General features: G+C 42.1%; 4 protein-coding genes across 7 annotated transcripts in view; 1 reads left to right on the plus strand and 3 right to left on the minus strand.

Moving 5' to 3' along the window:
• Positions 1–4911: 4911 nt before the first annotated feature.
• Positions 4912–21514, minus strand: ccdc39 (coiled-coil domain 39 molecular ruler complex subunit; the record flags this gene model as incomplete). Its single annotated transcript, XM_083782138.1, has 20 exons — positions 4912–5163; positions 5761–5852; positions 6484–6663; positions 8229–8372; positions 9583–9689; positions 11733–11892; positions 12270–12393; positions 12588–12796; positions 13062–13199; positions 13453–13617; positions 14543–14737; positions 15386–15518; positions 16216–16319; positions 16734–16925; positions 17427–17555; positions 17935–18027; positions 18803–18961; positions 20567–20713; positions 21185–21304; positions 21425–21514. The coding sequence occupies 20 exons, from the start codon at positions 21512–21514 to the stop codon at positions 4962–4964; spliced, it is 2883 nt and encodes a 960-aa protein (XP_083638264.1). The 3' UTR covers positions 4912–4961.
• Positions 21515–22763: 1249 nt separating this feature from the next.
• Positions 22764–31012, minus strand: dcun1d1 (DCN1, defective in cullin neddylation 1, domain containing 1). The gene is made up of 7 exons (XM_083781304.1): positions 30948–31012; positions 29443–29656; positions 27202–27370; positions 24544–24674; positions 24360–24442; positions 24150–24246; positions 22764–23636 (listed from the first exon to the last, which is right to left on the minus strand). The coding sequence occupies exons 1-7, from the start codon at positions 30948–30950 to the stop codon at positions 23560–23562; spliced, it is 774 nt and encodes a 257-aa protein (XP_083637430.1). The 5' UTR covers positions 30951–31012; the 3' UTR covers positions 22764–23559.
• Positions 31013–34112: 3100 nt separating this feature from the next.
• Positions 34113–41293, plus strand: eif4a2 (eukaryotic translation initiation factor 4A2). The gene is made up of 11 exons (XM_083782425.1): positions 34113–34176; positions 35212–35269; positions 35775–35907; positions 36312–36451; positions 37132–37300; positions 37652–37761; positions 38232–38375; positions 39023–39160; positions 39528–39617; positions 40064–40143; positions 41076–41293. Exons 1-11 carry the CDS (start codon positions 34148–34150, stop codon positions 41218–41220), a joined length of 1236 nt encoding a protein of 411 aa, XP_083638551.1. The 5' UTR covers positions 34113–34147; the 3' UTR covers positions 41221–41293.
• Positions 41294–52636: 11343 nt separating this feature from the next.
• LOC310870121 (lactosylceramide 1,3-N-acetyl-beta-D-glucosaminyltransferase A-like) overlaps positions 52637–72089 on the minus strand; it is a 20439-nt gene continuing 986 nt past the window's right edge. The window contains exons 1-7 of one of the 4 annotated variants that reach the window (XM_083781179.1): positions 69613–69632; positions 69300–69496; positions 57882–58183; positions 57368–57504; positions 55132–55524; positions 53791–53937; positions 52637–53433 (exon numbers count right to left, since the gene is read on the minus strand). In XM_083781179.1, the coding sequence (XP_083637305.1) occupies positions 52921–53433; positions 53791–53937; positions 55132–55524; positions 57368–57478 (1164 nt within the window). In that variant the 5' untranslated portion in view covers positions 57479–57504; positions 57882–58183; positions 69300–69496; positions 69613–69632 and the 3' untranslated portion in view covers positions 52637–52920. Of the gene's footprint in view, positions 53434–53790; positions 53938–55131; positions 55525–57367; positions 57505–57881; positions 58184–69299; positions 69497–69612; positions 69633–72089 lie in introns of those variants that run through there. The other 3 variants (XM_083781181.1, XM_083781180.1, XM_083781178.1) reach the window with 3 other exon arrangements.

Below are 72089 nucleotides of genomic sequence, written 5' to 3' on the forward strand. Positions count from 1 at the left end.
CATAGTTTTAGAAATATAGTGCTTTCAAATTTGAGACATTTAACATGGGGCTCAATCACAGCTCTATAGGCACGTCAAAAGTCACTTTCACCTAGAAACTCCATTCACACTTTTTATTATTCAGCTTACTGTGGAGACACATGCTGGAACTTTTTTTTATTTTTATGTTTTGTAGTTTATGAGTTATTTAACTTAAACGCCCAATGCATTCTCTATGGCAATAGCACAAACTTTGGCATGCTGCTAGTCCTACATACTTACACCTAGCAACCCCATTCTAGCCTACTTAGGTTCATCTTACGGTGGACATGTTTGCCTGAAAAGGAATCTTTGAAATGTTTCATAGTTTTAGAAATATAGTGCTTTCAAATTTGAGACATTTAACATGGGGCTCAATGACAGCTCTATAGGCACGTCAAAAGTCACTTTCACCTAGAAACTCCATTCACACTTTTTATTATTCAGCTTACTGTGGAGACACATGCTGGAACTTTTTTTTATTTTTATGTTTTGTAGTTTATGAGTTATTTAACTTAAACGCCCAATGCATTCTCTATGGCAATAGCACAAACTTTGGCATGCTGCTAGTCCTACATACTTACACCTAGCAACCCCATTCTAGCCTACTTAGGTTCATCTTACGGTGGACATGTTTGCCTGAAAAGGAATCTTTGAAATGTTTCATAGTTTTAGAAATATAGTGCTTTCAAATTTGAGACATTTAACATGGGGCTCAATGACAGCTCTATAGGCACGTCAAAAGTCACTTTCACCTAGAAACTCCATTCACACTTTTTATTATTCAGCTTACTGTGGAGACACATGCTGGAACTTTTTTTTATTTTCATGTTTTGTAGTTTATGAGTTATTTAACTTAAACGCCCAATGCATTCTCTATGGCAATAGCACAAACTTTGGCATGCTGCTAGTTCTACATACTTACACCTAGCAACCCCATTCTAGCCTACTTAGGTTCATCTTACGGTGGACATGTTTGCCTGAAAAGGAATCTTTGAAATGTTTCATAGTTTTAGAAATATAGTGCTTTCAAATTTGAGACATTTAACATGGGGCTCAATGACAGCTCTATAGGCACGTCAAAAGTCACTTTCACCTAGAAACTCCATTCACACTTTTTATTATTCAGCTTACTGTGGAGACACATGCTGGAACTTTTTTTTATTTTTATGTTTTGTAGTTTATGAGTTATTTAACTTAAACGCCCAATGCATTCTCTATGGCAATAGCACAAACTTTGGCATGCTGCTAGTCCTACATACTTACACCTAGCAACCCCATTCTAGCCTACTTAGGTTCATCTTACGGTGGACATGTTTGCCTGAAAAGGAATCTTTGAAATGTTTCATAGTTTTAGAAATATAGTGCTTTCAAATTTGAGACATTTAACATGGGGCTCAATGACAGCTCTATAGGCACGTCAAAAGTCACTTTCACCTAGAAACTCCATTCACACTTTTTATTATTCAGCTTACTGTGGAGACACATGCTGGAACTTTTTTTTATTTTTATGTTTTGTAGTTTATGAGTTATTTAACTTAAACGCCCAATGCATTCTCTATGGCAATAGCACAAACTTTGGCATGCTGCTAGTCCTACATACTTACACCTAGCAACCCCATTCTAGCCTACTTAGGTTCATCTTACGGTGGACATGTTTGCCTGAAAAGGAATCTTTGAAATGTTTCATAGTTTTAGAAATATAGTGCTTTCAAATTTGAGACATTTAACATGGGGCTCAATGACAGCTCTATAGGCACGTCAAAAGTCACTTTCACCTAGAAACTCCATTCACACTTTTTATTATTCAGCTTACTGTGGAGACACATGCTGGAACTTTTTTTTATTTTCATGTTTTGTAGTTTATGAGTTATTTAACTTAAACGCCCAATGCATTCTCTATGGCAATAGCACAAACTTTGGCATGCTGCTAGTTCTACATACTTACACCTAGCAACCCCATTCTAGCCTACTTAGGTTCATCTTACGGTGGACATGTTTGCCTGAAAAGGAATCTTTGAAATGTTTCATAGTTTTAGAAATATAGTGCTTTCAAATTTGAGACATTTAACATGGGGCTCAATGACAGCTCTATAGGCACGTCAAAAGTCACTTTCACCTAGAAACTCCATTCACACTTTTTATTATTCAGCTTACTGTGGAGACACATGCTGGAACTTTTTTTTATTTTTATGTTTTGTAGTTTATGAGTTATTTAACTTAAACGCCCAATGCATTCTCTATGGCAATAGCACAAACTTTGGCATGCTGCTAGTCCTACATACTTACACCTAGCAACCCCATTCTAGCCTACTTAGGTTCATCTTACGGTGGACATGTTTGCCTGAAAAGGAATCTTTGAAATGTTTCATAGTTTTAGAAATATAGTGCTTTCAAATTTGAGACATTTAACATGGGGCTCAATGACAGCTCTATAGGCACGTCAAAAGTCACTTTCACCTAGAAACTCCATTCACACTTTTTATTATTCAGCTTACTGTGGAGACACATGCTGGAACTTTTTTTTATTTTTATGTTTTGTAGTTTATGAGTTATTTAACTTAAACGCCCAATGCATTCTCTATGGCAATAGCACAAACTTTGGCATGCTGCTAGTTCTACATACTTACACCTAGCAACCCCATTCTAGCCTACTTAGGTTCATCTTACGGTGGACATGTTTGCCTGAAAAGGAATCTTTGAAATGTTTCATAGTTTTAGAAATATAGTGCTTTCAAATTTGAGACATTTAACATGGGGCTCAATGACAGCTCTATAGGCACGTCAAAAGTCACTTTCACCTAGAAACTCCATTCACACTTTTTATTATTCAGCTTACTGTGGAGACACATGCTGGAACTTTTTTTTATTTTTATGTTTTGTAGTTTATGAGTTATTTAACTTAAACGCCCAATGCATTCTCTATGGCAATAGCACAAACTTTGGCATGCTGCTAGTCCTACATACTTACACCTAGCAACCCCATTCTAGCCTACTTAGGTTCATCTTACGGTGGACATGTTTGCCTGAAAAGGAATCTTTGAAATGTTTCATAGTTTTAGAAATATAGTGCTTTCAAATTTGAGACATTTAACATGGGGCTCAATGACAGCTCTATAGGCACGTCAAAAGTCACTTTCACCTAGAAACTCCATTCACACTTTTTATTATTCAGCTTACTGTGGAGACACATGCTGGAACTTTTTTTTATTTTTATGTTTTGTAGTTTATGAGTTATTTAACTTAAACGCCCAATGCATTCTCTATGGCAATAGCACAAACTTTGGCATGCTGCTAGTTCTACATACTTACACCTAGCAACCCCATTCTAGCCTACTTAGGTTCATCTTACGGTGGACATGTTTGCCTGAAAAGGAATCTTTGAAATGTTTCATAGTTTTAGAAATATAGTGCTTTCAAATTTGAGACATTTAACATGGGGCTCAATGACAGCTCTATAGGCACGTCAAAAGTCACTTTCACCTAGAAACTCCATTCACACTTTTTATTATTCAGCTTACTGTGGAGACACATGCTGGAACTTTTTTTTATTTTTATGTTTTGTAGTTTATGAGTTATTTAACTTAAACGCCCAATGCATTCTCTATGGCAATAGCACAAACTTTGGCATGCTGCTAGTCCTACATACTTACACCTAGCAACCCCATTCTAGCCTACTTAGGTTCATAGTTTTAGAAGTATAGTGCTTTCAAATTTGAGACATTTAACATGGGGCTCAATGGCAGCTCTATAGGCACGCCAAAAGTCACTTTCACCTAGAAACTCCATTCACACTTTTTATTATTCAGCTTACTGTGGAGACACATGCTGGAACTTTTTACTTTGAAATGTTTTGTAGTTTGAGTTATATAACTTAAACGCCCAATGCATTCTCTATGGCAATAGCACAAACTTTGGCATGCTACTAGTCCTACATACTTACACCTAGAAACCCCATTCATCCCGTTCATCTTACGGTGGACATGTTTGCCTGAAAAGGAATCTTTGAAATTTTTCATAGTTTTATAAATATAAGGCTTTCAAATTTGAGACATTTATAAATATAAGCCTTATATTTCTAAAACTATCAAACATTTCAAAGATTCCTTTTCAGGCAAACATGTCCACCGTAAGATGAACCTAAATATGTTGGAATGGGGTTTCTAGGTGTAAGTATGTAGGACTAGTAGCATACCAAAGTTTGTGCTATTGCCATAGAGAATGCATTGGGCGTTTAAGTTAAATAACTCAAAACTGAAAACAGTAAAAAAGTTCCAGCATGTGTGCATGTCTCCCCATTTCCTGTCAGCCTATACTGTCTGTCCCTCCATAAAAAAAATATATAAAGGCGAAAGCCAAAAACATTGAAAGAAAAGCAGTCATTCATTTGGGATACATATATGATTTCAAAGTTAATAATTTGAAAAAAAGAGCTAAACATTTGAGCATTCGAAACAATATATAAAATCAAGAGAACGTATACAAGTCATTTATTTGATCAATATACTTTTCAAATGTCAGAACATCTTATGACACAAACCATCGCTTAATAACTTAAAACCTCAGAAACATAGTCCATCAGTCCAGTGAATCGCAGCATTTTAATATCATTTTAATGGACAAAACTAGTATCAACTGTAAAAGTGATAGTTAAAGTAGTGGCCAGATCAGAACATCTTACCACTTAAACCCTATATAATACAGTTGACCGGGCTTGACTAGGGGTATTGGTATGACTTGGTCTATGCCTTTCCCCCTCTATACCAAACCTGTTAGGTTGAAAATAGGCGATCTACAAGCTCACTAAGATCGACTAAATATGTAAAAATGTAAATATTTTGTGAAAGCACCAGTAGTCATCCATACAATATTGTCACAATATCGATAGCGGTATTTGGTCCAATATAGTTTGTGCTATTTCATTTTGTCCATATGGCCTCAGCCTAGCGCTGTGTGTGCCTGCTGCTGCTGCTACTACTGCTACTGGACAATCTGGATGGATGAGCCAGGGTGCTCAGTGGAGCGGAGGTCACAGAGAGACCCAGACCCAGATCCACTGCTCTGGATGTGGGGGTCCGCACGGTAGATGCTCCGGATGTGGGGGTCCGCACGGTAGATGCTGTGGGGCTGCTGCTGGCTGAAGACCTGCAGCACGCATTCACGCACACATGCGCGCACGCACACACACATAAGAATAATATAAAATAATAAATGTATAAAAAGAGCTTAGCAATACCTTATGTACTGTGCGCGCAGCATAGCAGGACACTCTTTTGTCCTGCATAATGCAAGCATTGTGTAAACTTTGTTCATTATTATTGATGGTGTTACTTTTGCGTCTGATGTCTTTTACCCTGCTGTATCCACTACAGTACTTTTCTTGCCCTGTGACTGTCTGGATCTGCTATGCTGACTTTGGTGACTATCTTATCTTACACTTAACCTCAAATGTATCCCTTTCAATTATGTTTACTTACACTTCAACCACTGAGACTCTAATACTCCTAAGTATTGTGGTAAAAGATTTTCAGATTATACAGGACATCTTTGGACTTTCAACCAAAATATGCACTTGTGTAGAAACCGGGAGGCTCTTGGAGGAAATCTCAAATGAATGTTAAATGGGAGTGATCTGACATTGAGTTCTATTCTAGACAGCTTATCCCTCCACGGTTGTATTTGGATCCTGTAAGTGTAAGGGATGTATTGTAGACCTGTTGGTTTGGGCTGTGAGACACTAACCTGGGCGAGGCAGAGCTGCGAGGGGAGCTTGTCTTGGAGCTCAGTCTGCTGCTAGGGGTGGATGATGGAGGTGATGGAAGAGTCAGGTTGGCCTGGCAGACAAACCAGAACGGCAAATTAAATCTAATGCTTACAACCATGTCTTTCACTTGACTCTGAATGTGAAAACCCAGTCCATAGAATAACATGTGTCAGGCTTTTGTCTTGGGTTTCAAAAATGAGACAAATCAAAATCACACACCACAACCCTGGCTTTTAAATCTCATTGGTGGGCTAATTGGACAGTTCAGAAACCCGACTACCAGTCAAACATAACAAAGTCAAACATAATCGATGAGGAATCGGATAACAAGCTAATACAAAGTACAGCTGTTCTCTTCCTGGGAATGTAGCATGCTGGCATGGAATCCATTGTTCTTGAATTAATAATAGTTTAAAAAAAGGTTTGAAATCAAAGAAATACTATTTGAAAGATTGTTGTATAATATGATTGTGGGTGTCCTTAAATAAAAATAAATAAAAAAAGGTTTGAAATGTTGCTTTAAATGGCCAAATCTGCCTACCGATGATGTCACTGGTAGGCAGGTTTCGGAACTGTCCAGAGCCCTTCAGAGTGAGTAGACAGGAATGGTGCCATATGCCATATGAGGACCAATTATATGAAGATAAGGTTGAAAATGGGTGTAGTGGCCGACCGTTTAAGTGATGTTTATCTAACGCTACCTGGAGAAAGTACTTCTCTAGCTGAGTCTTCAGATCAGGGTTTTCCTCCATGGCGTCCAGCAGCATTCTGTTGAGCGTCTTGTTGAAGTCTCTCATCTCTCTCAGTCTAATGTCTCGCTCTACAAACGTCTCCTCTCTGCTCTTACTGGCTGAGCGCACATCCTTGGTCAGCCTGGAGCACTGCAAAGAAACATAAACGTCGCTGTCAGCCGGCGGAAACCTCTTATATCCATATTCTAACTTTAAAATAATGCCCTACTACTTGATCATACTACAGCGTCACACAAAAGCATCAAAAGTAGCAGATTTACAAGCCCAAAACGCAGTGCTAAGCGACATGTTTTGAGCTTGTTCATCTGCTACTTTTGCTGTTTTTGAATTTGAATCCTGAAAAGTAACAGTTGTGGACATAATAGGTTAGAGACAGAGACATAATAAATCCACTTTTGCATTGGATCAACGATGGAATTGCTTTTTTCATATTTTACAAATCAAAGTCTATTGAATATTGCAAATAACTGGGGTTTGTGTTGTTAGTTATTGTGAGTTTTTCGCTGAACTTCACCCCCAGAATAGGTACACTAGGGTTCAAGACGTTAGCGCTGTGATAACCAATATTGTTGTTCTGTGTTGACACATGGAACACTGGTCATGATGAAGCATGTTGAGTGTTTGTGTGTACACGGTTCTCAGGTATCATTTTGTTATCTGAAAATGACGCTCTACGACTACTGGCTTCTGACACTCTTTACTGAGCCATTATGGTCACTGCCTTACACCAGACGGTAAGCCTAAAAGGGACCAGGCCAGAACACCTGACGTAGGACAGTAGAGGGAGAGCTGAATAGCCTGCCTGCATCACACCATGAGGTACTATAAAGACACTGACCTACAGGCAGGAGTGGAAATCAAATTTTTATTATTATTTTCCGTCGATGGCTGCAGTCCACCCTAGCCCAGTCGTAAATCCGGCCCCGAGTGTAATACTGGGCATTCAAACCCAGGCCTCCCACGCAGGAAGGGAAACTAAAGCTAAACATCTTATCCACTACCAGCCTAAAGGGGAATTCCCTCTAGGCCATTAGGTTTTTGGTCTTCACAGGCAGAGGCTCTGAGTCACCACAGGAAGTAATCATGGAAAAACTACTGTGGAACTTCCAGTCAATTTTAACCAAAAGGTATCTCCTGGTCCCCAGGGGAGGGGAAATTTGGCTTTTATACAGCTTGACCTAGCTTAGGTCTTCTCAGGTGGCTTAGATAAGCGCACGGCAGGGCGCAACGCCTCGCATTAGGTGTTGTGAGCTTGTAGATCCTATAAAATTCCAAATATGATTATTTTGGGGGGATCACAACTTGAAAAGGTTTGAGAACCACCGAGCTACACTGGGCCGCCTCACAAGTTAACCCATTCTGAACGGGCACCCATTTTTAAAGCATGTTATGCTTTAGCTATTTAAAAATAGCAGATCTACAAGCTCATATCGCGCCACCGAGTGGCGCGATACGAGCTTGTAGGTCTGCTATTTTTTGAAAAATCGAAGAACGACTGACATTTCTAGAATCTGATCTCAGGTCAGAATGGGTTCATCAGACCAGTGTGTGTCCGGCGGAAACCTCGTATGAATCTGATCTCAGGTCAGAATGGGTTAAGTGTCACGTACTGTATATAGACTGCAGTGTGTGACACTTGATGCGGCGGAGACGCTGAGCAACGTGCACCATGCCACATGATTGAGCATTCAAACCTGTTTAGTGACCCGGTTGAGTTTGTCCCTCTGAGAGGCCAGCTCTTTGTTGAGCTGAACAATGTGGGACTGCGTCTGCTCTATCTGCTCACTCTGCACGTTGACTTCCTCCTGCGCCACACGGTCCAGTGTGCCGTTCATCTCCTGGATGTGGAGGAAGGCGCACGCACGCACGCACAGTTAGCCATGAGGACATCACCATTTTGGGACAGCAATTAGTACAAAATGTCTAGTACAAGCTCTGAGCTTCGCAAAACACGGAAGCATGTACGGTAATTAAGTATGACTCAGGCTTATAACTCTTAACCCAAACCATCTAACCTAACCTCTGAATGTGTAATCCTATAACCCCCGACCTGAAACATTTTCTAATTGTAAGCCTTAACTCTAAACATTTTCTCAAATTACCTGTGGAGGAAATTTGGCTCTCGCGAGTATACTAATACGAGTCACACACACACACACACACACACACACACACACACACACACACACACACACACACACACACACACACACACACACACACACACACACACACACACACACAGGTACAGTAAGTACAGGGAGTTGCCAGTCTATTGTCAGGCTGCCCTCTTATTTCAGTCACAGGAGAATGTAAACGATCTAGCACGGCAGCGTATTGTAATCCTCACAAGAAGATGTCAGAGTAAAGACAAAAGCTAAAATGAGGGCAGAGGACATTCTAGTGCACTAGTGCATGTGAAAGGCAGAGAAGAATTCCTAGACGGAAGGCCAAACATTCAATTCCTTTTGAATTATCCACTTAAGGCGCGGTCACACCAAAGTTTAAGGGTGGATTCTGGCAATGCTTTTCAATGGGAACAGAGCAACAGAGCTACAAAACAAACATTGAAAAGCATAGGCAGAATCCACCCGCATAGGTAGAATTAAACTTCGGTGTGACTGCGCCGTGACTGAGTATTTCACTTTAAAACATTTTTCCTGAAGTTGAATGGTCTTAACTCGGACTGATCAAAAAAAATGAGGGTCTCCTCACGCATTAGAAGGATAATATCAGTTACCAGAACCAAGGACGTGTGAAATATCTCAACATTTAATCAAGCAAAAACTGTCTGGGGTGCACACAAAAGGCAGAGTAGATGTGAAAATGACCCCAGAAGTGTTTTTTATAGTGAAATAACCATCATTTAGACCGGAGGTCAATTTTAGAAACACCTCTAAAAACCTGACCTAAGTTTTCAGAACATTTAGATAGCCAATCTACAAGCTTACAATACAGCGTGATGTGACACGTTGTGAACTTGTAGATCTGCTATTTCGCATTGGTTCTGGTCTGGAACCAATGTTTGGTAAACCCTGTCACAATGACCTGTATGTCTTCCTGCAGTTCTCTGATCTGTCGTTTCTTGTATTTGAGTTTATCCTCGGCTGCTCTCTCCTGCTCCTCTAACTTCAGCTTCTTCTGGTATTCTTCACCTAGGCAAGGTAAGGCAGTTTGAGTTGTATAGCACATTTCAACAACAAGGCAATTCAATGTGCTTTAAACAAGAAAGCAAAGGAAAATGACATGAGGATGTCAATATAACAGCAAGGAGATTAACTACCACCAACCCCCACAGTTGTATTAGTTGCTGTTATACTGTAGTAACATAACATTAACATGACATTTTATTCAGTAAAGCCCAAACCACACCAATGGGTCAGGTTGGGACAAAACGTTTTTGAAGGTAGATCACATCAATGCAACTTATTGCAACTCAATGAGTTGTATTGGTGTGGTCTACCTTAAAAACAGTTTCCGACCCTTTGGTGTGGTTAGGGCTTTAGACTCTGTGCATCAAGGTGTTCAACATGCTCAGCCAAACACCCCAAATGACGAGTAGTAACTCGTCACGTCATGGTGTTTCTAACATAGCATAAATGACGTGGCACTTTTTCATTGAAAACAATTCAAACGTACAGTCTGAACACAGGAGCAGACAAAACCTTTTCTGGACACAGCCCCTAAAACAAGTTATGAATTGCAGCTTTGACACTTTACAATTTAGTCTGAATGAAGAAACCACTCTGTCTCGGAATCTTTCCGCCATCTTGGATATTTCCTCGTCTGTAACTGGCTGGATGGATGAACGAACGATTTCAAAACAGAATGGATTAAAACAATTGTATTGGACCTACAGGTTTTAAACTCTAGGCGCAGATAAACCGCACATGTGGGGCAGCAGGGTAAGCACCTTAGATGTTGTATTTGTACATGTTCAGAGCCATTAGGGAAGGGGATTTCGGGCTCCTGACTTTGCTGAAGCCTTTGCAGTAGGAGTTGTATACTAGACTCAGGTACTTTGGTGAAGGCTTTGCAGTAGGAGTAGTATATATTACGTACTAGACTCAGGTACTTTAGTGAAGGCTTTGCAGTAGGAGTAGTATATAGTACGTACTAGACACAGGTACTTTAGTGAAGGTTTTGCGGTAGGAGTAGTATATATTACGTACTAGACTCGGTACTTCGGTGAAGGCTTTGCGGTAGGAGTAGTATATAGTACGTACTAGACTCAGGTACTTTAGTGAAAGCTTTGCAGTAGGAGTAGTATATAGTAGGCCTACGTACTAGACTCAGGTACTTTAGTGAAAGCTTTGCAGTAGGAGTAGTATATAGTAGGCCTACGTACTAGACTCAGGTACTTTAGTGAAAGCTTTGCAGTAGGAGTAGTATATAGTAGGCCTACGTACTAGACTCAGGTACTTTAGTGAAGGCTTTGCAGTAGGAGTAGTATATAGTAGGCCTACGTACTAGACTCAGGTACTTTAGTGAAGGCTTTGCAGTAGGAGTAGTATATAGTAGGCCTACGTACTAGACTCAGGTACTTTAGTGAAGGCTTTGCAGTAGGAGTAGTATATAGTAGGCCTACGTACTAGACTCAGGTACTTTAGTGAAGGCTTTGCGGTAGGAGTAGTATATATTACGTACTAGACTCAGGTACTTTAGTGAAGGCTTTGCAGTAGGAGTAGTATATAGTAGGCCTACGTACTAGACTCAGGTACTTTAGTGAAGGCTTTGCGGTAGGAGTAGTATATATTACGTACTAGACTCAGGTACTTTAGTGAAGGCTTTGCAGTAGGAGTAGTATATAGTAGGCCTACGTACTAGACTCAGGTACTTTAGTGAAGGCTTTGCGGTAGGAGTAGTATATATTACGTACTAGACTCAGGTACTTTAGTGAAGGCTTTGCAGTAGGAGTAGTATATAGTAGGCCTACGTACTAGACTCAGGTACTTTAGTGAAGGCTTTGCGGTAGGAGTAGTATATATTACGTACTAGACTCAGGTACTTTGGTGAAGGCTTTGCGGTAGGAGTATATAGTATATAGTATAGTACGTACTAGACTCAGGTACTTTGGTGAAGGCTCTGCGGTAGGAGTATAAAGTATATAGTATATAGTACGTACTAGACTCAGGTACTTTGGTGAAGGCTCTGCGGTAGGAGTATAAAGTATATAGTATATAGTATATAGTACGTACTAGACTCAGGTACTTTGGTGAAGGCTTTGCGGTAGGATGCGTTACAGCTGTTTATGAGCTCCAGTGTGTTCTCGAAGGCTGTAATCTCCTTCTCCATCTTGCGGATTTCTCCATCCATTTCGTCTCCCTTCTGCTTCAACTCCTCCCTCTCTTGGGCAGCCTGGAGACCATGGAGTCACATGTTATAAAATACTACTTAAAGTTAAAGTTAGTGATATTCTTTTGGTTAAAGGTTTTTTTTCCAGTTGGGTTTGCAAATTTCATCCAATCAGGAGAGAGTACCCATTTATCAGATTAAAATGTAGAGTGTTCCAGTTTCAACAGTCTGCTCATTTCTTTGTGTCATCACTTCTGATTTCACTTGTTTATCCTTATAATAAACAATCAGGACTTCTCTCTCCTGATGGCTAAAATTGGTATCCCGACCTGAAAAAACACGTGAAAAAAATGCTCACCCATAATGACATGCCCAAGATAGGGACACTGGTTGGAAAGAGACAAATGATACTTGGCCTGCAGAAGAAAGCTCATTTTTACCTTTATGACATAATATGCCTGTGACATCTCCTCTTCACCTTCAGGAGCGGCCATTGAAAAGGTCAGAATCTCGTAGCGTTTCCTCATGATGTCGATCTTAGACAGTCTCTCGTGCACCTCTGCACTGAAAATGTGTGTATAACATGTGAGCTTGGGCGGATGTTAATATAATATATCATATCTTTGTAATACCTGGTCGACTAAACATTCGTTTACTAAGTACAGTTCACTGTCAAAATCGGTCAGTCTTGTTCAAGGCTATAGATCCAAGCCCTAGCACGTCTGCGTGAAAAGCAGGTACAGTAGGTGTTCCTGTACCTGATGCCCTGTCTCTCCTGGTTGTGGATCTTGATGTGCATGGTGAGCACCTCCCTGTGCTCCCTGATCTCCTCCTGTCTCTCCTTCATCGCCTCCTGCATCTGCAGCCTCCTCTTCTCCTGGGACAGGACGCCGTCGGCATGCTCATACAGCTGGTCTCTCTGGCGCTTCACCTGCAGCCTCAGGATCTTCTCTTCCACCATGGTGTCCTGATGCCCCCCATCAGGAGAGAGAGAGATGGGTCAAGAACAAAGCACTGGTTAGCAGATCTACAAGCTCATAGTGAATGTCTTCTAAATCCTATAACAGTTTTCTGAAAAACCTATGTTTCTTTTCTATGTCAGTGCTTCTCAAACCTTTTCATGTCATAAATTGTCAGTAAGAATGGAAATAACACTTTTCATCCAGATCCCTACTAGCAGCAGGAGGCATTCATCCAGATCCCTACTAGCAGCAGGAGGCATTTGCAGATACCTGTTTGTTGAGTTTGAGCCTCTTCAGCTCCTTGTCTGTGGTGTCGTTGAATAGCTGCAGCTCCTCGATCTTCGTGGTCAGATCTCTCTTCTCCGCTCCAGTCTTCTCCGCTGCTTTCCTCATGCAGAGGATGTCGTCCTGTCGGAGCGGTGAACAAAGTCGATCATTAACATCAACATCTTTCTAACAGCAGGAAGACTAGTGTCTTGTTCAGACTGCAGGCAAATCAGATTTGTTTAGCTGTGTCCACACACTGTTATTGTATTAACGACCATGCAGTCTTATGCAAAGGTTAAAATTTTATTGAGATGGCATGTTATTTAGAGAGATGCCAGGTTCATTTTTTGACCTGACAAAGAGTGGTTTTCAGAGCGTTGGGGTGAGGCTGTACCTCCAGCTGCTTGAGCTCAGCCTTCAGCACTTTGTGCGTCTTCTTCTTCTGGTCGACGGCGTCGGACAGCTCGCTGACCTTCTTCTCCAACGTTTCCTTCTCCTCCGTGCTCACCTCGCCTTGAAGCCGAGCCAGCTTCCTCTCCAACTGCTGGATCTGAAAGTCCTGCGCGAGGACAGGGGAACGCAGAGGGGACAGCGGTCTGACCAGATCTGAGAGCAGGTCTGGGACTCGGAGGCGAACCCAGAGTCTTCGGAGCGGACTTCATAACAATTCCATAATTACGCCTGTTTTTTTGTGTCATGGATTTGTTTTCTAAACCACAAATGTTAAGAATGCCAAATACCGGTAGTCAGATAGTGTCTGTGTTGTTTACACAGATGCTGCTGACCACAATGGAAACAAGTCGCCAGGACATTGTGTTATGCTTTTTTAGCCTTAATGTCTTACCACATGTTTTATTTCGGACTAATAAAGTGTTCAATCAATTAAAAAAAAGAAAATGTAGGTTCATCAAATAAATAAATAAATAAACAAATAAATAAACAAACAAACAAACAAACAAACAAACAAACAAACAAACAAACAAACAAACAAACAAACAAATAAATAAATAAATAAATAAATAAATAAATAAATAAAATATAGCAGGGAACCAAGTACGGACCCCTGGGGGACCCTCATCAATGAACTATATTGGGTTTAAGTAGTTATGGCCTCATTTGCTTAAGTGCAAATATTGCACAATACTGCTTTAACCACTTGAACCCTGTTGTCCCTATTAAATGTTATAACAGTTAAACATTCCAAAGCTTTCCGCACAACAGAAAACAAATTTTAAATTGGAGAACTTAATTTCACTTGCTCGCTTTAAACAGCTTGTGAAAAATACTGTGACAGCTGTCTGTATTTGCATTCTTTAAAATCCTGAAACGTCTTGTCATTTGTTTTGTTTTAATACTTATGCTACGTTTACTGTAATCAGGGAGAGATCATTGGAAAAGAGAGATTGCTCTCAAATTGACCTGAGCCCTGTGGAACACTGGTCAACCATGTGGGGTGTAAGTGGCCGTGCCTGGTTATACTATACCTGGTTGTACATGATCTCCTGCTGCTGGAGCAGGTTGTGGTCCAGTTTGTTCAGGTGACTGTCCAGACCGGCCAGTGTGGCCCTGCTTCCCGTCAACTTGGCCACAGAGTCCTTCTCTTTGGTCCGAAGAGCCTGCAGCGCCTGTTTCTCACCAAACAGTGCCTCCCGCTGGCGCTGGAGCTGCACATCCAACTCCTGCAACATGAGTGTGGAAGGATCTGTTTCAAACACTTGTTCCTGTTTTGAACATGCTGTGAGTGAACCTGTGGCCTTCTGATATGGCACGCCAGGATTGTAAATAAGAATCTGTTCGTTACTTGTTTTGCCTTGTTAAATAAAGGTTATAGAGATGCGATGCAGACTGCATGCTTGGATTCACTTGAAAAAGGTACATTCTTATTAGCTGATTTATTGGGCCAACTGATGCACATTCAGTTCAAACAACTTCAATGTAGCATTTTTACTACTAGTATTGTCTAACTCGTTGACCCTTTTGAAAGCTTTCCCCACAAAAGGCTTTTTCAGATTCACACACATACGTGAATAATATTATGAAATGATATATCGTCTCTGTCGGGTGGAAACCTCATATGTCCCAAACTGTTGCTTTTCAGGATTCAAATTAAAACAATGGAAAAAGTAGCAGATCTACAAAATGTTAAAACATGTAGATAAGAGATTTCTGGCCGTCAGAAATATTATTAACATTAGCGATAGTTTTGAGCTCAGTTCCATACAATACTGAATTCTTACGGCAGATACAGATCTATAGAGATATGATGACTGATGAATGCATCCCTACTAGATAGTAATTGTAAACAGGTTCCCATGCTCCACACACACCTTCATGGCCTCCTCTTCATCCTGCAGCATCTGCTCCATCTGAGCGGCTCTCTCCTCCGTGCTGAGAGCCGTCTGCTGCACCGTCTGCAGCTTCTGCTCCAACGCAGCTGTGTGGAGCTGGGCCTCCGTCAGTCTGCAACACACACGCACACGCACACACACACACACACACACACACACACACACACACACACACACACACAAGAACACACAAGAACACACACACACAAGAACACACATATTAAAGGAGAATTCCATACTAAAAGGCTTTCTTACCTTTCTTTGTAGTTGTTACGTCCCCACCAAAGAGGTCCAGGTGTTATTTTGTGCAAAAGCTCCTTATTGGCTATTTCCCCTACCATAAGCCCTACATGAATTGCATTGCATTGAATGGGAATTGAATGGGGCTATGGGGTGTTGTGTTAATTTGCTTATTTCCATCGCTCAAAATTATAATTTCTTTGTATATATCCTCTCTTCATAATGTAAATAATATCCCAAGCGGCACAGTTTACTACTTCTTTCGATGGAAATAAGCGAACTAGCACAACACCCCATAGCCCCATTCAATTCCCATTCAATGCAATGCAATTCATTGAGGGCTTATGGTAGGGAAAATAGCCAATAAGGAGTTTTTGCACACAAAAAACACCTGGACATCTTTGGTGGGGACGTAACAACTACAAAGAAAGTTAAGAAAGATAAGAAAGCATTCTAGCATGGAATTCTCCTTTAATGTTTACGCTTTATAGCGAAAATATAGCCGAACTACAAGCTCTCATATTTTGTAATGCCTGATGCCGTTGTACAGTAGCCTACTCTGTACTAACTTGTTGGTTTTGTCCTGGATGCTTCTCTTCTGGCTGGAGATCTGCGACCTCACAGACTCCACGTCCGTGGCCGTTCTGTCCACCGTGCGCTTCAGATTCTCCAACTGCAAATTAAATGTCCAATAGTATGACTTTATTTTAAACCAATTACTGATCATTTAGATTATAATTATTGTTGACCTTTTGAATTATTTAGTAAAAAAGTGCTCGATAAATCAATCGATGATATATGTAGCCTAAATTTTCATGTTGCACTGCCTTTAAAAACTTCAAAGTGAGGGGCGCCCACTGTATCTATATCGGCCACATGGCTGTCATTTAGTGCCCTAAACAAACATTAAAGCGTGTAGACTTGCATGGCAAACAATTTACATTCATGTCATTAGTACTCTAAACAAACATTGAAATTTCATCAAATCACATAGACTTGGCTGCCATGTGACGAAATCCTCAAAAGCCATGCATTGGAGGGGCTAGCGCCCCTCAAATAGAAGAGAAATCCTAGTATGGTACCGGACCTCGTCTCTGAGCCTAGCACGGTTCTTCTCATGCTCCTGGTATTCTTGTTGGAGTTTGGCTGCCTGCTTGTTGGCTGTGGTGATCTTCCTCTCATGTTCCCTGTTGTTCTCTATCTCGTTCTCCAGAAACCCCTTCTTCTCTTTGACTGTGGTGCTCCGCTCCCTGATCTGCTGGTTCACCTCTGCTAGTTGCTGGGTGGAGGATGACACAGTACAAACAAACACACATTTACATATGCACTCAAAGCGATCATAATGTCAAGACACCCCAAATTGTAGGGCAGGCCTGTGTCGCCACGGACCCCATCTGAAAGTATTTTGTGTGAAATTTAGCTGGGGACCCCCAGGATCCTACTCAAGGATCGCACTTTGAGAACCACTGGTCAAAATTGAAAAGCTGTGATACAGGGTAATTGTAAATCATACCTCCTATCTCCATATTCTAACTTTCCCCCCCCCTGTAAATTAACGCCCTACTTGATCACACACAAAAGCATCAAAAGTAGCAGATTCACAAGCTAGAAACACTGCGCCAAGCAGCACATTTTGAGATGGTAGATCTACTACTTTTGATGTTTTTTAATTCGAATCCTGAACAGCAACGGTTTTGGACATATGAAGTTTCCACCGACAGAAACGAAATATTAGCACATTTGTGGCAGTATCTCAAGTTGATTGTGGCCTAGTGGTTACCAGTGAACAGTGCTGCATCTCAGCATCTCGTGTCCTCATCTGTGCGATGGTCTTTTCCCACTGACAGATCAGCTCCTGTCTCTCCACGTGGGCCTGCCGGAAGTTCTCTGCTGTCTTGTCCAAACTGATCTGTTAAGAGAGTAGAGGAGAATCACACACCGGTCCTCAATGGCATGGTTTCAGTCTGAGAGTGTCTGACATCTTCTATGCCGGATTTGAACCTGGTTTCCTGCGCAAGTGCATGTTTTTTTACCATTGAACTCATAGTAGAGCCAGCCTACTTGCTGAAGGGATACATTTAATCTTGATTTTAACTTTCAATTGTTTAAGTGTCAGGTCCTGTGTCTAGGTGACCTTTGACATGATCTAAGTGTCTCAATACAAGAGCAGGGAGACAAACCATCCCAATTGTATAAGTTATTATATTGTATTATAATACTCTACCATAGAGATTTGACAAACATTTTATTCATTAAACAAAGTTAATACTGAGGTGTAATGGTATTACCTGTGCCAGCATGGTCTCGGTCACTGCATTGTCCAGTGTTTTGTGCATTTTATTAGCCTCGATGGTCTTCTTCTCTATAGCTACTGTGAGGGACTGAAACAGGACACAATTATGGATGTTACATTCACAAGATACTGACCCCATTGGAAGTGAACATTGACATCAGATTTAGGACAAAAGAAAGCCTATAACTGAAATAAAAGTAGATTAATGTCAGATCTTCAAATGGACATCAAAATCAGGGGTAATGATGAGGTTATGAGTGCAATAACACACTAACTCACAGACAAGAGGGGAATTCTGTTGGAAGAACAGAACTTGCTTCTTAAAGCCCTGGTTTGTACTGTCATACTATGTTATTTAGCTTTGTAGACTACGGGCATCGATATTGATCTAAACAATGAACCATGGACATACTTGACTCATGAATAATGTCCAATGCATCAGATGATATTTGGAATTTGAAAAGAAAAATAATCAGTGAGCTATTTCTGTGTTGTGAAGGTACAGATAGAAACGGTAGACATATTAGAAGCATCTTGTGGAAAATATGGTGAAAACTGTTAAGTTTCACAGCTGTAATAGCGTGTTGTACCAGAAATATAAGAAGTGAAGAAATAGTAGACGGAGGAATAACACTAGAGTAAATAAATAAACACACCAGGAGGCATCAGCTGTAGTGTTGCTGGATCAGTACGACACACGTGCTGACAGATTTATTTACACTGGTTATATACAGACAGATAATAGGCACTTCCGGTCTGTGGTTTGTACTTCACAATAAGAGCTATCAATAATAATAAATATATATATACACAATAAAGATCATATTCCAACAAACGCTTACAAAATTGGGGATTCGTCTCACCTTGATCTTGCTCTCGTCCTGCTGGGCGTACTTGACGATGGTCATGGTGTCGTCGTCTTTGCGTGCCGACTCCTCCAGCCAGGCGTCCAGGGTCTGCTGGTCCCAGTTCAGGCGCTTCCTGAGCTCCTCCAGCTTCTGGTTGGCCTTGAAGATGTCATTCTGGAGACAGAAAACACGACGTCAGCACTGCAACACATATAAAGGCAAAAAAAGGTAAAAGACCAAGGCACTCTTGTGGAAAACTTTAAAAGCCTTTAACCAATTAAGACCTGAGGCCGATTCTGCAAATGCCATCTAAATCAGTGGTTCTGAAACATATTCGTGTCAAGGCGCAAAGACCCCCATCTGAAAATGTTTTGTGCTAGGGACCCCCAGAAGAAAAGATGTGTGTTCAAAAAAGATCTAAGAAAAGAATCTAAGTCATTGAAAATCTTTTCAAACACACAAACGTGTTAAGAAATAGCAGATGTACAAGCTCGCAGCGTGTCACTTCGTGCCACACTATGAGCTTGTATATCTGGTTTTTTTGTGAACCACTGTTTTAAACCAGTTTTATGAAAATATTATGTTGCTATATAGCTCAAATCTAAAATGACACAGATGATTTCCCGGTTTTAATGGGTTCATATTATTTGTATTTGTGAACATGCATTAGGCTTTTTTAATTGTGTGCCTTTGTCTCTTCCCTTTTTTGTCCTATTTTGTCACTGATTTGTACAAAGATCACCTTGATGGGTATTTTTACTTTGCCAAACTGATGTGCCCCCCTCTCTCTTTCTTGGAACAGTTAATAAAACTTTATTGATTATAAAAGACGATCTGAAATCGATTTGAATAAGAAATAGTCGATTTTGGGGTTGAACCAGTTGGTTCCTCAAAGGGCCTCTAGAACCACTGTATAAGAGGAACATCTCATCATTGAGAAGGTAGGAAGTCCGCACACCGGTCTTGAGCTCCCAAACTTTCATTCAATGATAAGAGAAACAATGTTTCGACCCCTTGCGGGTCTTTCTGAGGAATGAACATTTCATCATTCACAAAATAAAACATAAAATACAGTATATGTTATGGTTCTTCATGGAACCATCTAACTATAAATGCACCAAGTCTCTCTGTGTGTGTAATCCGCGTAACTTGGGAACCGTTCCCCCCACCCATCAAATTCGACACGCGTTCCACACCACCACAGGGGTGCACGTGCCCCAGAACCGCCACAAAAAGACCTCTGCCCGGGCTCTGGACAGGGCCCAGGGTCCATACAGTATATGGAGCTGGCCTGTTCTGACATCACAGCACTCCATATTTGGGCATGCAGCCTGACACATAACTCTCCATATATGGACACAGACATAATATCTGGGTGGGGCATGCATTTCCAACTTGCATCGTTCCAAGTAGGACAGTGCCCAACGGGCACCACTCTATAGTAGCCTTTTAACCCATTCTGACCTGAGATCAGATTCTAAAAATTCTAAAAGTGTCTTTGATTTTTCAAAAATAGCAGACCTACAAGCTCGTATCGCGCCACTCGGTGGCGCGATATGAGCTTGTAGATCTGCTATTTTTCAATAGCTAAAGCATAACATGATGCTGACACCAAAATGGGTGCCCGTTCAGAATGGGTTAAAGAACCATAATTTTCTGTGTATAGGCTATATGCGAGTCTGGTCATTGGGATAAGGACATACACGTGTGTTATTTGAGGACAAATGGTATTTGGTTACATTTTTGTCCACTCTCAGAGTTAAGGAATAACAATATGACCTCTTGGGTGTTTTTCTTCTCCCTCAAAGCTCCCAGCTCGGCTTGTAGACGTCTGTTCTCCTGTCCTAGTCGACCTGCCTCTCGCTCTGCGACCGCCTTGAGGTGCTTCTCTGAGTCTGTCTCTCTCTCCCGGGCCAGGTGCAGAGCCTGTAGGTATAGGGAACACATCTCATATTCCGTGGTGGAAGCACTCAGTTTTTCACTTAAAAGGGGCATTCCACTCATTTTCAACATTTTACTATGTCATAAATATACCTTAGAGCTGTTGGCCTGGAAAAAAATCATTAACATGGTTAATCACATCTTGATGATGTGATTCAGCTCTAAGGTATATTAATGATATAGTAAAATGTTGAAAATGAGCGGTATTACCCTTTAAGAAAAATAGCAATGCCACAATGGAGAATTCTTTTTTTGTACTCATTATGCATATAAATCTAGGCTTATTCAGATTTATTTATATATATATATATTATTTTATTTTTTTCTTAGTTCACCAATACCTATTATATTTAGACATTTAAATTACATAGGCCCACATCATGCGCCGGCTACTGCTGTATGCAGACAGAGTGACAGACAGTATGTGCAGACAGACAATCCAGCCAAGTCACCTACCTGAGTGTGTGCTAGCTCTTGGTTGACGTTTTTCAGGTGTTCAGACATGGCTTGTATTCTGTCCTTACATTCTCCAACTTTATACTCCAACAGTGTCCTCTCCTTTTCCTTCCTCTCAATCTGTTGGAGTTTAAGAACATAAACTTGTTTTTGTAATTGTGACCAAAGCTTGTTTGAATTGTAGGCTACAGTACAGTTTATCTTGTATTGCAATTTGTTTGTGTATGATGGTCCACTCACCTCATCTTGCAAAACTTTGTTTTCAGCGTTTGCCATGGGGAGGGCGAAGCCCTCACCCCAGCCTACCTCAGCCAAAAGCATGTTCGACATTTCTCCTGCTGCGCTGCTAAAAGCTATAACGTTTAGAGTAGACGCGGTTATAAAACGCTTTCATTTGTCATTTATAATAATACACTTTAAAATAGCAATGCCACCTACCTGCTAGTGCTTGGTCTTGGGGAATTGTTCCAGAAAAGCATACGGTACATTTAACATTAATTTGTTTGTGTGTGTTGCTGCTAGCAACCAAGAACCAAGTCAGCTGAACGGAACGCTAGAGCCGCCTAGAGGGCAGCGCAGTACAGCGCTCGCGTTTTGGATTGGCTGGTTGGTTGTACTGTAGGCTACTAACTGTAGCCTACAGTAAATCTGCTTCAGCTCTACACTACACAACTGCAATAATTAATTAATTAATTCATACAAGTATATTGCAAATTGCAGGATGTAACATGTTATGACATTTCTATTCATAGACAACAGAGCAGTTGTCTGGTTACACATTAGAGCTATGGATCAGAGCTAGACAACTGCTAATAGGGACATATCTTTATTGTAACATCTTGTGTATGGGTAACAATTTTATTCTTTGTGTACACTGCAGGCTACATTGTGTATGACTATGATATCATTTCTAACTTTTTTCATGTTTCTGTTTTCTGTTGTTCCTGTTACCATTGCTTCAACCAATACCAAGATAAATCACTTATGTAAACATAAAGGCAACAAATAATCACTGATCGTGAATGACAAGAATTCTGATTGTGAATGATAAGAATCCCAGCAAGAGTTCAAAAGCATATCCTATCCAAGTGGATTACATTCAGATTGTGTATGGTAAAATAAAACGGATTGGTATTATTTTTATATCCGATTTGTGATCATAGAATTATCTCAGTAAACATTTTCAACAAGAAATATAATATGTTTGATTAAAATATACAAAATACAAATCTGACCCACTCGGATAGGGATGAGAAGTGGGGAATTACGGTAAATTAACTCTGTGGTTGGAAAAGTAATCTGTACGAATTGATCGATCACTGGGCTCTTCCAACAGTCTTCAGGATGCAATGGACAAATCCAGCAGGTATTTTATCATAATTAAACTGGCTGCATTATCCATAAAGCAATCATAATGAAAATCATTGCACATTAAGTTAGCCTACAATGCTAAGTAAATATCTCATAGTAATTAGACAGATACAAGTATATAAATTAAAACTAAACAGCCCCCCACAACCAACCCCCCCCCCCCCCCCCAAAAAAGAAAAAAAACATGAAGAGGCATTGAAACATTAAAGATATCAAATTGAAACATTTATTATCTTAGACATTTGTGTGTGTGGAATAGCATTATGCTTAAAACAAAAAATATTACAATCAATGTTTTGTACTCATCTGTCACACAAATGTTTCATAAAACAAAACAAAATCCATAGCAGGAATGCACACAAAGTACTAAAAGTTGATTCAATATTTGAAAAGGATGACATTCCCTCATGGTGCCATTGTGTTTAGATTAGGGTTTATAGCAGTATGTCTATGTGGGCGCCATTTGCTCCTGCGAGGAAACCCTAAAAACTCAGTGGTTCTCAAATGGGGTCCAGGCGGGACACCCCCCTCAAGGTTCCTTGAGGGGGGGGGGGGGGGGGGTCTGCAACTCTTTATAGTGTGGGTTCCATTTGTACACTCTCAGAGTAACAGGGGGGGGTTCTTGAAATTAAAAGGTTTGAGAACCACTGAATGACCTAAACCACCATATCACCTAAACACTGGCCGTAGGAATTATTGACGAGGTCCAAAATGTGACTCATCTCCAGTTGGATCGAGTAACCACAAAAAAGCCCCCATTGTTAAGATAAAAGCCCCAAACCACCACAAGTCGACCGAAGAGGAGATACGCCTTTCTATATATATACATATATATGTATATGTATATATATATACATATAGTCTCTGTTGTGTAAAACATCTCAGTCCTGAGGGTTGTAAAGGCAACGTAGATCTCATGTCAGTGCAGCCCCCCGCTATCGGTTCGCCACCTCGTTTGTGTGGTTTTCTTCTCCGTTATCAACAACGTTGTGGACGTCTGTTCATTAAACGGCCGTGCTTTTGGTCCCGATGTGCGGCCGCGCAAACTCCACAAAGTCGTCGATGAGGACTGGCCACGCCCCTTAGAGTGAGACAAAGAAGTTGCGGTTAGATCAAATATCCTTCATATCGTTGCTGTCGGACAAAAACCTCTCATCTCCATGTTAACTTTTTGTGTTATTTTTTTATGTAAAAACTTGATCATGAAAATAAGACAGCTTTCCATTCTCGGATTTCGGGAGGTATATTTTCAGACTCTATGGGCTAAATATCTTGCAACAACCCCTTATCCGTAAACTTATTAGCCATTTTTTACTATTTTGAAAAATCTTTGAAAATAGTTCAAATAGCCGATCTACAAGCTCAAAACGTGTCTATGTAGTATGTACCTCAGTTGAACTATTATAAAATGTTTTTCAAAAAAGTAAAAAATGGCAAAAAAGTTTAGGAATAAGGGGTAGCGCAAGATAGGGCCCTATATAGTATTCGGAGATTGTGGAATAGTTGTCTGGCTACGCAAGCCTAGTGTGCAACAGGTCACAGAGAATCGTGACCTGTTGCTGTACATTTTTGGCAACTAAAGCAACACACCCACCTTCCTCATCATAATTGGACATGTCGTCTGTGATCATTGTGCTGAAGTCTAACAAAAGGTTCCATGTGTCCTTGGGGATTGATCTTTTATGATGCTCCTACATGACAAAGTGACAGCAAAAGAACACAGCACCATAAACAACAAACAAAAACAAACTGCATGATGGTAATATAACAATTCATAATTGGCCAGTAATAATGATCGGCTTACAACTAAAAATTTGTTCCAAAGGTCCAAGAACTTGAATCTTCCAGCCAGTACTAAATTCCAATATGCAATTGCCATTTCTAGATCTAGAAGAAAAAGAGAATAAAATGAAATACGGTCAAAAACAACAACAAAAAGAACTCCATAATGTATTCAACCAAAGAAGAATGACACAAATTATACTTACCCAAACCTTTTTGGCCAGGATTTTTTGCAAAGTTAAATGTAAACTGGTAAAAGTCCTTAAACCTTCCTTGGTCTTTCAGCTCTTGCTCCATTTTTGGTAGCTGAGCTTTTAGTTTGTCTATACTGTCACACCTGCAGAAACAAACAGGAGTAGAGATACATTTTGTCTCTGTCGGGTGGAAACCTTGAACTGTTACCTTTCAGGATTCAAATAAAAAAAGAATAGCAAAAGTAGCAATAGTTTCTAGCCTGTACATTTGCTACTTTTGATACTTTTGTTTGATACTGCCGGTAGTATGATCAAGTAGGCCAGTAGGGCATTCATTTATGAAAGAACAGAGGTTTCTGGCAGCCTGACCGCAACACATTTCTAAACTGCAAAACTAGGCTTATGTACAGCTGTGGCTCATGGCGACATTCATTATTGAAGTTGAACTCCAATAATTACTTAAATGTCTACAACTTAATTATCAAACAAACACAACTAGCGTTGTTAGGTTATGTTTATAAACTCTAAACCCTGTGCAGGATCATTCCAAGCGTTTGAGTTGGGGAGTTCTAATTTTTAAATCACTCAACATTGTGCATATCAACCGTTTTGAAAGTGCACATATGCAGGACATTGATAGATTAAACTGAGCACCTGCCAACTCAAACAAAAGAATCATGCCTTGTTTATTCTCAAAATAAACTCACATTCTATTTATAGAGCACATTTCAAATGACTGAGGCCAAGGCCAACCTTTGGTTGCCAATTGGCATAGGGGGTCAGATCAACATATGGAATGAATTCTGTACTGGCCATATATGGAGCGTGTCTTGAGTGTACAGGGTTTGATGAGGTCAGATCAACATATGGAATGTCAAAACAGGTCAGCTCCATATATGGAGATAGTTCTAAGGGTGGCAGTGGGGCAGTGTCTTGAGTGTACAGGGTTTTATGAGGTCTGACCATATATGGAGCGTGTCTTGAGTCTACAGGGTTTGATGAGGTCAGATCAACATATGGAATGTCAGAACAGGTCAGCTCCATATATGGAGATCTAAGGGTGGCAGGGGGGCAGTGTCTTGAGTGTACAGGGTTTGTATATATATATATACTGTATATACATACAGTTATATACACACACATATATATATACACAAAGTTTATTTGAAACCCTATGCAGATCTAGGTGATGATCCAGTCTTCTCCATGTATGTATTCAGGGTTTGATGAGGTCAGTGTTGTGATCTTCATATGGAGACGGCCATATATGGAGTGTGTCACGAGGCGTAATGGACTGACAACCATATATGGAGGCGCATGATGTCACGAGGCGTAATGGACTCATTGGACTGACAACCATAAATGGAGGTGTGACCTGACTGACGGACAGGTTTCGCAGGTTTTCGCAATGCAGCAATGCAACAATGCAACAATGTAGTCGCAATGCAACAATTGAAAAACAGGTTAAGATTATTGACAAGAGTTGCTCATAACATGATTGACAACGGTGGATTTTCTTTTCAAACGAAGCCTTGATAGAGACAAACAGGATAGCACAAGCTGTCAGTAGAGGTACAATATCGTTGTTTAAGACAATCAGGTTTCATGTTTCATGAATGGGGCTGTCAATGGAGGGTGGGTGGCCGGTTAAGACTCACTCTTGGCTTCCGTGTGCGGTTAGGGTTAGTAATGTCGCATTATTGGGACATCGGACTAATACTACGCACCCATGGAGAGTCGCCTCTAAGGGGGCAGTAATGTAAATAGGTTTTCAATGTAACGAGTCCCGGGATGCAGGGATGGTCTTTTAGATGAGTCCCAGGGACATTTTATGAGCATTGCAGCATTTAACTCCCATTTCATTTTATATGGTTATAATGTAGTTATATTCATGTAGAAAACAGAAGAGGAAATGATTATTATAACTAAAGCTAGCAAAATAAACTAGAATAAAAAAAACAGTACAGTAGCACATCCCGTGGATGCAGAGGTCGTTGTTTTATTAACTATAAACTGCGTTTTGGGATGCAAAATGCACCCCATTTTAATCTCTGAAGGGGGGTTTCACACTATGGTCCCGGATGTGCATTCGGGACCACTTGGCAGATGTTGTGGTAGTGTGAATGCTGTGTACCGTTCCCGGGAGCGGATCACCCAACCGTTCCCGGGAACACATCGGGATTGATTGAAGTGTACTCGGACACGGATCGCTGCAATGTGAAAGCATTGAATACAATTGAATGAAATGTACTCTGGTACGGAAGAATCAAGGCCAATGTGTATTGTATCATGGCCAGTGGCGACCAGGCAACCGTATTCGGGTATTGCTGCTAGGACCGCAATGAAACCTAGTTCCTAGGGGCTCTATTTTCATCCATTCTAACCCCCTTATCCCTAAACTACTTATAGTTCATATATCCAATCTACAAGCTGTAGATGTGTCGAAGTTGATCAGCTAGTTGAACTACTCAAAAATGTTTTTCAAAATTGTAAAACAAAAAAAAGGCAAAGTAGTTTAGGGGTTTAGCATGGACGAAAATTAGAGCCCTTGGACTTTTTGTGTTATCCTTTTAGCCTTAATGTCTTACTGGCACTGCACCACGTGTTTACATTTCTGACTAATAAACCAATCAATCAATCAATCAAATCAATCACGGCTCCCATTCTCACCCTTGTTCTGTCATGCCGTCCATGAACTCCTGCTTAGAGAACTCGCACTGCGTTGCTGCCCGGAATTTCCAGGCGATGAGGAGAACACTTATACTGGCCGGATCCAGACCTAGGTCATCACAGAACTGCTGGATCCCGTCAATACCAATCTTATTGTCATCCTGGGGATCTGAGTACCACATTGACACAGGTGTATTGGTTAATAACAGAAGAGAACACTTTTGTTCACAAGGCAAATTGTTTCAGTGTCACACCATCTTCTTTATGTCCAATTAGATCAGTAGTTCTCAAAGTGAGGTCAGGGTACCCCCAGGGGCCCTTGGGGGGGGGTTTCAGGGGCCCCCCAGCTAAAGTAGTTATAGAATATATATATAGAATAAAAATAAGTTAAACCACTTTGACCCAATGTTATACTCACTATAACTAAAAATACATTGCATGGATGCACCTGGGACGTATCCTCAGTGATGTATCCTGAGGTCAACGGGGTTTTGGGTCTACCAAAATCACTCAGGCGACCCAGCCGGGGTTGATCAAATCCCGACTTACGTCCCAGTAGCTACCCTCGATCAGTCCATCAGGGAATGAGCAAGGCCACACAATCCGTTGCTCCGGAACTACTCTGCCGGGACTGGGAGAACAAGATTCTGGCGTGTGGAAGGACTAGGCTCTGTGGGTTGACTACTGTCCGGGCCCCTCCTACATCTCACCAGGTCCACTCCTGCTCTCACCAGGCCCAGGACCTGTGCGTTGCACCAGACTCCCAGCACCAGGCACTTCATTCAGGAGTGGTGGATTATAATGGCCCTCCTAAAGGCCTCACCGAGGTTTGTTGGGCTTCCTCCTCACGGAGGAGACAGACTGGGGCGCTAACCCATACTGCTCACCCGTGTACTACTCTGGTAACTGGTTATTTAAAATAAAGCTGATCTACAAGCACACAACACATTGCTTCACATTGTGTTGTGAGCTTGTAAATCTGCTAAATTACCATTGCAAATTTGAGTACATGAACATAAATATTCTCTTATGGGAGTACCTGGCACAAAATACTTTCAGATGGAGCGAGGTCGCGTGATTTCTTTCTACATCCGAGCATAGACATGGCAACGCCCCGCCTGCCTCTGATTGGCCTACTGACACTGCCGACGTCTTGCCTGTCCTCCGAGATGCAAGGGTACTCCATGGTTGGGAAATAATAGTACAAGAGAAGGGCAACACACAACAGTAACTTTAATTTTTGTAGAAGAGGCAAACTAATATTGTTTGTGCCGTTTGTTTTGATTGAATAATTGATTGAACTATGATTTGATTTGGCTGTGTTCTAAATTAAAGTGTTAGTGTTGAATATCGTGTATTAATCTAATTATAGTAAACTAATACTAAAAAGATATTTATTTATTTCCCACCACGGAGTAACCTCGTAGCCTCGTAGTCCCATCCCATGCTTACTTATCTGCAAAAAGAAAACCTCACAGCAGACTATCCAGCATGTAACCTCGCCTCACCAGGCTTTCCACCACCTTGGAGGAAAGCCTGGTCTCTGTTTCAAAAGTCTGTATGATCCGGTCAGGAGCTCTTCTACAAAAAATGTAAGTTACAAGTTACTGTCGCGTGTTGCCATTCTCTTGTATTTATTTATTATTTCCCACCACGGAGTACCCTTGCATCTCGGAGGACAGGCATGACGGGCAGTGTCGGTAGGCCAATCAGAGGCAGGCAGGGCGTTACCATCCCTATGCTCGGACGTAGAAAGAAATCACGCAGCGAGGTCTGCAGCCAAAAACGAATCAATTTGGGGGTCCTTGGCCGGAAAATGTTTGAGAACCACTATACGAATAAGAATGCAGCAGTCACGATGAGATGTATTTTAGAGGTGCTCCGACTAGATCGGTGATCTGCAATTCACTTCATCTGGAGATACCGATCTTTTATACCATTGAAGTACTATAAAGTCAATCAGATATATAGTATATCATCATTTTGCATCTTTGTGACAGGCCTAAACATTATCCCCTTCCTTGCCACACACACACACACACACACACAGGAACAGTTTTGACGTGAGTTTTGACATATCATTTTGGAAATATTCAAATGTTCCCCTTGCGCACAAGATCGGTATCGGCCGATCGTGAGAAAGACAATCGGGATTGTCCCAAAAAACCAGATCAGAGCATCTCTAGTGTATTTTCTGATGTTCCCTTGTGCACGTCGTGAAGGAGGCTGAGTGAAACCTACCTCTGTATCTGTTGTAGAGCTGCTCAAGCTTCTTCTTGTCAAACGACCCCTTTAGGTTGGACACGTAGAGCTCTGGGTTTTGGAAGAAGTTGTCTGTGGCCACGTCTAGCTTCCAGTCATTCTGTGATAAGCAGGCTAACGCGGTCTTCTCGTTGGATTGCGTGAAGATCATGAACTGACGAACTTTATCCTTCTGTGAGGATTTCAGCTTGTTCTGCAACAAAAGGCAACAAGTGTGGCACAATTTTATTACCTTGTTTACTTTCAGGTTATAATATGTGTGGTATGCAAAGTCTTTACATCTTCCTACTCCTACATCTTCCTACTTTTTATAATGATTTAAGTATGTATCAATGATCATATTTGTCGTCGTGGTCGAAGTTTATTTGTCCAAAGCTTGTAATTTCGAGCTTGTACATCTACCTTTCAGATTTTTGTGTGACCAAGTAGGGCATTAATTTACTGAAAACACACACACACACACACACAGTTAAAATATGGAGATAGGAGGTTTCTGCCTGACAGCAACCATATATAGTATGGCATTCATTGTTATGCGTTAATCAAATCAAAGTGGGTCCAGGTCTACAGTGAATACAGGAGCCGAGAATTGCCATACTGTAAATCAGTTGCTAAGATGTAGTGGTCCTGAAGAGGATGGTGGGTTGATCTGCTTTCTGTACTGTATGCTTTATATCTCTTTTATTGAAACCTGTAAAGATCTATCTAGGACTGCAACTATCGCTTATATTGACATTTGAACGAGGTTAGACGTATGGATTTCTTTGGCATCTCCACAAGGCCGATGAGCAGATAACTTTTTCATTAACCTAATCGAGAAGTGTTTTTATGTTTTATAGAAATCCACACAAAATGAAATTATACCTTGTCTTACAACTATTGGACAATAGTCCCACACAATATTATTTATCGATTTTCGCTATTTTTGAACATTTAAATTAGTATAAATCAATTATCATCATCGACTGTGTCACCCCTGTCTTTCTCTCCCTGTGTTTCTCTCTCAACCAAAAGCACTGTCTAGCAAGCAGTCTAAAACCATTTAGACTGCATCCATTAACAGTTGGCATCAGTGAACTATTAGCATAACAAATAGTTCAAAAATAATGTGCTTATGTCTTGTCTCCTTCTAGGAGAACACATGGATGTTGTGAGAGAAGCTTACATTAAACATCCCACATTAAGCACTTAGCTTGTGTTGATCGGCACGTTAAATAGAATGTTACAGGTAAAAATGTAACTAGTAAACTGATTTAAACTGATTTCCAACGTCTGACTGGCAAGGCTAGCTGGCTATTTTTTACGGTTAGCTTGTTGGCTAATGTTGGTAGGACAGCTACATTTGTTTTTGTATTCTTTAGCGGGTTTAAAAGGCCATCAACGCTAGTTTTTGGCTATAGTGAGTATGTGAGTGTTTGATCAGTAAATTGTACACCGTGTGTATTCGTGGAGCCTGTATAACACTACATTGAGATGTTTCTCACCATGTTTGTAAATGCTCGACTCCCTTTTTCCCATCCAGCTGGTTAACTTGTGTGTCAAGTGTCAGATTGAGGAACACGAACATTTCCGGTATCAGTGTTTTTCCCTTCAAAATAAAATTCAATGAAGGCATGCCTTGGACTTAACAAAAATTAATACTTTAGTCAAGTGGATGGATTGGAGTGATTGGAGTCTATTTCGCTATTTTTATACTTGTGCGAAGATGTCAGCCGATACAGCTCACAAATCCTGTAGAGTGCCATCCTACAATTTTAATATCCTAACATTGAAGCTGTGTTCCGTAATTGTTCCATTATCCATCTGAATCAAGGAAACAGAACAGTGAGAACACTGAACCTGTGTTCTGTAGTTCCATTTTCCATCTGCACTGAAAGTCAAGTGTGTGACAGACGGCTTGTTTCTGCTTTCATTCACACTCCGAACGTGGCGGAGGACCTTCAAAATAAACGTTGACTAGTTTGTGTGATATATAGTGATATTTTGATATATTTTTCTCTCTTTTTTAAGTTTTCATTTTTTAAGTTATTTTTTTTAAAGTTTTCTACTTTGTGTGTGCGTGCGTGTGTTTTGTGTGTGATACAGCTGCGCCCTCTGGTGGCGGGCGGGTGGTGTTACAGCGTGACAGACAAGCCAGGCAGGCTTGAGGCTTCCATAGTAATTGTGTGTGTGTGTGTGTGTGTGTGTGTGTGTGTGTGTGTGTGTGTGTGTGTGTGTGTGTGTGTGTGTGTGTGTGTGTGTGTGTGTGTGTGTGTGTGTGTGTGTGTGTGTGTGTGTGTGACAAATACCACCACTTTTACAGAACAACATAAATGATACAAACCAACAGACAACTGCACAACCCTTTGTTGCTCTCACAAGAATGCTGGCAAAAGGATTCAAACTTGAGCGCCCCCCTACGGTCCAGGGCCCGGCCCACCGGTAATTGACTAGTACGTCCTGTGGCCAGTGCACCCCTGGTGTGTGCGTGTGTGTGTGTGGTATACCATTTCATGTGCAGTAAGACTCATTGATCACCCCTTGCAATGTTTTTCTGCTTTCATAATGTTTGGAAAATGCCTATGTATAAGCCTGCAAAACATTTAGGCTATGTGAAACAATGAACACCATTACAGGGCCACTTCACCCCTTATGCACCAGATCTTATTTTAATGATGTTTAGGACACAAGAAACACTTTCCTGGGGGTTTTTATGTGTGTAATATGTGTTTTTAGATATTTCAAAGTGGCTGTGATATGTCAATTCCTTACTGGGCTACAGTTGTCTCAGTACCCCAAATCTCGGCCACTCACTCACTTATTACCACTTACACTTGCTCACTCCAGCATGGCATGCTATGGTGAAATCGGTGACCTACTGAAATATGTTATGATATGATTGTTTACTGATTGACCTGTAATGACAATGTACAATAGCAGTTTTTCTCAGATTGGGTCCAATAGCAACAGATGTTTGTTTTGTTTTTTGTAATAATATAGCATAAAAAATAGCTAGCCACTTTAAACCCCATATACCTCAGCTATTTGAAAATAGCAGATCACAATGTTGGGAGCTTGTAGATCTGCTATTTTCAAAAAGTTATAGGGTTAATTATTAGGATGTGAGAGTTGTGCAATACTGAGCATGAAAGTAGGCCTACAGACATGGTTTGCAAAGCAAAAGAAAGCGCTGGTAGAGTACTATCCAAGCTTCTGCCTTGATATAGGGTTCGAAGCCCTACAGCGCTGTGACCTGCTGACTGCCTCACCTTAGACCTGTTGTATGTTTACATTAAATATGAAATTCACTATTTCACCAGTGTTAAGATGCTGTGTTTATTCTGACAAAACGAGACAAAATAGGCCTACACATCTCCAGGTTAGTTTGGTTAACCTGCATCGACTCCTCTCATTCCAACACGGAAATGGACAAGGAAGAGGTGGAGGTGTGGCAGGACATTTATACGGAGGACAGGTGGAGGAGACTTACTGTAAAGGAGCTGTGACCACTAGAAAGAGAGTAACAATGGAATGCGGAAGTGCTCATTCTATCTCAATGGGATAGTTCCAGCCATAGGAGCAATGTTTGGAACTATAGCCCATAGGCACCCGCTTTGTCTCAATGGGATAGTTCCAATGTTCGGAACTATAGCCCATGCATAGCACCCCGCTTTGTCTCAATGGGATAGTTCCAATTTTTGGCTATAGTCCCAATGTTTGGAACTATAGCCCATAGCACCCCGCTTTGTCTCAATGGGATAGTTCCAATGTTCGGAACTATAGCCCATAGGCACCCGCTTTGCGGCAAGATCAAAGCGTGTCGCTGCTCTCCTACTCTACACTCTGGACCACTACTAATGTGCTGTGCTGTACTATATTATGGGTGGCAGGCTTTAATTTATAATTGTTGAGTTCACTCTGTATATCCATGGGCATAATAATAGCATGATGATGCTACATGGAGGAAATGTGTTTAATAAAACTATGTGGATTGTTTACACAGCAGTCACCGTCTCTGTCTCATGTTATTCTGTCTTGCTTTTACAGAGTACAGAGATCGACTACTATACAATCAAATAAATCGGTATACAAGATCATTTCAGATTTCAGCAGCCCAGAGGGAGGGAGATACTAAATTATCTGTTCAATAAACAGATAATGGTACTGCATTCTTTGTGAATTAATTGCATCTATTGACATTACAAATAATTACAATAATAATTCTAATTCGGTTGCCCCTTGCTGGAATTTGAGGAGTTTAACTACATCTACCTCCAGTGCAGGCTCAGTTCTATATCTATGGCTCAGTTAAGTTTGTATAGGTAAATGTGGTAAATGTAGTTCTTCTGGTCAGTCAGTGGTCATGGGTATGACGGTGACTGACCCGTCCGAGTCTCCGTAGGGACCTAATCACCCACTGGACATGCTGCAATATCCTTCCGCTGAAGAAAGTAGTCCACATTCATTGGCCACACCGTCATCGATTATTATCTCATTTTCACCGTTGTTAAAGATACGTTTTTAAATAACGACGAACTAACAGTCGGCAGCTTTTTTTCCCCGGCCGACACCGTCAATCTAGTATCTATATAATCGATACATCAATCAGAGCGTATTGATCCCGTGTGTGAAAGTAGTCATCATAAAGGCACTCTGCTCGTCATCAACGATCTTTCCAGTCGCATGCCGAAGGTGGGAACGGATCATGTCTAGCGATTCTGCTGATTACAACAGGTAAACATATACAGTCAGCTCAATCAATATAATTAAAACTATGACATTTAAAAACGTTCCGGTGTGTATTTATGGACTCGTGTCGCGTTATTTGATCGGTTTTGTTGTGTTTAAATAATCAAGTCGCGGCCGGCTAGCCGCTGGGGTAGGCTAGTGAAAAGAGCAGACCTACAACATCCCCACGCGTAACGTCCGAGTCGCGTGGTGATCTTGTAGATCTGCTCTTCGCCATTAGCAGCGCTAGCTAGCATGCCCTGGGAACGGTGGATGTGATTAAAACGGATCCAAAAGGAACCGTTGTCGCTTTAACGGACAATTTTATCATATGGCACTTTTGTAGTATTACCCTTTTAAAGGCCATTTTATCCGCTGATGCGTGTTTCTATGTCAGACATACATATTACATACTACACGTCCAAGGCCCTGCAGGTCCTGCATCTTGCGGCCTTGTTTCTTGTCGGACATGTTGGCTGCCATGCTGCTGCAGAATGCAGAGCTCCATGTTGAGATCACTCTAGTCCCGGAAAGATGATGCCGTTTTTATTACGGACGGCTAATTGTCTACTCTGACTGGTCGAATCAAAAGTAGGGTTTAATTAAGGACCATGTCTTGGTTACATAACGGGATTCTTAGGGAGAGTCGCTAAAGCGTGGCTGTGTGGAATTTGACACGTGTGGCGCCCCATTAAAACATGTCTGGCCGGGCGTAGCAAAAAAAGTATTTACTTTACTCCCGTACTAGGTGTCGCTTGCTAACAAGAACGGATCGGCCGCAAACTATAAATTCATGCTAAATGAATGCGGAGGAGTCTAGGTTTTAAAATCGTCAAGGAAGCACGTGATGTGACGTGATGTTTCATATACCATCTTTCGGCTGAGCTATAGCAATGCTGATAGCTTTACTGTTACTGATCACATCTTCTGCCTTCTTGACACATGGATTATTTTCTTTTTTGTTTAAAGGCAACGAATTTGTATATGTATTTATGTTTAAAGGCATAGTTTCCCTGTTGTCAAGCTTTCTTTATTTCCTAGCTCAAGAGATCAAGACCATGGGGGGCCAGAGGGAATGGAACCTGATGGTGTCATCGAGGTGAAAATCATTGTATTAAGATTAGTAGTACATTTGAATTGTTTTGCCCATTATTATGATCACTAATACAAAGCACCAGATGCTGTAGTGTGCACATCACTAGTTTTCTGCAGTTGTGCACTTTAGACATGTGAAATGATGTTTTACCATCTTTCGGGACTGATTTTGCAGTGCTGATAAACTTTCTTTTTGCTGATCACATGTTCGCTCACATGATGGGGATGTGTTCTTGTATTTAGTAGGTGGCAACCACAGATCCAGGGGTCCTTGAGGGAGTTTCAGAGAAATGGGAAATGGCCCAATTTCTAATATAGTGAATCTTTAAGCTTGTAATGTGTTGTGAGCTTGTAGTTCAACTATATATTTTTAAACATTTGCTTATATTATTTTCAAATGTTGGGTCTGTGGTGGAATGTGTATAAATCTAGGTGTCCTTGACTTAAATGTTTGAGAACCACTGCTTTACACATCTGGTTACTCACACTAGTGTCCGTCTCTCTTGCAGAGCAACTGGAATGAGATTACAGATAACTTTGATGATATGGCCCTAAAAGAAACCCTTCTGAGGGGAATCTACGCATATGGTTTTGAAAAGCCATCCGCCATTCAGCAGAGGGCAATCATTCCTTGCATCAAAGGTGAGGAAAGTATGCATGCGGGGTAGGGATGGAAAATAACTACGTGGGGTGGTTTCATTCTCAGGCATAGCCTGCGTGTGCTTGGGGTTTAGACGGAGCACATGTGAAATGATGGCATATCATCTTTCGGGACTGATTTTTACAGTGCTGATAAACTTAATTTTACTGATCACATGTTTGCTCGAGAGATGGGGATCTGTCTTTTTGTACTTATTTGGAGAAGATTAAGCTGACCTTCGGCACACAAACGGTAACTGTTAATGGGAAATGTAACAAATACCAAATGTCAACTGAAATCTAATTGTTCTGGTGTGATGAGATCTGTAGTGTGGTAACATGTCGGGGGGTCTTCAAAGTTGGAGCTCTTCAGTCTTGTATTGATCCCAGTCTCTACTCTCCCCCAGGTTATGATGTCATTGCCCAGGCCCAGTCTGGCACTGGTAAGACGGCCACCTTTGCCATCTCTATCCTGCAGCAGCTGGATATAGAGCAGAAGGAGACTCAAGCTCTGGTTCTGGCCCCCACCAGAGAACTGGCTCAGCAGGTATGCTGTTCCTGTGGTCAACCTTAAACTTAACTGTGTCTCAGACCAAGGCGGCATATTGGGACAGTGGCTCAAATACAAAAAGGTACTATTTCCACTTCTATCTGTAAGTCTAAAGAACAGTGATTGACCCTCGTAGGATTGGTGTAGTCCCTGTCCATGACTGCATTGGTCTGAAAGGTGAACTGGCTTTATTCAATACAATGTTTAATTTTTATGTTTTACGCTTTGAATTCAGTGATTCATGATTTTTATTCTGTGCAAAACTGGCATACCATCTTTCGGGACTGACCCTGCAATGGAGAAAAGTTTTACAATTTTCACTGATCACTCTCAAACCTGTTATTTATCTCAGTGGTTCTTAAATTGGGTTCCCCAGCAAAATGTGTTAATGCAGCATCACAATTTCAAACCCTTTCTCCATATTATGTTGGCTATAAAAATGGCAGACACCCAACGTAACTTCACTTACGGCACGCTGCTATTTTTGAGTGGTGCAACCACTCCTATAGACAGCAATGTGAGTGGCTGTATCCGAGCACGAAAATAGCGTTTGTTCACCACCAAGTTTGAGAACCACTGATTTGATCTGCCATGTCTGAATGTCGGGGTTGTTTTTGTTAGTCTTGACCTCTGCCATGTCTTCATGACACGTTGTGGTTGTCGTTTCCTCCTCTTAGATCCAGAAAGTGATCCTGGCTCTGGGTGACTACATGGGGGCGGCCTGCCACGCCTGCATCGGGGGGACCAACGTCCGCAACGAGATGCAGAAGCTCCAAGCGGAGGCGCCTCACATAGTGGTGGGCACCCCAGGGCGTGTGTTTGACATGCTCAACAGGAGATACCTGTGTAAGTACTGGATGTAGTAGGGCTACAACACTTAATTGAACTGATCCATTCAACCAATTACAAAAAATAAGCTCAAGCGATTGATTTATTAAAAAGCTGCCAAGATTCATCAGATTGAGCCTAAATGGATTGCATAACGGAAAGTGACACGAACTTGTCAAGGAAGCATGTGATGTGACATGATGTCATATATATACCATCTTTCGGCTGAGCTAGCAATGCTGACAGCTTTATTATTGCTGATCACATCATCTACTAAGAAAATAATTGATAGTTACTTACAGCCCTAGTGAGCAAGACCTTTGTGGTGGTCTGTTACACTAATGGCATATAATTTGACTTTAATTTTAGCCCCGAAGTTTATCAAGATGTTTGTTCTGGATGAAGCGGACGAGATGTTGAGCCGAGGATTCAAAGATCAGATCTATGAAATCTTCCAGAAGTTGAGCACAAACATTCAAGTAAGCTTTTTCTTCCCCTACCTTTCCCCGATGGGATTGTTCTTAAATCCACTTCTGCTTTAAAAGAACTATGCTAAAATTGTTTGATCCAGGTTTTCTTGTTTCATACAATAATGCTAGCAGAGTATGTAAGCAGAAGGAGATTATCGGGCAATGCGCCGCAAATGAGATGTGGTCGAACCTCTTTCTTAATGTTCGGTGGCCTCTGTCTCGAGGCCCATTGCTACAGTTGAAAATTTGAAGTTCTTAATATAGCGTTTGTGTGGGTTCCTTTTTCAGGATTCAGATTTTTTTAGCAGATATAAAAGCTGGAAATTTGTCATTTGCGTTGCCTTTCAAGCTTGTATATCTATTTTGTGTGGCACTCATTTACGAAAAAAACGAGTTAAAATATGGAGACATTTATGCCCGACGGCAATGATATGTCATAAACACAGCGGTCTCATGGTTTCCTCTCTTCCACCCCTCAGGTGGTTCTGCTCTCTGCCACCATGCCGGCAGACGTGCTGGAGGTGACCAAAAAGTTCATGCGAGAACCCATTCGCATCCTAGTGAAGAAGGAGGAGCTTACCCTGGAGGGTATCAAGCAGTTTTACATTAACGTGGAGCGCGAGGTGGGTGCAGCACAACAAACTGCTCTTTCTATTAGAATGCAAACTCTGCTATTGCATTCATAACGCCAACAGATGTCCCCTTCTTTCTAAAGAACCCTGTTGAAACTGCATGAGCCGAGCCTTAAGGGCTCAGCTCGTGCGGCCGTGTAAGCATGGGTCCACCATAAGAAGGGAGATCAGAAGAGACGGTGTCGGAAACGAGACCGGGAGGGACCTCTTTCTTAATGTCCTGTGTCCTTCGTCTCAAGATCCTGTGTTACATTTTATTTGACTGTTAATCTGTAGCCAAGTTGAAAGGTGGGGAGGAGTAAATTGTGAGAACATAATTGCCTACTCTAAATAATGGACAATAAGCCTGATTTGTACTGAGGACTGTTTAATGACCAGAACATAGGGCAACATATCAAACGATATACAAGCGAATTGCTGCTTTGACATGACTTTATGTAGGTTTCTGCCAGTGCTGTATTTTGAGCATGTAGTGACGCACTAAAGCAGTCATTTACTGTGTGTGTGTATGTATGTATGTATGTATATATATATATATATATATATATATATATATATATTCTTATTCCATCAAGACTATGTTTAGTTGTGCAGAATGTCCTTAAATTGTGTGGTTTTTGTTTTGTCTTTTACTCCAGGAGTGGAAACTGGACACGCTGTGTGACCTGTATGAGACCCTGACCATCACCCAGGCTGTGATCTTCCTCAACACCAGGAGAAAAGTAGACTGGTTGACCGAGAAGATGCACGCCAGGGACTTCACAGTCTCCGCTCTGGTACAACTTGACCTACAACCTAATAGTTTAAGCCTATATGGATTGCGGGAATAGAAAGTTGCACATAACTTGTCAAGGAAGCGTGTGATGTGATGTTTCATACCATCTTTCGGCTGAGCTATAGCAATGCTGACAGCTATATATTACTGATCACATCTTCTGCTCTTGACACATGGAATCACTTGACTGGCTGTCCGTTATTCATCATGAATGTATAATTTCTACACTGTATCACTTCTCCTGAAATGGCTATTCTTAAAGCTCGCAGCTCGTTCTGTTGCCAGTTTGTAGATCATTTTAGGCAAATGCCGCACATTATTCCCACACTGAAGTTGTTGTGTTCTCTCCCCCCCCCCCCTCTCCCCAGCACGGTGATATGGAGCAGAAAGAACGTGACGTGATTATGAGAGAGTTCCGATCTGGTTCTAGCAGAGTGTTGATCACCACAGACCTTCTGGTTAGTATTTGGTGGGGATGTTCCACTATCAAATGGCTGTATAAAGCTGCCCCTATCATAATATATTCTATTTTCTTTAATACAACTTGATCCTACGACTGAAACTCAAAAGTAGCATATCCTCAAGCTTGAAATGTGACTCGCTTTGAGTTTGCAGGTGTGAAACTTTTGCCATTTTTCAATTTGAATCTTAAAGTACGTTTTAGACGAGGTTTCCACCTGACAGACATTATACTCCTTTGCATGACTGTTGCAGGTCGAAAATGGCCAACCTCATTGTGAGCATGTAGGTTAAGTTAAAGTTGTGTTAATCGGAGAAGCACAGCACATTTTTGGGGTTTTAGAAATCTGGTTTTGTATTCTCGGGTGACATAAAAAGGACACTTTCAGTCAGTGCTCTGTATTAAACTTGTCTTTCTCTTCCCCAACCCCCCCCCCCCATCCAGGCTCGTGGGATTGATGTGCAGCAGGTTTCTCTGGTCATAAACTATGACTTGCCTACAAACAGAGAAAACTATATTCATAGGTGAGTTATCTGTGACTATTGTGCATATAATGGATTTTATTTATAATAAAAAAAATTGCAAAAGTAGCAGATCTATGAGCTCAAAATGCATTGCGTTTCGAGCTTGTGGATATGCTTCTTTTATGTTGTAGTATGATCAAGTCCCTACTTTATGGAAACTAAGTATGGAGACAGGTTCTGTCCTACAGCAACTATATTTATGTACAGTATATTGATCTTGAAAGCTGCAATCTATCTTCATTTCTACTGTTGAGCTCTAACGGAGGCCATTTCAGTAGTGGATAAATGTAATATTATAATATATTTGACCTTCATGCAATACAACTTGTCAACCAGTAGTGGTGCCACCTGACCATAGTGTCTGAATAGAATAATGGGGAGACAAACTACAACCACCACAGTTGTTATATTGTTGCTGCCGGGCAGAAATGAAACCTTATCTCTATTTCTATGGAACAATTAATGCTCCACTTGATCACACTACAGCACTCTGCTCAAAAGTAGTGGATCCCCATGTTCGAAACGTGGGAATGTCCATCTGCTATTTTTTATTTTTCAAATTTGAAGCACCGGATGCTGTGGTTTTCTATAGCCATCGGCTATGTTTGAGGAACATGTGAAATGATGTCATATCATCTTTCGGGACTGATTTTGCAGTGCTGATAAACTTACTTTTTGCTGATCACATGTTTACTCGCGTGATATGGATGTGTTCTTGTATTTAGTTGGAGGACCACAGGTCCAGGGACCCCCAGGGTTCCAGAGAGCCTAATTTATAATATAGTGAATCTACAAGCTCGCAACGCATTGTGATGTGAGCATGTAGATCTTCTAGTTTTATTAGTGTTTATCCCGTTGGCTGGCACCTCATGATAACCTTATTTCACAAGCTGCTGTTTGGAGTAAGTCATTTTCTTGAATTTATTTTCCAGAATCGGCCGTGGTGGCCGATTTGGCAGAAAAGGAGTTGCCATCAACTTCGTCACCGAGGAGGACAAGAGGATCCTTCGGGACATCGAGACATTTTACAATACGACCGTGGAGGAGATGCCCATGAATGTGGCTGACCTGATTTGAGAGATATTTCGAGATATATTTTCTTTTGATAGCGATCGTCCACTTTGCATTGTACTTATATTATATGAGGGGGGAGAGGAGGAAAAAATAAGTCTCTTCTCAAATGCTAAAACCTTGGATCAGAATATTCCGGTATGTGTTTAAAAAAATTGAGGTCACTCAAATGCTGCGCCCTCTGGGACAGTTGTAGATTCTAACCTTGTGACAAATCGTCTTGGTTGGAGCTACAAAGCCATGGGGTCTGTAGATGTTCATAAGGTCCTCATCAGGCATTTCTTTCAGAGTTCTGTTATGATGCGTGTATTCGATGTTCTTCACCGTTTGGTAATTTACTTGTGGACCAGAAAGTATAAATGCTGTATAAAGTCTGCAAATTATGTTATGCTAACATATGTAGGATTGTGTCGTGAGTCTGCTAGAGGCACTTCACTTGTCATAACTGTAGATTCACTTTGCTTTTTGTTATATTATGAATGTGTTAATTTAATTTTTTTTTACCCACTTGCTTTTCTTGCTGTTTGACCCTTGTTTTGCTGATGTGGTTTCACCCCCCCACCCCTATCAGAATATATTCTCCCCTTTTCAGATGTACTCCTCCCAGAATTGTATAAATGTCTTAATAAAAACCAAAATTGCTGTTTAATGTCTTATCTTTTTTTTCCCATTCTAATTGCAGTGGTGAACTGCCATTTTGACTTGCGAAGAGAAAACTGGGAAGGCAGTGCTACTCAACCCGTGGTCTGCATTTGGCCTGTGCTTAACCCATTTAGGCCTGACCTCAACATTTTTAAATATTTTCACGATTTTTCAAAAATAGCAGACCTACAAGCTCGTAGCGCACCACTCGGTGCGCTATGAGCTTGTAGATATGCTATTTTTCAATAGCTTACATGGTATAACATGTTTAAAACACAAAGGGGCCACCCAAAATGGATTAATGTGTCTGCGGTCATCATGCCAATTATAAAAAATATTAGTTTTCATTGTTTTGAACATTGTATTTTTCCCAAGAGAAAGTGAAATGGCCTGATGTCAGCTGAGTTTACATTTATTCACCAGTGATCTGTTCATTATGTTCTCTCACATTTTGTGAATGAAACCTCATTTTGTAACTAATCACAATGTTTTTGTTCATTGAGGTCTGGCCTTCTAGATGGAAATGGGGCTTTTTACCATTTCCTTCATTTTTTGAGTAGTCGTGTAGTCTGTTACAAAATAATACTGACATTTGTAGCTTGCGGCCCTTGGACATTTGGAATTTTGCTGAGTGGCCCCTGAGCCATCTTAAGTTGAGTAGCACTGCATTAGACCCTAGAAAGATGTGCATCTTGTTTCCCCAATTATGGGTTGTGTTGTGGACCCCATTATGGGGTGCTAGTTTGTTAACTATATTTCCCATCTAGCTCAACATGATACATGGCCTTGTAGATGGGCTATAAATAATGCATTTTTATGGTAAACCCTTCTGTATAATTTTGGTGGAAAGGATTTACCTGGGTACACATCACCCCCTAGTGGCTCCTAGAGAGAGTGCTTCATTTTTGCTACATTCACAGTTGCATGCCAAAAACTCAATGCTTCCAGTGCCAATGCATGTTTTGTTTCTTTTCCAATTTTGTCTGCTCCATTCTCGTCATCACTTAAAACTTCACTTGTTTATCCTGTAAGTTCACTCTCCTGACCTGACCTGAGAAGGCATGTTGCATAATTGCATTGTTATGACCCCAGTAAGCAGGTGCCTGATTGGTGCCGGCGTAGTTGGTATACATATTACTAGTGATGCACTCATGTTCTTGTTTTATTTGCAGGAAAGTAAAACCGTGCAGGATGTGGTGGAACTTGGAAGGTGACAGTTCTCCAAACAGGATGACAGTTTGTTCACTAAGTCGGTTGCAAACAAACATTGTTTCAGCGTACCTGGGGAGTTTACCTTTTTTATATAGGTCAGTGGTTTGGTTACTAACCTATATAAAAATAATTTAAAAAGTAGTCGGGACTAAGGATTGGTTCTTCTCACAAGCAGGCACATTAGCTTTTTAAGTTTCATCTTTTGGCTGCAGATTCCCATTTGAAAATAATTTGGTGCCAGGGACCAAAATGTTCAAGATTTGGACAAATTGTGAAGATTTTTCAAAAAAATACTTTTACAACCATTTATATTCTCAGGATCAGGGAAATTGTCCTCACAATGTCTACTTCTCAAATTCTACTATGTACTTTGGCCCTCATATAGTTGCGACCTAAGGTCGCATTTACTATGAAATCCTGCGTCTCGCGGCCGTCACATCACCATATATGGTTGCCAATCCATCACGCCTTGTGACATCACGTGACCCTTAGATCTCCATAATATATGAATCTGACCTCGTGACATCACATGACATCATGGATATCCTTAACTCCTCCATATATGGTCACGCCTCATGACCTCACGCCTCGTGACACATCAGGCCACCATATATGAAGATCACAACACTGATCTCTATCCCTGGATAACCATACATGGATACTGATCTAGATCTATATGGAGAGCCTGGATAATCCTAGATCTATATGGAGCCGGCCGGCAACTCTTGTTGATCTGACCTCATCAAGTCGACACACGCTCCATATATGGCCAGTATCCCGGTACAGAATTAATTCCATATGTTGATCTGACCCCCCATGCCAAAGCGCTCGCCCAGCAGTCAGCAGTCAGCCGTCTGCCATCACCCAGGCAGTTGCGTGCATGCGACCTCGCCCTTTAGGGTGTCTTATTGGTACCCCACACACACACACACACGATATATTTGGTATGTAGGCTATGTATGCAAATTGTTTTTCATATCATATGAACGACTTAAACCCAGCTTATGGTTGAGTGGAGTCCCTCAGGCCTTTATTATACTAGTGTATTCTCTGTTTTCTGTTTTTATGGGTAAAGCTTTCGCTGAAAATAGCAGATCGGAAAAGCTCTCAACGTGTCGCAAATCTTTAATGAAGGGGTCCTTGAAAAGGTTTGAGAACCACTGATTCACGTGACTGGAATGGTTGAAACTAAAGTTCCAGTGTATTTTTCCACCTTGACTCTAGGCTTTAGTTTCTTCAGAAGCGTGTGTGGTGTGGGTTTGTGCCTGCATAGTGTACTGTAGACTAGAGTCGGTTGGAAAGCAGGTTGAACCAGTACTGTACTGTATGTATGCAGGCTAGTAAGGCTACATGCATGTTTATATTTTTTTGCGGCTTTCGCCTTATTTTTGTAGAGGGACAGAGAGTAGGCTGACAGGAAATGGGGGAGAGAGATGGGGGAGTATCATGTCAGTGTCATGGTCACTATATGTCAGTATCATTTCAGTATCTTGTCAGTATATCATGCTAATAGCATGCGAGTATTAGGGCTGGGTCTTTAACTTCTTTAATTTCAATTAATTGATTACAGAAAAATAGCGCAGTAAAAAAAAAAAAAGACATTTTAATCGCGCTTAGTTCTCGTTTCTCACTGGACGAGCACCAACCAAGAGGCAACAAACCTCAATGCACGCAAGGGCTGCCTGGGGAGGAGGCCTTAATTCCCAGCCCTAATAATAATAGATATAAAGACTGACAGACATCTCAGATGTATAGCATGTGGCTCTAATGTCCTGGTGTAGGCCTAGTATCTGAGGTATATATTTCAAAATAAATCATGGTCATTATACAGAAACTCAAGCCGCAATAGCTTGGCTTCTTCAGGTTAAAGTTTGTTCAGACTTGTATGGCTGCAAGGGGTGTTTAGGACTCGGTGCAGACAGTTTCATTTACCTTGACTTTGATATACTTATGTAAGAGTGCATTCTTCCAGCTGTCATGATTTATGACCTTATCAGCTTGACTCCATAGATTCAAATGCCCTTTTATAGTGCGTTTCTCTCGCACTTTGTGTAAAGTACTACTTTGCCTGGTTGTGTGAAATGTGCTATATAAATAAACGCGCCTCGCCTTTGAGTTAAATTACAATTATAGCCTGCCTCGTGGGCACAAGTGCTAGGTTGATGTGTCATTGGACCATGGTATAGAATGTGGAATTATATTTAGCAGACCAGATCTTTTCCCGACTCCCACGTTCATAGAAGTCAATGCAATTATCCCAGCAGGCCACGTCTGGGGAGCTAACAGAGGAGCAAAAATCAATTAACTCATTGGATAGTTGGGATGATTTGATGATTCTCCCTGGAACTCTCCCTCACAAAGACTCATCATCCAAAAGCTACATTTAAGAAAACATAGTCTCCATGTGCAGCAGGAAAAGGGACAAGTTACACACTATAGTCTTTTTTTAGATTATGTTTTTGTATATTGTTACAGGGTTAGGGTTAGCATCCAATAGCAGATCTACACGCCTTTTAAGCTTGTAGATCTGTTACTTTGCAGAACAGTTGTGGAATTTGGACCACCCGACAGTAGCCTCGTCCACTTATGAAAAACAATTTGCATACATAGCCTAAATACAGAATATATCTACAATATGTATGTATGTATATGTATGTGTGTGTTCACTACAAGTGAAATTGCTCCATCAAATTTGTATTCCAGTATAGTACTATAGTTTAAAAAAATACTACAGTATTTGAAAGTACAAAATAGTAAGTAATAATTAGTAGGCAACGATGTGCATGATGCTTGACCCACATCTCTATACTGTATCTGTACATAATCTATTAATAACTACACTTCACTCTGAAACTGTGAAATCAGATGTGTTTCTGTGTGCTCTCCTTCACATAGGCCCAATTCCAAATATATAGAGAACTAGACAAATACTACAGTACTGAACAACAGCAACAGGCCTACCACATCTAAGCAGATAGATTTTTGCATCTTACACATTTCAAACTAGGCTACTATGTACTAATTCTTATGACGACACAAAAGCATCTAGTGTTTCTTCCCGCTCTAACCCTGTCTTCCACCCTGTGACGGTTTAGAAACCAGACGTGTGGCAGTGGCACCATGTCCCCATTTGCCAACATTGTAAATAATGTCCTGTGAATTATTCAGTTTGCCTTAGAAACAGCAACTATTTAGAGAACAGCTAATCCTTAACAGTAGCCCTGTGGTCAGATATCGGTTTGAGGTGTGTTGGACTATACTAGGCTACTTCATTTAAGAGGTATTAAAGAGGTTTTAAAATTCCTGTGTCACTTAAAAATGTGCACATACCCTTTACACACTGACATATAGGCCTACAGTATGTTTGTTTGTTTACTGTTGAGTGAGAAAATGTTGCACATTAAACAAATGTGCCCCCCCCCCCCCCCCCCGTACATTGACAAGCTTTATGGAGATGCTGATTTTCCTTGGCACCTGCCCACAGTGCCAAAACTACTAGTAATAGGTGTACTACTGACCAAGTACTGGTATAATGAAAAGTGAACTACATGGCCAGCTGTTGGTGAACAGGGCACAGTTGTTGTCATGCGGTCTCAGCGTGTGACTGTGTGAGGCATGTGTGACGTCATGTCATAGCAATGTGCCACATGCCTTTCTCTCTACTATGGTCCTCTCACACTTTCTGATGACACACATGGCGCCCCAGCCTCATGCCCAGTGTCAACTGTGGCTTGAAAAACTCTTGCTGTGCATACCGCCGGCCTGCATGGCCAGCTATTTTAGCTTTGAATAGTTCTGAGAGGGGGTGAAAAAAAAAAAAAAGGAGAACACACATGGAGATTGTTTCTAGGACTATAGCCTTTTTACATTTGTCTGTAGAAAATTGCCACCCATACAAACAAGGTCGTGACCCAAAAAAGAAAACGTTGTCGGCGCTCGAGTGGTGCAGTGGTAAAGTCCCAACCACCTTTGTGGTTGTAGGTTAGAATCGGCCGTGGTGCAACCACGAATGGAATGCGACAAAAGCAATACAATCTCTGTGAATTCAAGGCTTCATGGGTTGTGTAATTGATAGAAAATACGTATTTCTTTAACTTTGTTATGCGCTCTGTGAACTTGTAGATCTGCTATTTTCACCATTTTATTTCATACTTTTTTCCACTGCATTTACCGGTATTAATCGTAACCGAGGCAAACACAAGTGTGATACTGATTTATAATATTTCTGAATTTAATCATATCATGACAAAGACCTGTGATGCTTGTGGTAAATCCAGAGACCCGTCCGTCCGTCCATCCATCCATAGCAGCACTAATGAGGCTTGCGTATCACTCTCACCCACTCGGACACTGCTTAATAAGCGGTTGCTATGGAGAGGGAGTGAAAACAGATGAAAGGCCCCAAGCCTTGTTGTTGCTATGTATGGCATGCAGTCTGCTTTGTAGGCTATACAAACTGAGCACAGTACTACTACATTTATACATTGTTGCTGTCAGGCAGAAACCTCTTATCTCCATATTATTTGTGTTTTTGAGTGGTGCAACTACTCCAGGGAACAGCAATGTCCCTATGTAGAAAGTAACAGTACAGTAAAGAACCTGGGGGTTATTATTGATTCTGAATTGAATTTTAATTCACACATTAATCATGTTACCAAGATTGCCTTTTTTCACCTTAGAAATATTGCACGAATCAGAGCCCAGAGCTGCCAACCTGCACACATTTTGTGTACCAACCACGCAATTCTAGGCGTATAGACACCTAGAATTGCGTGGTTGGTACACAAAATGTGTGCAGGTTGGTAGCTCTGCAGAGCCTATTTGTCCTTGGACGATGCAAAAACGCTAATCCACGCCTTTGTTTTTTCTCGGCTTGACTACTGCAATGCACTCTTTTCAGGACTGCCTAAGAAAACAACTGACAGATTACAACTTGTCCAAAATGCAGCAGCTAGAGTTTTAACTAAGATGAGAGAACATATTACTCCAGTTTTGGCATCACTGCACTGGCTTCCGGTTGTTTTTAGGATTGATTTTAAAATTATTTTACTTGTCTATAAAGATCTCAATGGTCTCGCGCCCTCCTACCTACATGACTGCCTGCATAAATATGTCCCAAACCGGCCCCTAAGGTCTTCCACTGCTGGCCTGCTCACTTTGCCTAGAGAGGTGGCAACTAGAAAATACGGGGAAGCAGCTTTTTGCTTCTACGGGCCGTCGGCATGGAACAAGCTCCCACAGGCAGCCTCTGTAGACATTTTTAAAGCTCAGCTCAAGACCCACCTCTACAACATTGCTTTTAAGTGATATTTTTTTTGTTTTTGTTATTCATGTCCTCACTGTATTGTATTACTGCTTGTTTTTTATTGTCGTTTTTTAATGTCGTTGCCCTGCTTTATCTGTTCTTATCCTTGTACCACTGCCTTCTCCTGATTTGACACTGCGCTATTGTCCTATTGTTTTAAACTGCATGCCTGTTTTAATGCTGTTCTGTTTTGCTTTTGTTTTTATTATTTTTTCTGCTCTGTTTAGCACTTTGAGCTACATTTATGTATGAAAGGTGCTATATAAATAAAGTTTATTATTATTATTATTATATTATGTCCATCCCTATGTATGTCCCTATGTTTAGAGTACCAACAGGGGGGCGCTGTTGCAACACTCACTTCAGACTGGTCTGATTTTTTGTAAATGAATGCCCTACTACATGATCATACTACAGCATCACACGAAAGCAACAGGTCTACAAGCTCGAAACGTGGTGCCAAGTGACACGTTTTGAGCTTGCTACTTTAGAATCCTGAAACTGAACAGTTTTGGACATTATGAGGTTTCCACCCGACATCAACGATATATTGCATCAGTCGGATACAGTTGAAAACAGCAAAACACACGGTCAAAACCTTAAGTCATTTTCAACTTAACAAGGTTTAACACTAGCACTACAATTTAGAAAATAATCTTGCATGGCATGTTTTGAAAATAACTTCACAGACAATGCTGCCAACACTAATAAGGGTCACTCTTCTTTAATTCACAGGACAATAGTTCCAACCACAGGGCATTAAGTTGACACCGCACATTTTGTTGTCGTTCACTGGATTCACACATGTTTTGAGATGTACTGATGTTAAAGGACCACTTCACCACTTTTCAACCTACCTTCATATAATTGATCCTCACTATTAATCTTAGCTTGGATTCCCCATCGATGGGGACAGGTTTCTGACCTGCCCACAGCCCTCCTATGAGACAGACTGAATAGGAAGAAAATGTGGCGTTTTATCTTGAACATTAATAGTGAGGACCAATTATATGAAGATAGGTTGAAAAGTGGTCCTTTAAGAGTCCAGACTGGCAGAAAAAAAAACATTTTTTTGCACTATCCATATTATTTAATTTAAAAAATAAACATGGGATTTTTGTTAGATCAGATTTGAAACACTCAGATTTGAAATGTGATAAAATCTGATTTCTAAAGTCTCATTCTGGACACTGACAAGTCACTGAAAATAGCTGATCTACAAGCTCACACCTTTTGAGCTTGTAGATCTGCCATTTTTCAGTGAGCGACAATAATAGAGCATTACTCACTCCTATGTCGTTACCACAGCAACCAGTGCAGATGCTGGTAAGTTGACAAAGAATTAATGCACAAAATGCGATCTGATCACTTGCTGAATAACAGGGTGGACAGTCGGTTGTAAAGATCAGATCTGATGAACAAGTGTGATTTGCCTGCCCTCTGAACAAAGCCTACAAGCCTACATTATACTTCCGTTGTACGAATGGTTCGCTCATCATCGTACAACATATTGTTGCATAAATGAACGGCCCTACTTGATCATACTACAGCGTCACACAAAAGCATCAAAAGTAGCAGATCTACAAGCTCAAAGCATGTCGCATCACCAGTTTGTAAATCTGCTTCTTTTGAATCCTGAAAAATAATAGTTTGGGACATATGAGGTTTCCACAAAATTCCACCCGACAGCAACAATATACAACCAACACTAGGCTTTACTTAGAACTGTATGTTTGAGAGTAGAGGCATTAAACTCTTGGAAAGTACAATACTGAATGGTCATAATTTGCTTCATATTTCTTCATGTAATAAAGATAGTTCCTACCACAAAAAAATACATCAAACCAAATGTCCAGACATTTGGGTTTGGTAAGATCATTCATTTCCCTGTACTGCTTCTCAGCAGTAACCTTTAACTGATTTTCCCTTTTAAATGGTACCGGTAGAAAAGAATATACTGTACATCTGTGGGATGAGTAGCGCTACTCAGCTTGTCGTTTGCACCCATGAAACATTTAGCCTACCAAATCTTTTCTGCCAATGGCAAACACCTTATCATCTCTTTTGGGTGGAAACCCCATATGTTCAAAACTATTACTTTTCAGGATTCAAATTCAATGGCAGATCTACAAGCTTGCATTGTATAGCTGCTCATTTTTAAGCTTTTGTGTGACGCTGTACTGCTGTAGCATGATCAAGTCGGGCGTTAATCATGGAGTTAACTTAAAGAGATTTCTGCTCGACAGCAACACTATTCAGCTGTGCTGCTCATCCCACAAATGCTTTCCAGAAAAAGCCAAGGTATTGCCAAGAAGCATCATTACAACAACAAAGACATATAATCTAGCAAACACACATTTCCAAACCTGGAAGTTTGACGTTCATTTTAGCCGGTATTGGTCACCAGCTGGAACAGTTCCTAACACTGGGCCATCTTGACCACTTTAAACCCTGCAGCAGCATCAGTAAAATAGCAGAATAACCCCACCATAACAGAAAGGGCATTTGTATGCATATAGGGAATAGCAGTGGTTTTTTGTGGCGCCACAGATGCCATGCAGGCTCCTGGTGAATCAAGGACCATAGAACATTTGAATTCTGTGTCAAAACAATATTTGAATATTTTATTATAGCCCTATCTACTATTATTATAGCCCTATCTACTATTTAATAAATTAACCTTTTTTTGTCGTTTTGAAATATGTTTTGACACATCAAATGTGTTTCACCCAAGCCTGGATGCCCTGGGTCCAGGCTTAAAATATTCAATATAAATATTTTCTGAAATCTCTACGCCCTACAGGGTTTAAGTGGTTAATGTTTCTCCACGTTTATAGTTGCTGTCACTAATGCAAACATCAAGCTATTGGTCAACAGCGAACGCAAGTTACATAAAGTGGTTCTTCTGTGCCGTAGCACAACACTGTTTTAGATACATTTTGTATACAGCAGAAAAAGTTGTTTCATAAAACGTTGTTTTCTAAAACTTCCTTCTTTGGAATTAAGAGTTACCAAAAAAAAAGAAAAAAAGTTTAACCACATTATAATAAAAATTAATTTAATTAATAAATCCACACATTTATATAAACTGTTCCGCTTCAGTTTTCAGAAAACACATTTCTTTGTAGACGATAAAAAAGTACTGTGAGGCTTCGTGACATGCAGACAGCGTACTGACAGTGAACCAGTCCACATACAGTATCTTCGCTGTCGAGGAAAAACCTTGTATGTCAAATAAGTGTTTTATGAATACTGAACCAATGAAAAGTACTAAGAGCTTGTGACTAATTAATTAACTACATTTTGGATCCATTGAACACATTTCTTCAAAAGTATCAGTTTGCACATACAAGGTTTCGTCAGCGACGACATCACAGATAATGCTTCACACATTAAGGCACATACACATGTACTGCAACTCCTGACACAACGGCACGTCCTTATCGTCAGTCGTTTCTGACACGTTTCATAAAACGGGCGATATACACACTCGCACCCACACACAGGTTGTAGATCCACTATCTTTGAACATTTGTAACTAAAATGACTCACACCCCCAAAAATAGGGATGCTCATTCAGTAGGTTGCTCTAATAGTGGTTGGTTCCATTTGTACACTCTCAAGAGGAACGGTACCACACTTTGTGATTAGAAAAGAACCTTGCATCATGTCAAAAGGAGTGCACTACAAGCTAGACAGACGGACAAGCCTTTCTGCTTATCGGTAGCAATTAAGAGAGGAGAGCAAAAAATTCAAGCCAGGAGGAGAAGGAACAGACCTACCGCACCCCCCTTCCCCTCCAATCGCTTTAATTGAAGGAGAGAGCGAGATAGAGGTGGGTTGGAAGCATGGAAAATCCGATTAGGATCCCCATTCATCAATAATAATAACGAAGACGACATCTGGAGAGCATCAACATCATCTCTTTAGGAAGCATCCGTTTTATTATCCATCACATTTTAGTCTCTTGCTGCAATCCATCTGGTCATTTCCAGAGCTATCATCATGGCTGGACCACCTCTGGCTGTGTGGTGTGGGTTGTGGGCACAGTGCCGTGCTGGCACACAGGGTCATTTCACATTTACTGTAACGCCATTTCCGCCATTTCTCATCATCCAGAGTCCCTCTTTACCACTTGCAAACACTGATCACCCCCTCCCCGCCCCACCCCTCCCCTTTCAATTGATTCAGTCTGAGTGAAAAGCAGTGAGGTAATAGATTCTGTAATGACTCCCCCCGCTCCACCGACAGACGTCGTCCGTTCTCTCTCTCCCCCTCTTGCGAGAGAACACACGCACACACCTAGTACAGCATCGATTCTCAACTTTTTTAATTTCAAGGAACCCCCCCACCCCCCGTTTGATATGCATTAGACCACAGACCTTCCATTTGAGTCAATTAGTTTTAACCTCTGGGATCTTACAATAAGCTTATAAAATACAGACCCCCATTAAGGGTCCATTTGGACCCCGTTACTGGTGGTCCCCGACGTCCACTGAGAACCAACTGATCTCACAACATTGAAAAAAAAAGCCCAAACTTGAATCCTATACAAAGGCTGCCTTACAGGGGTAGGTGTTAAAGTAATAGGGTTTACACAGGAGCGTCACTTTGACCGCCGTGCAGTACAGCCTCCCGAGGAGGCCAGAGGTCCTCTGCTTGACGCGCGGGTCCGTCGCCGCCCGCCACAGGTCGTGGATGTCCTCCACGTGGCCGTGCGACGTCATCATGCGCTCGTAGATGCACGGGTGGTACGGCGCCTTGCCCTCGCCCGAGAAGTAGACGTGGTCGCGCGGCGACACGCCCATGGCGTTGGCGCAGATGCCCATGAAGACGTCGTCGATGTAGATGGAGGCGTTGAGCGTGAGCGTGGCGCGGCGGATCTTCTCCGCCACGTCGCGGGACACCACGTAGCCGGCGCCCGCCGTGTAGTCCGGGTACGCCGACCACTGGTACATCTCGAAGGGCACAAAGTACTTGCTGTCGCGCCGGCGGATGGGCGGCGCGCCGCGGTGCACGCGGCCAATCCAGAAGTCCGAGGCGCCCCTGGCAGCCTCGTCCTGCCACAGAGGGTATAGGAGGCGTTTAGGTTTTAGTTGACGATTGATTATTGTATGATAACGGTTTTATTGTTTTTGGTATGGAACGTTGGAACATAATGAATGAAAATGACATTTCTGTTTGCCTTTTTGGAACACACAATTGCACAGGACAGATATGACAAATAGCCGAAATACACAAAGAAAATGACCGGTTCCAAATAATCAAAATGAAAAATTTACTAAAACCATGAAAGGCAATGCATTTTATAATCGTACACTCACAACAAGGCGTTGTCTTGTGAGCTTGTAGATCGTCTATTTACGCTTTTTCTTCAACAGATGCACATTATCTCAAATGATTGTATCCAGGCCTACCTGCAGGTAGCCCACAAGGTTGGGCATGTGGACGAAGATGTCGTCGTCGGCCGTCATGAGAAAGCGTGCGTGCGCACAGCGGTCGTGCGCCCAGCGGAATTGCATGATCAGCTTCAGGGTCAGGTTGTGGAAGGAATCCATGAAGTCCTCCAGAATAAACGAGAATTAACAAAAATCAACCTTATTGTCACAATTTTTTTGGCTCCATAATTCTTAGTTTTCAGGAAAGAGTGTGGCTGTGCAGAGCAAGGAGAAACCATAGGAAAGAAACAGGTCAAAACAAAAAGCTGAAATACCGGTATGTACATTTACCAGATTTTCAGGCCGCTGTAGTTTGAACTTGTTAGACACTGCTGTATCACTACTACAGTATGTGGTGCCCCATATGCAAATTCTGTCATTCTGTCATGCATGCACATGCATATCTGTTTTTGATGTATGGGCTGTCAAGGCCAGCAAATAGTTTTTTTGACACTCAGTAGGCGTTCCTGCATAACTTCCGGGTATGACGATATGCGCATACCCTCTATTCTGATGGAAGACCTCTGATCAGCGTTGTGCCAAGTGTAGTGCGGATTTGATCAACGGTGTGCCTTGCAAGTCTGCATGTTGCGCAAGTGATGTCTGCCATCCACACATTAGGCAATTTTTAATACAGGATAGCAAAAAAGTAGCAGGTACGTGCATACGGTTACTCAGGGTAGGCGGTTAGGCATAAGGTGAAGAAAGTAGCAGGTATATATTCGAGGTTAGACATAAGGAGCAAAGAGTAGCAGGCATGTAAATGAGCAGCCCTGTTTGGAACTCCACCCTCCTCTGTTAGCTCTGAGAAGAGGTTCCGTGTCAGGATCATAAGTCGAAATGGGTTCGAGACCTCCAAAAGCAGTGGCAAAAACTATTTTCGCAGTATTTTATCCTAAAAGTAAAGCTACAGATGATAAAATTAGGAGTGGAAATCCCAGACTTAAATTGCTTATTTCTTCAGCCTGTGGCCACGCAGTCAACCCCCGTTCACATGCGCAGTACTGCTTCCGTAAGATTGCATTGGGGAAAACATGGTACTGTCTGAGTGACGTCATAAGCTTAGTAAGGGGTTGCTTCACCCTGCTCTAATTTCTTTTAATACATTTTATCATCTCTAGCTCCGTAGAAATACCAGAAATACTTTTTGGATACGATACTGCACAAATGGCTCTCACAAATGCTTTTGGAGGGCTCGACCCATTTTGACTCATGCAGGTATATATCCTGACACGGAACCTCTTCTCTGAGCCGACAGCGGAGGTTGAGATTCCAAAACGGGGCTTATAGTACATGATGTTAGATATAAAGGTCTTCTACCTGCTGGATCAGGTCGCCGTGCAGGCGGTCCTCGCGGTCGAGCGCCTCCTGGAGGCCGACGCCGCTCCTCTTGCTCCACGGGGGCTCCTGGGGCTCGACGCGCGGCACCCCCAGGACGAACACCACCTTGACCGTGACGCCCAGGGACCGCTGGATGTAGGTCTCGTTGCCCCAGGTGGACCGGATGGCCTTCCGGCGGGCCGTGTTCTCCGGGGACGTCTTGACGAAGAGCAGGAGGAGGACGTCCTGTCCCGAGCACTTGTCGGGGTGGTCCAGCAGGAAGCGGAAGTTGCTGAAGCTCTGGGCCTCCTGGCGGGCGATGGTGAAGCTCTTGTTGATGAAGGTGAATCGGTTCACCAGGTAGCGGTAGGAGTAGGACTTGACGTGACTCACCTATAGGGGGTGTCGCCGTAATGGAATGTTAGAACAATTCATTGATGTACGAATATTTGCAACGGATTATTTCGTTGTGTTTTGGGCACAAACATCCATTTGTTTCTAAATAAATTATCATATTACAGTGTCACACAAAAACATGAAAAGTAGCAGATCTACTGTAAGCTCCAAAGAGAAGCGACATGTCCCAAGCTGCTACTATTTTTTTTATTTAAATCCTGTCTGAAGATACAGATACAGTATGACTAAAAGCGTACACAAAATGTAAAAACTTTGAGTGTGCGGAGGCTCCTTTTAATTGAGAATTAGAATCCTGGCAAGTAACTGTTATGGATATATGAGGTTTCCACCGACACGACAGAGACAATATATTAAATGGTAAATGGTGCATTTATATAGCGCCTTTATCCAAAGCGCTTTACATAGATTGTGCATTACATTCACCCATTCACACACACATTCATACACCGATTGCGGCGGAAGCCATGCAAGGTACCAACCAGCACATCGGGAGCAATTTGGGGTTCAGTGTCTTGCCCAAGGACACTTCGACATGTAGACAGGAGGAGCCGGGATTCGAACCGCCGACCCATGGATCATTGGACGACCTGCTCTACCTCTTGAGCCACAGTCGCCCTTGTAAACTATGTTTGTAAACTATACATATGATTCAAGATGGCCTTTTAAGCTTTTTAAACCAAAGTTTTACATATATATGAAAAATATGAAAAAAACTTAAATGTACACAAACATTATTAGGGATGTAATGAAAAACTCACAATACGATAATATAACTAGATAAAGTGCCCCTCGGGGCACAGGTCTCTACCAGGGCAGGTCAGGTTGTGGCCTCCTGGTGGCGCTATAATAGGCCAATGTGAAAAGGGTGCCATTTATTCTTATCTTGGATGGCAATTGGATGATTTGAGGCATTTTGTTCAAAACAGGCCAATCATGCAAACTTTGAAAGCCAATGTTAGCCAATCAGGATGGAATATGAAATATCGGAAAGATCCGACTTGAGCACATGACTATAGAGATAGTGTGTAACGATTTGCGGGATTTTTGGACAGAATCTGGAGGAGTAATATCAACAAATGTGTTTTTACAAAAGTCGGCCTCCTGGCGGCGCTATAACAGGCCGTTCTGGAAACTCTGGGGCCGAGGTTCATTGTTGGCATCCAGGGAGTGTGTGTGCAAAATTTGGCATCGACCGGGTTAACGGTGCCGGAGATTAGCTGTACACAAACGGACGGACGGACGGACACACACACGGACACACGGACGGAGTGCAAAACATACTCTCTCCCCATGCCTTCGGCCTGGTGGAGACAACAACAACAAGTCCATATTTATCGTGATATTAAAAATGACATGCTCGGAATAGAGAGGTTATGGATTATGTGATTAATGAGATGCACTCTGCTCATTTGAGGCTTTGTGCCACTTTAGCTTGGTGTCTCTTGGTACAGAGCTGGTACAAACACTGATTAAAGCCAACGATTGCGATGATCTAAAACAGGGGGGTCTTCAACGTTTTTCAGGGCGAGGACCCCTTAGCTGAGAGAGAGAGATGAAGCAGGGACCCACCACTACATTGTATAAAAGTGTTGCAGATTATACCTTTTCATAGATTTGTATTTTGAGACCGTTTTAAACCCTCAATATTTACTTGATCATGGGCTCTGTACTTCTGTCTGCTTCCCCTCTACACTAATTATAGGAAAATAGGGGGTTGTGAGCTCGTAGGTCTGCTATTTTAGGCCAACGTTCCCCATTACACAAAGAGCTGGCGCCTTGGTAGTTACTCTGAGGACCCCCTATTGAAGTAACCACTCACCACACTGCTGTCCAGCTGCTCCCAGCACACCATCAACACTGACAGCACCAGACACGTGGTCATCAGCTGCACGCACTGGCACTTGCGTATGCGCCGGAAGTTCACAAACATCCTGGAAGCGGTTCCGTCAGGTCCTGCTGTGTGTAGTAGGGCCGTCGTCAACCATTATGAACATTTTACTTGGCGATTAATCGGCGCTCAAGTAACGAGCGATGAAACGATTCAATTGTGTTTCTGTCGTTATAAAAAATAATAATGAAAAAAACAAACATTTCTGGTTGCTTTCAGGCATTGGATTCACAATGGGTGGGCAGGGCAGATATGACAAATAACTTACATAATTGAATAACTTGATGCAAAAAATAAATAAACACGAACAGTGGACAATCTACAAATGAGTCACATGGTGACACGTTTTGAGCTTGTAGATCTGCAGTTTCCACTATTCTTTTAAATAATATATGAGCATCTTTCAACATGGAAATGATTATGACGATTATTGCGCCAGGCCTACCTGTGTGCACGTGTGGGGACGAGGAGGGGGAGGGGGTGGTGGCGGGGGTGGACAACGGTGTTCGGGTGACTGTGAGACTTCGGGCTCGCCGGGCGTTCCATCCTATAGGTTCTTTTCGCACATGCAGCTAGGAAGAGGCGATGGGGAGGGGAACGCTAGGTGTAAGGGGGAGGCTCACGGGGTCCGACGGGAAACCGTGTTCATCGTGGTGGCAGTTTTCACTCTTGCTTCATCATCGTCGTCACCAGCATCATAGCGGCAGGGGGCTCATCTTGTCCTGTCGGAGCCGTGGCGCCATGCTTCTGAAATGGAACACAGGATGATGTTGTTGCTGTCGGGGCCAGAAAACCTCTAATCTCCATATTTTAACTTCTTTGTGGCGTTTTCGTAATTCAACAGCCTACTTGATCATATTACGGTGTCCCACTATAAGCTTCAAAAGCAGCAGATCCACAAGCTTGAGAAGCGACACAGTTTGATCTTGTCAAATCTGCCGTTTTTAAATTTGAACCCTGAAAGTAACAGTTTTGGACAAAGAAGGTTTCCACCCGACAGAGACGATTATGTTTACTGTTCGGATGAAACCAGATGACATGCGATGAAACTCACTCTACTCAAAAAGGAAACAAGAGTGCATCGATTATCAAACTTCCAAATCACTTAACTTCTACCGGTTACAGCATGCAACAAGAGTGCATCAATTATCAAACTTCCAAGTCACTTAACTTCTACCGGTTACAGAATGCAACAGGAGTGCATCAGTTATCAAACTTCCAAGTCACTTAACATCTACTGATTACAGCATTAGGCAATGCTAAATTCAGTAGTGGAAAGTAACTACTGTAAGTAGTGCTGAAAGTGTAAGTAAGAATTTGGCAAAACGCGACGGAAGTAATGACAAAGTCGGAATCAAACTAGCAGCTAACAAAACCCAAAATAGGTCATCTCCAGGGTCTCAATGCATCGCATGCATCCGAATTGAGTCTCGGTCAGACCACACAGACGTGTATGCAGTATGCAGTATGCACTGGTGCTGATTTCTTTGCATATCATTGCAGAAATGCATCAAAAGTAGCACATCCACAAGCTCGACACACGGTGTGAAGCGACGCGTTTTGAGCTCTTCGATCTACTACTTTTGCCATATTTGAACCTGAATCCTGGAACAGAGACGATATGCAAGTTATCATTGCAGTACAGTATGTCCAATGAAAAAACTCAATTAGATTGTCGATTGCAATTATGGGCACAACAATTAATCGTAATCTAAAAATGTCACGATGACAACCCCCAGTTCTGCTATAGTGGAGCAGCAACAGTAGCTGAGGAGTCAAAAAATGAAGTCAGTGTTGGGAGGGGGGGGGGGGGGGGGGGGGGGCGTGTTGGTACACCCGAGTCTGACTGAATGCAAAAGCCAACACAGCAAATGTGATGCTGCAGGCCGCGCTATAATGGAAGGGTTTAAGGTGTGGACCCAGTGAAATCGCTGAGAGCCGTGGAAAGCACTCCGACACAATGGAGAGCATCAGAATAGCTCCGGAGGCACAATGCTGGGATGAGAATAGCCCTTCCGCCCGGGCCCTGGGCTATCCAGGGTGGGATCACCATGGCCCCTGGGCCCTGCGACTCCCATCGCGGGGGCCGAGAGCCTTTTTAAACATCATTAGAGGGCCCCGAAGCCTAATGGGGTCATTGGCTTAGAGTGGCTCTCTCTTTTCTGTCTGCCGGATAATGAGAGTGGAAACATCACCTAACCTCAAGGTTCACCATCAGCCACGGTCCTACTGCATGCACACAGAGAAAATAAAAGGTTCCAAATCTTAAAGAATGCCCTACTTGATCATACTACAGCAGCGTCACACAAAGGCATCAAAAGTAGCACTAGCAGACCCACTCGAAGCTCGATACACGGAGAGAAGCGACACATTCGCTTGTAGATCTGCCATTTTTGTATTTGAATCCTGAAAAGTAACAGTTTTGGACATATGAGGTTTCCACCAGACGGAAACGATATGCAAGTTATTACTGCTTTTAGAACATCATCATTAGAGGAAAGCATTCACACAGACAATAAGGAGCCAAATGGAAGCCAAATTAGAACCATTTAAAATCAGAACCAGCTTTTCAGACCTTATTTTAATGATTCTAGAAAGCTCAACCTATGGATCGTGACCCTCACATGATTTGGGGGACGGGAGGGGGTCCCATATGACAGTGAAGTGACAATTCAAGGACATTTAAACTACACAAACATTGGCCAAATCGTCAATATAAGAAACAGGCTTGCATTTCGAAAATAGAGCTACAAGCGAGGCACTGTGAGCAATATTTATTTGTGAAACCCAGTCAAACCCAGTACAAATATTATTTTGGGGGTCCACTGTACACAGTTCAAATATGATTAGTTTTGGGGGTCCCAGCCTGAAAAGGTTGAGAACCAATAAATAACCTGTAACCACTTACTTAAGTCACAACTAATAAATAGTCCATCAGCCAGGGGCGTAGAGTGGGAAATTTGGTATATATATTTTTATATGTATTGGCCTAAAATATTGTCTATATATACATACATTCATGCAATTGTTTATAGGGGGTTATGTGTGACCATACCATTAAGAACCTATTTAAAAAGGCAACATTTACTAAATGTCATTGTGCTTTAAGCTTTTTAGCATGTGACGTGTCAAACTAGGGGGTTTTCGTGATTCTGAATCCATTGCAAGCATTCGTTTTGCACGAAAACATTTGGGCAAGTGGCTATGGTCACTTTTATAGGGGGTTCAACACTAACAGACGGTCAGTAGGTGGATTCATGAATAATATAGACATTATACCAAACCACTTTGAACAAAGAAAACCCGTTGGCTGCCGGACTATAATGAGACTGACTGGGAACAGAGTATCATATGGAAAATGCGCTTCTGGCAAGGGAACTTGCAAAGCCAGTTTCTGACAAACTAGACTGACGAGACTTTTCAACCATGAACAGTATGTAGCCTACTCTGCATGAAATGTATGTAGGTTTACACCCGACAGAGACGATATATTTGTTTTTGCGACCGAAGGTCGTGACATCACTATGACACAGGTCTCGTGACATCACTATGACATCAGGGATGATAGTAAATCAGGGATCATATAGTAAATGCGACCTGCTGTCGCAAATAAGCCCATATATGGAGATCCCTGATGTCCATATATTAGTATATGGATATGTGTCAGATCCCGTTCTGACATAATGCCATATGTTGATCCTTCCACATCCATCCTTTCCTCTTTGATGTCTCCCTTTTGAGAGTTCTCAACAGGCCCGAAAATTAAGGTCCGACCCTACCTGGGCCCTCATCTAACCCTGTACACTCAAGACACTGCCACCGCTGCCAACCTTAGATCTCCATATGGAGCTGACCCGTTCTGACATTCCATATGTTGATCTATCTCAGGCCTTTAAATTCCCCGAGGAACATAGGCCATTGATGAGGCTTCCTCCATTCCCTTTGGTCAGTTGTTGCCATGACAGCCCTTGTGCCTTCATCTCCTGCTCTGTGGTTCTTCTCCAGGTGGCTCTAGGCCTTCCTCTCTTCCTTGCAGGTTCCATGCTAATGCATGTTTTGTGGTTGATCTATTGTGTCTTCGCAGTGTGTGTCCTATCCATGTCCATTTCCTCCTCCTGATCTGTGTTGAAACGTGTGTTTATGTCCCCTTCCATCATCTTGATAGCCGTCAGGATGGTGGAAAGGGTCGGTTCTGGATCCATCTTGTTGGGGCTAAGCACATGCGGCTAACTGGTTAGCAGTGTCGTCGTCCGAATCTCCGCCGGTAGAAATAGTTGGACTGGAGGTTAATTTGAGGGTTCTTCTGGTGTTGTACGTTTTCCCCTTGTTGGTCTGCTTATCTGGGTCGCTCATTTTTAGTTTGGAAGAGGCAAGTGCATATTTTTTTAACTTAGTTTAGTGAGGAATTGACAGAGCTACACAGAAACGCGTCTACTCCACGATACGCTCACTAGCGCCCCCCTCCTGATCTGTGTTGATCTGAGCTCAAACCCTGTAAACTCAAGACACGCTCCATATATGGCCAGTGACACGCAACCTCACCCTTTAGGTCGAGGTCGCTTCTCACCCTCAGGCGTCTTACGCCAGGGCTCCACTGGGCGCGTTGCGTCACGCGTGCGTGCGTCAAAAAACGAACCGGTTCAATTTTATGGTGACGGAGACGCGACGCAACGCGGGCAGTGGAGCCACCCTCCATTGATTAAAAGGGCACATTCCCGACACTGACGGAGACGCGCCGCAGACGCGCCGCAGACGCGCCGCAGACGCGCCCAGTGGAGCCCTGGCGTTACTGGTGATCAGTGTTTTGAGAGAAAGAGAGAAAATAATGCACTTTTTGGATTAATAAAATAATATATAAAATGCTCCATGTCGTGCGACTCGTGCCCATTGGCCACCCCTGCATAGTGGTGCCTCCAGGAAGACTGGAATTGACCAGTGAGTCATCAAAAAGGTCAAAGTGTCAAGGTGTTCTTCACTGTTACGTCATGTGTACAGATACACTACACTACAGTTAAGTGCTTCTGTTCTGGCTCCTCACACCTTGTAGCAGAATTAATAATTAACAACAAGGAGCGGGGGGAAAAGCTATAATGCAGAAAGAGAAGAGTTTGACCATTGTTGTGTTGTTGAGCTAACATTCCTGCTCTGGCACAAACCTTCTGCACAAATGGCCAATCTACAAGCTCTGAGCGGATCTAGTATACAGCCCTGGGGGATGCCGTCAACAGTGTAGTTTGAGTGGTTTTCAAGGTGATGTGCACAAGGTTCTTACTCTGAGGTTATAAACACCTGAGGTAAACATCTGTGTGCATGCAAAAGCTGTAAAATTACGTACAGCAAGTGACTAAAGATGTGTTTCTAATTATTGCAAATGTTTGCCCCCAGAACATGTGGTTGACGGGTTTTCCCTGTGATCACCTTGTTAATCAATAACTAGGCTGTAGAAAATTAGATTCAATCAGATTTGTCTCTAAATGCCATCACTATGCCTCTAAATGCCATAGCTATGCCTCTAAATGCCATAGCTATGCCTCTAAATGCCATAGCTATGCCTCGAAATGCCATAGCTATATGCCTCGAAATGCCATAGCAATTCAAAAGGAAAATACGGTGTACTTTGTGTTTTTAGTCTAACGATATGCTATAGGTTGTTAACCATTTAAACCCTATGTACTTAGTTGACAGGAGTCCCCCAAAGTTCTATACTAGTACCCCTCCTTTCCCCCCCCTCTCATCTGCGCCAAAAGGTAGCCGATCTACAAACGAAAGGTACCGCATTGCAAGCTTGTAGCTAAATGTTAAGCAATTTGCCCCAGAATAGGGGCACTGGTTCTCAGAGCGAGACTGAGGGCCCTTGAGGGGATTCCATGTAGTATGGGCATTTTATCAGATATTTGACCAATCTGGGAACTAAATAGTTACCAAGAAATTTCTTCACCAATGTGTTTCTAAAGGTGTCTAATAACATGTACTAAAAGTTTGAAATTCAACTCCCGGGGGAAATTGAGTTATTAGCATAATATGTGGCCATACCCATAACATCCTATATAAAGAAAAAAAGTCCAAATTTCATCATTCTTTCAGTAGCATGTGACATATGAAACTAGGGGGTTTTCATGATTCTGAATACATTCCAAGCATTAGTTTTGCACAAAAAACACTCCTTGGGAGGAAAACGGCCATAGCCGTCATCACAAACGTGGTGAGGTCAGCACATTTGGTCAAGTGGATATGGCCTAATTTAGCCCAAGGAGTGTTTTTTGGGCAAAACTAATGCTAGGAATGGATTCAGAATCATGAAAAACCCCTAGTTTCATGTCACATGCTACTTAAAGAATTATGACATTTTGACTTTTTGGCCTTATATAGGATGTTATGGGTATGGTCACATATTATGCTAATAACTCAATTTCCCACAGGAGTTGAATTTCAAACTTTTAGTACATGTTATTAGACACATTTAGAAACACATTGGTGAAGCAATTTCTTGGTAACGATTTAGTTCCCAGATTTTCATAGATTTCTCTTACTAATGGGGTCTCCAGCAGAATAGGTTTAATAAAGCATCAAATCAATCTTGAAAAATGTGAACGCCACAAATCATATGGGGGTCTCTGGCATACAATATTTGTAGATGGGGGGTCTTCAGAATATATGAATTGGGCGTTCCTTGACTCTAAAATGAAGAAGCAGTTCAAGTTCAAGTTTTTTTTAATTTTTTTATGGATCATTTCAAGCTCATCTAGTCTGAACTGGATTGGCGCTGGGCAGGCCTGCCCTGCGGCATTGTGCCATTAATCTGTTCAAGTCGAGAGAGAGAGAGAGAGAGAGAGTTATATGGTACAGTGAACTGTGTCACTGTGGCCCAGCGGACACTAGACCTCATCACACAGTCTGACAGGTGCTCAGTGTGTGAACTGCCAACAATGTGAGCCTCCTCATCTTACACTGCCTTGTATAACCACAGAACACCTGGAGGCTGGAGCTCTGTGTGTGTGTGTGTGTGTGTGTGTGCATACAAGTAAACACAAGAAATATCATTGCTGTCGGGCAGAACCCTCTTATCTCCATAGAACTTTCTTTTTAATAAATTAATGCTCTAATTGATCATACAACAGCGTCACACAAAAGCAGCAGGTCCACAAGCTCGAAAGTCGAAACAAGCAATTTTAATGCTAAAGTAACAGAGGTTTCCACCCGACAGAAGAATGGCCTACAAAACACTCAAATATAAACTGTTACTAAAAGGCCTAATCAGTCAGATGGGTGGGCTGCTTGCATTGTCAGAGCATGTTTATTTTAATGACCTATCAACCGACTGTGTTCTGGTTTGGATAAATGGAGGTAACATAGTATGCTTTAAGTTCTTATTTATCGGTATCACACTGAAAACAGATTTATTTTTAAGGTTTACAAAGTAAATAAATAATTGACACTTTTTATATTAATGTTATATTATGGTTATAAATTGTTATTTATTTATTTTACAATTATTTGGTGGCCCACTTGCAATATCCTCATGGCCCACCGTTGGGTCCCGACCCACAGGTTGGGAATTACTGGCTTAACCCATGAATGCTAGCATCCATTTTCTGTGAATGCCCTAATAGACATTAAACATAGCATCCATATTCTGGGCATGCCTTAATTGGTAATACAAATAGGCACATTCTGGGCAGATCTACAAGCTCACAATATGTGTCTCAAATCTCAATGAGACTTGTTATGAGCTTGTAGATCTGTTATTTTAGGCAATGCAATTTTGTGCAGCAAGCTCTCAGTTAGTTCATAACATTAGCTTCTGTTGCCACTCATGTTCCACTTCTCACTTGGATTCTCATACAAACCCCTTACACAACAGCAGCCGTTCAGACTATGTTAGTTAGTTTAGTTGCTGCGAGCTGCGAGAGTGAGGTCTAGCCAACACCAACTCGGGATTCCTGTATCGCTGCCCTCCACAAATTCCTACCCAACAGCTCTGCAGTGTTAGCCAAGCTGTCGCACCGCAGCACATCTACAGGTGGTACGCTTCTTTCCCCTCCTGGCTTTGCCCTGGGTTGGCTCCCATAGGGTCAATTTACTTGCCTCAAGTTCTGGGTGCCTGACGCAGTGCCCTGCCAGCCTCATCCTTCTCTCTCTGACTTTGTCCGTGACGCGTGGTAGGTCCCCATAGAGGTCCACATTTCTGATGCGGTCCGTCCATGTGACACCTAGTGCCATTCGTAGCATTCTTGTGTAGACTCCAACCAGGGCTTTTTCCTGTTGTACTGTGAGGGTCCATGTCTCGGCTTGTCTTGATTGCAAGTCTCAGTGCATGATCCATCACTACAACGAACAGGAATGGGGCAAGAGTGTCACCCTGTAGGACGCCTGCTAGAATCTCAAATTCTTTGGTGTCACCGTCGCAGGTTTAGACCTTGGCTCGAGTCTGGCTGTAGCTTGACTCTATCATCTGGACCAACTTTTCTGGAACTCCGTAGACACGTAGAATACTCATGAGTTTCCCCCGGTGGATGGTGTCGAAAGCCTTTTGGAAGTCAATGAATGTGATCACCGCTGACAGGTTGCGCTCCCTTACCCCTTCTAATATCCTCCTCAGTGCCAGTATCTGCCCGACTGTTCGTTCCGGGCGGAAGCCGTTCTGTGAGTTTCTCAGTAGAGGGTGTAAGATTGGTCTAAGACGATTGAGGATCATCCTGTTAGCGGTCTTGGCAACTTGTGAGCTCAGGCTGATGCCACGGTAGTTGTCCGTCTTGGTGAGCAGTGTTGGGCAAGTTACTTTGAAAGCGTAGCTTGTAAAGCTACAAGTAGCTCACCATGGCAGTAGCTTGATCAAGCTACATAGCTACCCCTGGAGAGATGTAGCTTGTAAAGCTACAGCTACATGGAAAAAGTAGCTCAAAGTAGCTCAGCTACTTTTTATTTTTCAGCGTTAAATTGAGAATGTACATGCGGGAGACCCCTCCTCCCCTCTGGGAGACCCCTCCTCCCCTCTGGGAGACCCCTCCCACCCTGCTCCCCTCGGGGAGACCCCTCCTCCCCCTGCTCCCCTCTGGGATTCCCCTCCCACCCTGCTCCCCTCTGGGAGACCCCTCCTCCCCCTGCTCCCCTCTGGGATTCCCCTCCCACCCTGCTCCCCTCTGGGAGACCCCTCCTCCCCCTGCTCCCCTCTGGGAGACCCCCCCACCCTGCTCCCCTCTGGGAGACCCCTCCTCATCCTGCTCCCCTCTGGGAGACCCCCCCACCCTGCTCCCCTCTGGAAGACCCCTCCTCACCCTGCTCCCCTCTGGGAGACCCCTCCACCCTGCTCCCCTCTGGGAGACCCCTCCTCACCCTACTCCCCTCTGGGAGACCCCCCCACCCTGCTCCCCTCTGGGAGACCCCTCCTCACCCTGCTCCCCTCTGGGAGACCCACCCACCCTGCTCCCCTCTGGGAGACCCCTCCTCCCCCTGCTCCCCTCTGGGAGACCCCCCCACCCTGCTCCCCTCTGGGAGACCCCTCCTCCCCCTGCTCCCCTCTGGGAGACCCCTCCTCCCCCTGCTCCCCTCTGGGAGACCCCTCCTCACCCTGCTCCCCTCTGGGAGACCCCTCCTCCCCCTGCTCCCCTCTGGGAGACCCCTCCTCCCCTCTAGGAGACCCCTGCTCCCCCCTGGGAGACCCCTCCCACCCTGTGATACCAGGGCCAATCAGAGGCCAATTAGAGGCAGCTGTCAAGTGCTGATATGCCCTCAAAGCAATCAGAAAAAGGAACAGTCCTTGATTTTTCAAAGGGGGTTCTAGTACAAGAATTAACACAGCAACCAATGGTCAAAATTAATATATTTCTTTCATGTTATTGCCCAAAATTGTAGCTTGTAACTTGAGTAGCTAAGCTACAAAAAATGACCCAAAAGGTAGCTGAGCTACTTGACGAGGTACACAAATATGAATTTAGCTAAAATACCACAAGCTACAGCAAAATGTAGCTCAGCTACGTAGCTCAGCTACATGTAGCTTAATACTCCCCAACACTGTTGGTGAGGTCACCTGACTTTGGTACTGGAACGATGTTCATTGTGCACCATAGCTCCGGCTGCTCTCCAGACATATGTGCTTTGTCTATAGGCACGTATTTCAGTACCTCTGGTGTCAATCAATCCTCCCCACAGCTGTTGCCGCACTTGATCGTAACCATGGCCTTCTGGTACTCATCCATGGTGAATGGTCCATCTGGAATGGGAAGGACTATGGGTTTTATGGGTAAGTCTCCCATTGGCTTAGAGGCGGCTGCCTCTAATCATGAAAAAGTGTCTACATAGATCATCTTTGCAGCACTAATAGAGAAGTAGCAAATGTAGTCCAGGCGCTTTTCAACCACCTTGCAAAAAAGAAAAGAAAAGTACAGGCCCTTGGTGGACCCCGATCTAGCTAGGTATAGGTATAATTGGTTGCTATAGTGCAAACAATTTTGCAATAGTAGTTGGAATACATAGAGGAATACATCTAAACTACTGTATATTGAGAAGTTATATCTAGATGTACAATGCAATACTAATTACGGATCTTCAATTTCTTCATATTCATGTCTCTTCATACGGGCCATCAGGCTTGTCGTTACATATTGACATTTCTATGCATTGGCTTTCTATGCATTGCCTTTTATTGATTTAATACTTTATTAGGCAGAAGTGTAAACAATACAGAGTAAAGAAAAACTTCCTTGCAGTCTTGTTTCCATTCAGGTCTTGGGTATTCAATACGATATATACAATGTTATACTACGATATATTTAAATTGTCAGTTATTTTGTCCGTTTGTTAAAGAAACAATGTATCCATAATTATTCTAGCACACATGTAAAGTTTGTTTATGCTTCTATGGTTAAAAATGTACAGATATGGCCCGGGCCGGCCTACCGTTCCAGGCACCTAGGCTGGTAATCCAGCCTGACAGCGTGTCACAGGTTCGAGTCCCGATCCCGACGACCTTTGCTGCGATCTCCCCCCCCCCATCTCTCTACCCGTTTCCTGTCAACTTACTGTACACCTATCAATAAAGGCAAAAAGCCCCAAATATATCTTAAAAAAATATATAAAGTACACAATTATGCTAGAATAACGAAGGATACATCATATTCCTAATTCCTCATGCTTTTATGGTCGGATTGATTGATTGAATGCTTACTATTAGTGAATAGAAATGTTAACAGCACATGGTACAGTAAGACGTTAAGGCTAACAACATTATTAACACAATAATACTCATCATTACAAAACATTACAAAGGAGAAAGGGAAACAACGGTGGCAGTGAACGTCAAAAGAAGTGTCATTTTGAAAGAAGCCAGTGATATAATGGGTGGTGTCAGGGCACTGATCATTGTCACAAGTCACAGTGTTTGTCTACTGTTGCCCTGGGGGCTCGTTGTTTAACCTAGAAGGGTGTTGTCTATTTGAGGGTGTTAACATATCCTGAGAACCGACACTTCCATGAGGTTATACGCTCTACTCGTCATTCACGCTTAAACCGGAGGCAATGTGAAAGTAAATGCCCCCCCCCCCCCCGCACCCCACCCCGCCCCCTGCACCCCCACACCCACGCTGTGTCCCCCATCCACCCCGCCCGCCCGCCCGGCGGGATCTAATAACAAGCCCTGTGAAAGTGAGCCATCCCGCCAAGCATAGCTCCCAAGTCACAGCTTGTATAAATAGATTTGTAACGGGGGAGGGAGGGATTACTAGACTTTAGTAATTCAATAAATAGTCGTTCTATACTAGCTTGTAGATCTTCTGCTATTGGTACATGTATATGGATGCTGGGGTTCAAGCGGTCAAGAAACAGACAAAAGACATAATAAAATACAAGGGTGCCACCACTCACTCACCGGTAACAAGACGATATCAGCCTGTTGTTTGAGGTGTATCCACAACCAGCGCTTCTCCCATCCAGACTCCTGTTCTCTCCTGTACAGATCCACTCCCTGTATCTCTCCCTCTCTCTCTCCTTTAGCCCGGAACTTTCACGTTGACTTTTCCTCTGAGGATGACAGATCCTCAGGCGTCAAATTGGCAGTTGAGACGTCTGTGTGTGTGGAGAGAGAGAGTGTGAGTGTTTGTGGTGTGTATGCAGCACGCGCAGGCATGGGTGCATGTGTGTGTGTGTGTCACAGTGTGCATTTGCGGATTTCCATTGCAAACCTTTCGCACTGAGCTGAGCGTCCCTGCGAGGGTGGAGTGTCAAAAGTCCTCTGCTTATTATAATGCATTGCGTTGCCTAGGTTCCTACTGGCTCTCTCTCTCCCCTCCCTTTACTATCAGTGTGGGGGTGGGCAAGCGGTCGCTCGGCATGTAGGTGGAAGGGGAGAGTGAGGGAGGGGAGGAAGCCAGTGACGAAAAGTAACCAAGTAGATTAATTCAATTACTGTACTCAAGTACAATTTTGAGGGACATTTACTTTACCTGAGTACTTAAAAATGTTTAGATCGTTGCTGTCAGGAAGAAACTCTTATCTCCATATTCTAACTTTTTGTGGGTTTTTTTCTTTTTGCAAATTAATGTCCTGCTTGATCATATACGAGTGTCACACAAAAGCAACAAAAGTAGCAGATCTGCAAGTTCAAAACAAAGCACGATACATTTCGAGCTTGTATCGATCTGGTACTTTTGAAGTTGAGTAGCTGAAAAGTTAACAGTTTTGGACACCCGACGGAGACGATATTTTAATTATTCTACTCAAATGTTTTACTTTCTACTCCACTGCAATTATTTGACAAGTTTGGTCACAATTTTGAATAAAGGGGTTTTCCCTTTAGTAGTATAGTATTTCTACCTCCGGTATCACTATTTGTACCCCAATAAAATGTACTTTGAGTACTTCGTTCCCGCACTGGGAGGAGAAGGAAGCAAAGGACAGATGAGCTATGAGTGCATGGGAGTCTGGGAGATATCTGGCCTTCTTGCCTTTGTCTCAGCAATTCCCTCAGGCAGTGACTAACAAAAGGTGGCGTGGCGGGCAACATGTCATCATGGGACAAAATAACACAATAATGTTTTCACTCAACCTCGCTGGGACTTTAATACCAGTTATTATAACGTATCTGTCGGGGTGGAAAACCCATAAGTCCAAAACTCTTACTTTTCAGGATTCAAATTCAAAAGTAGCAGATCTACAAGCTCAAAACACAGCGCTTTGCGCCGCATTTTGAATTTGTGGATGATGGATCTGCTACTTTTGATACTTTTGTGTGATGCTGTCATATGATCAAGTAGGGCCTTAAATCATGAAAACCCACAAAAACGTATAATATGGAGATCAGAGGTTTCTGCCCGACAACGACGATAGGAGGAAGGATATCAGGTTAGCTGAGCTCGCTCAGGAAGAGAGAAAGAGAGAGGGGGGAAAAAGGATTTCCGCAGGTACAATTAAGATGGCTTCCTGCTTGTGACGTTGTAATGATGACTTATATACAGCTGGATGAGGATTTGGGGTAATTCCCCCGAATATCTATCTATTAGAGCAGTGGTTCTCAAAGGTTTTCATGTCAAGGACCCCCAAATGAATATATGCCTGTGGACCCCCCCCCCCATCTGAAAATGTGTCAAAAATATTCAAATGTTTTCACGATCTTTTGACAATAGCCGATAGCTGACTACTAGTCAGTGGTGGAAGAAGTTATTTTAACATAGTTTATTTTAACACAGTTGAGTAAAAGTACAAAAGCAACATGAAGGACCACCAAAGAAAAATACAAATATTCCCACAACATATTGCATCATGATGCATTGTGAGCTTGTAGACCGGATATTTTGGAATAGCCAAAGTATAATATAGGTCTTACTCTTAAAGGACCACTTCACCACTATTCAACCTATCTTCATATAATAGGTCCTCACTAATAATCATGATAAAATGGCACGATTTTTTTCTACTCAGTCTGTGTCTCATAGGAGGGCTGTGGGCAGTTTAGAAACCGTCTTCCAGTGACATCATCATTAGGCAGATTTCTTTTGCAAAAATGTTCAGATTTTCATTATCGTGAGAATGATGGCTTCCATTTTCGCATTGCAACTTATCAGAACTAGAAAGCCTGCAGTTTCTATTAGCTTGTATTCCCCATCGATTATGTCACTGGAAGACGGTTTCTGAACTGCCCTCCTGAGACACAGACCGAGTAGAAAAGAAATTGCGCCATTTTTTCATGATTATTAGCGAGGACCTATTAGATAGGTTGAAAAGTGGTGAAGTGGTCCTTTAACCCATTTAGACCTGAAGCTGATTCTAAATGCAACATTTTCAACATGTCCAACTACTTGTTACTATGTCCAACTACTAAACGTAGGTCCAACTACCTTTTCTGAAAAACTAAAATTACAAAACAAATATTTTGCTATATACACACACACACACACACACACAGGGTTCCCACACATTTTTACCAATGAATTTGCAAAACCTTTCCAGAATATTTAACCCAATTTCCAGTCCTAAACAATCAATCGGCACAATAATGTACTAAAGTACTGTAGCAAAAATAAAATGGTATAATTCCAGTCAAAATGTCTTGCCAAATCTTTAGCTACACCACCTAACCCAAGGCACAATTACACTGCAGTATGTTGTGAGCTTGTAGATCAGTTGTTTTTGAGCTCCTATACGCAGCAATGTGTGTATACAG

The sequence above is a fragment of the Protomyctophum parallelum genome (genome assembly GCF_964188405.1).
Source record: "Protomyctophum parallelum genome assembly, chromosome: 14".
NCBI lineage: Eukaryota > Metazoa > Chordata > Actinopteri > Myctophiformes > Myctophidae > Protomyctophum > Protomyctophum parallelum.

Excerpts from the sequence above, each read along its gene's own strand:
- dcun1d1 (XM_083781304.1), bottom strand. Across the intron at positions 27,371-29,442 it reads GCTCTACAACAGATACAGAG|ATCCCCAGGATGACAATAAG; the intron begins GTAGGTTTCACT and ends TGTGGTACTCAG. Across the intron at positions 23,637-24,149 it reads GTCCAATTATGATGAGGAAG|GGGCGTGGCCAGTCCTCATC; the intron begins GTGGGTGTGTTG and ends TCTCACTCTAAG.
- eif4a2 (XM_083782425.1), top strand. The coding sequence starts at position 34,148 with ATGTCTAGCGATTCTGCTGATTACAACAG. Across the intron at positions 36,452-37,131 it reads CCAGAGAACTGGCTCAGCAG|ATCCAGAAAGTGATCCTGGC; the intron begins GTATGCTGTTCC and ends TCCTCCTCTTAG. Across the intron at positions 40,144-41,075 it reads AGAGAAAACTATATTCATAG|AATCGGCCGTGGTGGCCGAT; the intron begins GTGAGTTATCTG and ends TTTATTTTCCAG.